Source organism: Lycorma delicatula, chromosome 2, assembly GCF_047948215.1.
Source record: "Lycorma delicatula isolate Av1 chromosome 2, ASM4794821v1, whole genome shotgun sequence".
Lineage (NCBI taxonomy): Eukaryota > Metazoa > Arthropoda > Insecta > Hemiptera > Fulgoridae > Lycorma > Lycorma delicatula.
In genome coordinates, this window is record NC_134456.1 from 107,933,254 (window position 1) to 108,001,076 (window position 67,823).

Consider the following 67,823-nt stretch of genomic DNA (forward strand, 5'->3'; position numbering starts at 1 on the left):
AGTCTTCACTACCATCAAGTTGATTAGATATTCCGCATTTTTTTAAACCTTTCCTTACTAATTCTGTGGAAATACCTTCCCAAGCATCTTTAATCCAAACACAAATATGGTTAAAATCTGGGCGTTTGATTCTTCCTGTAGGCGTGAGAAAGAAACTTTAATCAGCCATCCATTTACTGTACAGTTGTTTTAATGCAGATTTTAACGGTTTATTAATGCAGACATCTAGTGGTTGCAATAGAGATGTCAATCTGCCTGGAATTATTACTTGGTCTGTCATACCCTTTTTTAAAATGTCTTTCACTTTATCAGTCGTATGCCTTCGATAACTATCCATTACTAGTACACTGGTATTTTTTTTATTAAATAAATATTCTGATCGCTTTTGCCATACACACCTGATCCGATCTAAAATTAAGGTTTCATCCATCCAACCTGATTACTGTGCTCTGATAACAACTCCATTTACCTACCTGTACGGTAAGAAGAGTTTTTTTTTTTTTTTTTTAAAAACAATGTACGGAGGTAATTTTGATCCATCAGAAGTAATGCGAAGCATAACATTACACCTATGTTTTTCATTATAAACCAGTGCGAATCGTAACACTTTTTTCACCTTCTTTGTTTACGGTTTTGTCAAAAATGGTATTTCAAAATATACGGGGGTTTGATCAGCGTTTCCTATTTGAGAAGGTAAATAGCTTTTATCTTTTCTAAGATTTATTATGTATTTGTGAAAATGTAATATTTTTTGTTCATAAGCGTCTGGAAGTCGTTGAGAAATGGTCGTTTTTCGTCTTATTGACAAATTATTTCGTGCAAAAAATCGTGTTATCCATCCACGGCTTGCTTTAAAATCAACTTTATTCAATGATTTAGCCATTTCACGAGCATATGATCGACACATTTCTGTCGTGACAGCATAACCGCATTTCCTTTTTTCCATAACAAAGTCATACAATTTTTTTCTATGTCTGTGTATTTTGGTTTTACGCCACGAAAAGCCCTTTTATTACCAGTGACTTTCACAAGAAGTTATTTCTTCTTACGCCAGTCTCGCTTTCATCTACGTCAAATTTTCTACTTGCTGCCCGATTTGAAAGCTTTACGCTGTCCTTTTGTACTCATTTTAATGCCGTAATTAAAATTAATCACCGTATTAAACTTTACAAGATAAACTAAACAGATAAAATGCACATAACCGTCCACATATACAAACAGTATAATGACTGTGGCGAATAGACAAGACGACGATGGATAACTGATACTGTAATTGTAGTGTCATTAGAACCGGTTGCAGCCTATACAGAATGAATCAGTTTTATAAAAATACTGTAACTTTGCTCCTATTGATTATATGAACAGGATGTTAATAATTAAAGATGAATTCTATATAAGCGGCATTCGGTATTGATAAACGAAAGCCTAATGTAACTACATTTATGTGTTTGAATTTAGGTACTTCTAAGAAAACGTTTACTTTTCATAAATTATCCTGGCTAAAGGCTATGTTTCAAGTATGCCCCACACCCTTATTTTTTCTCTCCAATTCCAAGAAAAAAAGTGCGGGGGCTACTTAATAAATATGGTATTTATTAATAATGAGTATACATGAGAAATAGTTACCTGTAAACTTACTTTAAATTATTTTATTGGATTGTTTTTTATTTCATTAGTGAAATACTTATCTTTGCTATATTATGATACAATTGAAGAAAGAGAGAGAGAGAGGTAGTGAGAGAAGTTTCAAAATTTGAAACTTCTGTTTGAACTTTCGTTGAAGGTATACATAAGTAAAGTCTATTGTTTCAAGAATATCACATCAAATGGACACCTTTGAAAGAAAAATCAATATTGGGAAAGTGTCTGTTACAGTAATATAGATAGAAGTATTGTTCCGTAAGATTGAATGTCTTTAAATAACCGTGACACAGTGGAAATGCAATTAGGTATTCTGTATATACAATGGAATATTGTATTCTTTGTATGACTTGATAACTGTAATGACTGGGAGCATAATAATATGAATTGATATGAATGAATATCAGAAAAAAATAATTTTGTTCTTCTCAGAAGCTTAAATTTAGAATTCAGGAAGAGCAATCTTTTACTAAGCAATCTAATACTACTTTAGCTTTAGATGGCAGAAAATGAATTTGTTAACTCTAACGGTGTAAAATCACCTGAATTTTTAAATGGTTTTGGGTTTGATTATGATTAATGGGGAAGGTTTAATGATTTCGAAGGTGAATTCACTCATTAGTAAAACTGGGTTGTTTCTTAAATTTTTTTTTTAGAAATTAAGAATTTTTTTCTTTAATTCATACATTCAGCGTGAATACCCAATTTATTCTCAGATCACATGCTACTTATGTATATAATCCAAAAGATTAATTCTTCCATCAAAGTCCAAAAGACTTCTCCAATGTAATTAGATCTATAAAGTCTATAAGTCTGTCTCTTCTTTTAGCTATATTTTTCCAAATGCTTCTTTCTTCATCAATTTGCCGCAACACCGCTTCATTTGTTACTTTATCTATCCATATGATTTTTAACATTCTCCTATAGCGCCAAATTTCAAAAACCTTTTAATCTTCTTCTCAGGTACATCACTCACAGGTATATCACTCCTGCTGCATCCACCTTCAGTAATTCTACTTCCCAAATAACAAAATTCTCCTATTTCCATAATCTTTTCTCATCTTACTTTTATATTCAGTGCTTTGCACTGCAGTATTAAAAGTGCAATACATTATAAAAGCGCTTTGCACTTTCTTATTGGAGTTTGCAGTTTCATTTCTACTACATTTCATTACTTTCGTTTTGTTCTAGTTTATTTTCATGTGGTAGTTCTTGCATAGGACTTCATCCATGTCATTCACTGTTTCTTCTAAATCTTTTTTACTCTCAGCTAAAATTACTATATCATCAGCAAATCATAGGATCTTTATCTTTTCACTTTACTCTATTACTCCGGATCTAAACTGTTCTTTAACAACATTAACTGCTAGTTCTATGTAAAGATTAAAAAGAAATGGGGATCGGGAACATCCTTGTCTGACTCCCTTTTTTATTACTGCTTCTTTTTTATGCTCTTCAATTATTACTGTTGCAGTTTGGTTCCTGTAAATGTTAGCAATTCTTCTTTATGCTCTTCAATTATTACTGTGGCAGATTGGTTCCTGTAAATGTTAGCAATTCTTCTATCTCTATAGTTAAACCCTAATTTTTTTTTTTAAATGCTTAACATTTCACTCCAGTCTATGTTATCAGGTGCCTTTTCTAAGTCTATAAATGCCATGTATGTTGGTTTGTTTTTATTAAATCTTCCGTCTACTATTAATCTGAGCACTAAAACTGCTTCTCTTGACCCTATACATTTCCTTAAACCAAATTGGTCTTCTCCTAACACTTCCACTCTCCTCTCGCTTCTTCTGTACAGAATTCTAGTTAAAATTTTTGATGCATGAATAGTTAAGCTAATTGTTCTGTATTCTTCACATTTATCTGCTCTTTCTTTGGTATCATGACTATAACACTCTCTTTCAAGTATGATGGAACTTCCCCTTTCTCGTAAATATTACACACCAAATTGTATAATCTATCTATCGCTTCCTCACCTGCACTGCGCAGTAATTCTACAGGTATTCACTCTATTCCAGGAGCCTTTCTGCCATTCAAATCTTTTAATGGCAATGAGATCTTAAATTCAGATCTCAGTATTGTTTCTCCCCTTTCATCCTCTTCGACTTCCTTCTTCCTCTATAACACCATTTTCTAATTCATTTCTTCCATGTAATTCTTCAATATATTCCACCCAGCTATCGACTTTGCCTTTCATTTTATAAATCGGTGTTCCATCTTTGTTTAACACATTAGATTTTAACTTATGTACCACAAAGTTCTCCTTAACTTTCCTGTATGCTCTGTCTATTTTACCAATAACCATTTCTTTTTCTACTTCTGAACAGTTTTCTTTAATCCACTCTTCTTTTGCTAATTTGCACTTCCTGTTTATAGTATTTCTTAATTGTCTATAGTTCCTTTTACTTTCTTCATCACTAGCATTATTATATTTTCTATGTTCATTCATCAGCTGCAATATATATATATATATATATATATATATATATACATACAAGGTTTTCTGCCAGTTCTGTTTTTTCCGCCTAAGTTCGCTTCTGTTGATTTAAGAATTTCCTTTTTAACATACTCCCATTCTTCTATATTTTCTACCTTATCTTTTTTACTCAGACCTCTTGCAATGTCCTACTCAAAAATCTTCTTTACTTCCTCTTCCTCAAGCTTCTCTAAATTCCACCAATTCATCTGACACCTTTCAGATTTTTAAACCCCAATCTACATTTCATTATCAATAAATTATGGTCGCTATCAATGTCTACTCCAGGATAAGCTTTGCAGTCAACGAGTTGATTTCTAAATCTTTGCTTAACCATGATATAATCTATCTGATACCTTTCAGTATCACCTGGCTTTTTCCATGTGTATATTCTTCTATTATGATTTTTCAAAAGTGGGTGTTAGCAATTACAAAATTAAACTTCGTGCAAAACTATAAATCGGTTCCCTCTTTCATTCCTTTTGTCCAGCTCATATTCACCCACAATATTTCCTTCTTTGCCTTTTCCAATGCTTGCATTCCAATCTCCAACTATTATTAAATTTTCAACCTCTTTTATGTATTTAATTGTTTCGTCATATTCCTTGTATACACACTCTACCTCATCATCATCATGGGTGCTTGTAGGCACATAGACTTTAACAATCGTTGTCAGTTTAGGTTTTGATTTTATTTTTATTACAATGATTCTATCGTTATACATTTTTGAAATACTGTACTCTCTTCCCTATCTTCTTGCTCATTATGAAACCTGCTCCTACCTGCCCACTATTCGAAGTTGAGTTAATTATTATAAATTCACCTGACCAAAAGTCGTTTTCCTCTTCCCACTGAACCTTGCTAATTCCTACTACATCTACATGTATCCTATCCATTTCCCTCTTTAAATTTTCTAACCTATCAGTCTTTTTTTAACTTCTAACATTCCACGCTCCAACTCGTAGAATGTTATTTTTAATTTTCTGGTGGACCCCTTTCGTAGTAATCCCTACCCGGAGATCCGAATGGGGTACTACTCTGGAATAAGTTGTGTTATGTTTTACCTAGTAAGGTGCCTCCATCTTTGTTATATGAAAATGCAGAGCGCTTCATTTTCTTGGAAAAAAAGCAGCTGTAGTTTTCCATTGCTTTCAGCTGCGCAGTACTCAGAGGATTGGGTGATGTTGATATGGCCGTTTAAGTCGCCCTGACCTATGCCCTTAACAACTACTAAAAAAGTTGCTGCCCTCTTTCAGGAATCATTTCTTAGTCTGGCTCCCAACAGATACCTCTCTGATATTGTTGCACCTTTGGTCCAGCTACTATGTATCGTTGAGCACTCAAGCCCCCTCAAACGGCAAGGTCTCATGATTAATGAGGGAGAATAAATATATAAGGTTATCAAAAACGATTAACCCTTAATTTCTAAGATACTCCTATCAGCCTTTATTACTAGGATGTGTGAAATTTCACCCGGAAATCTTTTTTCTGTATATTGTCACTTTATATGTTATTCATATTTATTATCAATATATATATATATTTTTTTTTTTATATTTTATTTCTGGCTAAAAAAGTATCTTTCAGTGGTATTATTTAATATTTAAAAAAATATTATCATACGTTTTTTTCATAAAAAACAAAAAGTCTACTTTTACCTTATTCTGATTTGACATTTTTTGAAGAGGAAAAAAAATAGAAAATGCACTTTTATTTAATTTTTTGTTTAATAATTTTATTGTATATATATATATATATAAAGATAAACTGTACTATAAAAATGTAGAATATTAACATACTATTAGGAATAATAATCCCTTAAAAATCAGTTACTATAAAACTACATATAGGATTTTTACATTCATCTTTTGTAACTTAGCAGCATTTACAAATTGTCTTTGTGTGTTCAAAACAAATGAAGTTATGACATTTTGAGCATTGAACTGCATACTTTTGCCCAATAAAGCAGGGCAGAGTTTGCAGCCTTGTCTGACATTAGATGCAGAAGTGATAAAAGTGTTGTGGTACTCTCAGATGTACTAGTCCTGGGAACTGCAGCTGACTCCTCATTTAGTTTCAGGACTTCTTCCATCTTGTGAGATGGAAATCAAATAGCAGTCAATCGCCTTCATTTCCTGAACATCCTTGGTGAGAAGCTTGTTCGACTGCATAATATGAGAAGACTACAATGGAGAAACCTCCAAACTCAAGTGAGTGACTGCTATTTGATTTCTAGCAGCCCTGTTTTAGACATATACAATGCAGGCATTTATTCCACTAGCATTCAGTATGCCATAAAAAACATATAGTGGCCATCGCTGTGTTCTTTTGCTACAGGAATATGTCTTACATAATTTGTCAAAAACCTTTGGTGCGATCGTAGTATTCAATCGACAAAGGCTTTTTTGTTTCATCTAAAGCTGCTCTATCATCCATGGATGATACCACAAGAACAATTTTACCCTTTTTTGGTGAGTAAGACCCAAGCTGCAATTTATTGTGATTGTTAAAGATAAAAATTGAAAGTACATGGCGAACACCTCGCCATTAGTGAATATCATTAACCATGAGTGAAATCATTAAAGCACGACGTCCAACCGAATGTCTGCTGTCTTATTCCAAAACAAATTCGCATATTGCAAAGGTTCTTGTAATTCAGTACTATCTCTGCAACATTTTCATGGTTTGTCAAGATTGATCATATTTAATATCCTTTTATAGTTTTCTAGGTCCCAGGATCCATATGATTATTACCAAATATTTTGTCCCTTGTTCGCAAAATGCTCTCTTTTAAATATTCTTCCAACTCGAAAGCGTTCCGTTACAGGTGGTACAATGTACTAATTTAGTTTGTTTTTCTATTGTTCTTTCTGAGCGACTTGTTTTCGAATCGTAAATATTATTTCGGTTACGAGTCTTATGGTTATGTTTGTACCAATGTATACTGGTACTTTGTGTTTTTACGATCTTAACGTTGCACCGAATTTAAACCTACTGCTGCCATAAATATTATTCTGCAGAGTTACTTTTGTTCATAGGTATATTTTTAGAACTAATTGTGGTATTTGATTCTTTTTACTATTGTAGTAATTTCCTTTTATTGTTTTGCAATGAGGGATCTCGACTTTCTTGTCCAGATTAAGTTTGCAGTTTTTAAATCAATTTTGTTATTTTAATGTGTCCTTTACTTTTATGTAGTTTTTTTGAAAATTTATACCAGTTTACTCTGATTCTACTGTTATTTTGTATTTTTTTTACGAGTAAGGTGTTAATAATTTGTTTCTGGAATTTCTGATATCTTATCCAATAAATAAGATGGATAGATATTTATGAAAAGAGTAGTGTGCTCATCAGTTCTATTTGAATATGATAAAAATCTAGAATATTAATTTTCTAAACCATTAAAGTATTGCAAACAACTTTGTTTTATTTAATCATGTTACCCAGAATTCTTCAGCACCATCCTATTTTATGCTCTTCTAGTTTTAATGTGCATATATTTCAGTTATGTAGCGTTTTGTTTTTTTTTATAAAAAAAAAAAAATTAAGCATTAAAGATGTGTATTTTGTTTTGAATAAATATAAATGTTAGGTTAATTATAAGGAAATATTTAAAAATAATAGTTAAAATATTTGTCAGTAAAGCTATTGTTATGTAGCAATAATTACACTAAAGGTTTTAATTATTGAACTTTAATGAAAATCAAACAAAACCTTTCATACATTTCTATTAAATTATTTGTTAAATGTTATAGCAAATTCAGTTTTTATGACAAAAAAAATGTTATGTATTCATTGGTGTTGAGGTATGCTAATATGTTGAGCAGGGATTTAGACTGGATTTCTTCCAGCAAGTGCTTTTACATTTTGTAAACAGAAATAATGTTTTTGTTAATACTAAAAATGTTACTTGTAAAGAAGCTAGGAGAAATCTAGATAATTTATTTATATGCATTAGTAAGAAACATATATCGTTTATAATGCAACTAATTTTAGGGTAAACAACAATCAATTTTTGGATCATGCATATGACTTCCAAACAATTACTGAAATTTTCACATTAATCATCTTTTACAACAAAAAAGTTTCATGATTGAATGGTATTATGATAGTTAGTGTTTATTTTTGAACAAATTAATTAATAGATAAATAACTGAGTAAAAAATTTTGTTTTATTTTCATGACTGGCTACTACAATTAACCACATTTTTAATAAAATAATGTCTAAAATAAATTAACCTTTATGTCTGCTAGATGTCTGTATTAAGCAGTCCTTTTGTATATCTTTCTAGTTCAGCTCTATAAGACAGAATAGTAGTCTTGGTATATGGTATTTGTTTAACATGTTTTATGTGTAGCTTTGTGAAAGTAAGTTAAAAACCTGTGAATAGGTTTGGGTCAATCATGACTTATATTACTAACCTTTTTTTGCAGAAAATGGTGATGACTAGTACTGGTGTAAATGTTAATAAATTGCCAGTTAGTGAAGAAGAACATTCATTTGGGACGTGGCAAGTAAAGTATAAACAGAGTCACATATTGCATTCAAAGTGTACAGAGACTTCTTCAGAGAATGGTTGTCCTATAGAAGGTTCTGATAAATTGTGTATTTTTTGCAAGTAAGTTATACAATTTTTCCATTACGGTAATAACAGACAATTACTTTGTTTTACCAATTTAGAGGAATTACTTTTCATCCTCAATTTTTTCTTACTTTAATATACCATTGTAGATACGCTTAGGATCAGGAAAACACAAGAATTAAATGGCAGGTTTTGACAGCGGCTGACCTGTGTAAAATCAAAGTCCGCACTGCATTATTAGTACTCTAGTTAGTTTAGTAATCTAGTCTTGTGAGTTTTGGCTGCCTGTTCAAATGGTAATTCATTCTGCAGAGAGGTATGATCAGTGTTATATACAAATTTTATTAATGATCTGTCGGCCATTTTTTGAATTTATTAAAATTATTATTTGTAAGTATACTTTTAGTCTATGATAAGAGTTAGTTTATGAAAAAATGGTATTAGCTGTTTGATGTTGTTCAAATTTATTAATTTTTGAACAATAAATTATTATGGTCTTCTTACTTTAGAGGAATAATTTCTGTTGTTGTAAGTTGAGATATAATTAAAATAAGTTATTGATTCAGTTAATTATAGATAGATTTGGATTTATACATTATTAATATTAACTTACATTCGTAGGATCCTGGAGTTGTATGGAAAAATTATGGCATTATTATTATTGCAAATTAGTATAAATTATTATTATTTATAAATTAGTTATTATTATTATATCATTTTCAGAAATTTATATTTTCATTATTATAAATTTAAGACGAGTTTCAACAAAACACAACTGAATGAAAGTTGTGGACAACAATGGATTAGGTGCATGATGCAAAGATCTTAGTAACATAGAGATTAAGATTTAAAATTTATGTCAATTATGCCATTGGAGTTTAAAAGTAATCCAGTTAAATATTTTATTATCCAAGTTTATATTTTACTGTTTGTTTTAACTTAAAAAATCCTCCTTATGATACTACTTTCATTTCATTTTATATTTAATAAATAAAAATAATTCTTTTAGTATTGACTTATTTAACAAGAAATTGATTGTTGTGGTCTTTTTATTCTTTTAAACAAAGCTTGTTGCAGTGAAGTGCAGTAAATATATAACATATCTATTCATTTTTATAGTTAATTTAATTTAATTGTGTTTATTTTTTGTTGTGTAGGTTTAGCAAGGAAGTCAGTTTGCCTCATCTACCTGATATGGTATTTCCTAACAATCTTCTTATTCTGAAACACAAATCTGGTGCCACCATCGAATTTAATGCTATGGATGCATTAAAAAAGGTTCAACATGGAAAAATGAATTTAAAAATTGCTTGTTCCAGTGAGTGGAAAGAAGCAAGGTATTATTGAATTATTTTATAAAAGTTGTATTTTAAGTAGTCATTGGATGAAAAATAACTATTCAGATTAAGATGTTAGTATAATTCCCTTTGTTAAAATTTGTCATTTTCTAGTTAAATTAAAACTAAAAAGCAGAAGTTTTTCTAGATAATTGTCTAATAAATGTTAATACTAATTTAAAAACTTTATTGTAACCAAAAAAGAGACACCTGTGCCTGTGTGGTTGATGTAGAGTTTATACAGTTGTGTATGTACAAGATTACTCTTTCACTGCATTTGCAGTATATAAAAAATATCTTATAATAATGAGTTGGAATGAGCTTGTTTGAAGAGTTAAAAGGGATGTAGAATTGTAAAGCCAGAGTAATAATTCCCTTTGTGATTTCTGCAAAGGGATTAATACTTGAAAAGCTTGTGTCAAGTCTAGAGAAAGTGGGAATTAAAATAAAAATACCCAGTTCCAGAAGGTATTTAACTGAAACACATGTGCATTATTAAGAAGATTTCTGTACAAAGAATGAAATAGGATATCGGTAAGTTGTTTTGTATCTTATTGTCATTTTATCAATATGTGTAATTCATCAACAAAAAAGCCTTCTTCCTGAGTATTCTAAAATTTCTGCATCATTAGTCACTTCATTCACCTAGGAGTGTTCCAGATTCTCCATGAATTTTGTTACCAGACATTGAAGGTTAAATTTCTATGCTATCCTAATCACTGAATAAATTTTTAGCTAAATCATTGATATTTTATCATGATAAAGTCTACTTCGCATGTGCTCCAAATCTCAATTAATTTCTGACAGCTAAAATTATATAATAGCAAGGAATTGTTCTAATGAAGGTAGTCATGGAGACAGATCCCCATTATATTTAATGATTTTGTTATTACTGGTATTATCAACATTTACTCAACAATCTGTGATTTAATATTAACTAGTCTGCAAATCATAATATTGGTATGATGTTAGTTCCTTCAGACTGGCATATAAGATGCGACTAAGACAGATTGGCAGATTGCCAGGCTCATTTAATGTATGAAGGTAATGAACCGATACGGATTTGACCATCTACTCACCACTTCTATTTTATATTACTACTACAAAGAGAGGTTTTGTTACTACTACAACAGAGATCCCCTCTTCGTATTACTTATTTTTTAATCCCTGTTTTATTCAGAATTCTTTCCCACCTACAAATGACATTTGAGATAATAATTTGCATATTTTTTCTTTAAATTTGAGAATTTTGTATTTAATTTTCCCATAGAATTATAAAATTATTTAAAATTAATAATAATCGGTTATTATTTTTTACTTGAATTTTTTATTTTTTGATAAATGGCCATTAAAGATTGGATGTTCATTTTTGGTATTTGAATTTAAGCCACTTGTATAATACTTGAATATAAGTCTAGGTTGCTCAGACTTTTTAGTTTATTTCTGCTGGCATCAACAGTGCCTACTTTTGTAATCATCTGCTAATAACTGCCAACAGTCTGCATCTATCCATCAAAAGAGTAACTTTCCCCATTCATATAAAATTTTTATTATCTATGGGACCAAGGTCATAAACATATCTTCAACTATTAGCACTTATCTTTAATATTATTTCTTATCCTAGTATTTCTCAGATGTTATGGAACAATCAAGTTGTTAGTATATTTAATTTTATTTATGTATTTATATTTTAGTTAACTAATGTCTGTTATTTAATTATTTTTTCAGACAAGATACTGGACTCGTAGATAATGAAATTGGATCATTTGATTGGACATTCAGCACAGATTACTGTGGGACATTAAGTGGTGAATGGGTTATGCAGAATTGTCCTGATGTTTCAATCAATTGGGATCGACTTAAACAGAAAGATAAAATATTATTTTTTCATGAGTTAACTCTTTTTGAAGATGAGCTCCATGATAATGGAATATCTGTTTTAAATGTGAAAATTGTTAGGTTCATATTTATTTATTCTATTCTTTTGTTTATTTTAGTAATATTTTTTCATTATCACTTAACATCATATATTTAATATATTTTACTAGTTTTGATGTGTTTATTTTGCTTTTTTAACATAATATATAATTAAAATTTAGACTGATTTGGCTTATGCTATTGAAATTATGAAGTTTACACATGATAAGCTGTATAAGGAGTGTGACTGACAGTCATTTAATCATTCTCCTTTAAACCTTCAATGGATTAATTCTTCACAGGCACCTTATTTGCATGATTTATTTTATATTTTCCATAAAATGTGGCATTTAGTACTTACTTTTAAAATGCATATTTTTTTTTTAGACTATAACTCAGTGAAACCTTCAGGAAACATTAAATCAGCATGATTAGATATATTTTGTATTTTTATTCATGAAGTGATATTACATAACTTAACTTTAGAAAAAAAACTGAGTGATCATTTTTAAAGTAGTTTGCTGTGGAAAACTATGCTTTGTAATTTCATATTTCTAATTTCAAATCAATATACATAAATCAGAATCATTGTCAGCTAAAAATTGAAAATACTCAAAATGTTCTATTACTGAAAGACTAAATGATACCAAAACATCTAATAATCATTGTGTTTGGTGATTTCTAAAACTAGGGAAACTTTTTTCCAACTTTTAAACTGTTCAATTTACTTATTAATTACCTTAAATCATGATAATCTAGTTATGACTATATATGAAGCTAATTTTTTTAGTTAGATACTCACCAGGTAACTGTTAACACCTTACAGGTATAGCTGTGATGCAACTTAATGGTGTATAAATTGAAGTGGCATTAAACTATTTTCCAAATAAAAAAAACTAAGGCATAAAAAATGATTGCTTAAAGTCATTTTTCGATAAAATCTTTATATAATTTTCATTTTCATGTTGTTGCAAACTGCCCCAAATTTGTGGAGCACCATAATGTGAAACAGTCCGAGAAACCTTCAAAAAATTTGTATTTTTGACTTGCAATTCAGATTTTTGTTATCTACAGAATCATGCCAAAAAATATTGAGATTTAACTTAAAAGTTATTCACTTTTTCAATTATATGTGTTTACTTCCTTGTACAAAGCGAAGGAAGTATTGTGATTGTGAAAAATTTTGGTTTTCAGATTTCAATGGCAATATCCATTTTGATCATCCCTGAATCCATTTTGACTAGTTTCGGCATGATGCCTGTACATATGTATGTGTGTATTCATCTCGCATAACTCAAAAACGATTAGCTGTAGAATGTTAAAATTTTGGATTTAGGACTGGTATAACATCTAATTGTGCACCTCCCCTTTTGATTGCAATCGACTGGACCAAAAGTGTCCCAAAAAACCCCAAAATCCATATTTTTTGGATTTTGGACTTTTTCTTAACTGCAGTAATAAGCCCTCATTGAGAGCTTTTCAACAATATATCATAAGTGGTACTACTTATTTTCATTGGTTCCAGAGTTATAGCCAAATAAAATTTTAATTAATGAAGTATTTGAATTTTATAAGTGGAGGTACATCAGTTCAAATCTGACGTCATCTCCTTTTTTTTTAACTTTTTTCTTTAATTTAAATATGTTGATTTATTAATAATTATTAACTTTTGATTGTAAAATTTTTTTACAATTAATAATTCAATAATAACAATAAAAATTAAAAAAAAAAATATGAAAAAATATCCAAAGTTATTAATGAAATAACATTTTATGTGCTTTTCATTTAAAAAAATGTATATATGCAATTTAATAGGCGTATGAGGAAGTCATATGGCATCCATATCAGATTTTTTTTTTAAGTGAAAAGTTTGTTGGCAGCTTCAGCCCAAGATATGTCAGTTACAATTAAAATTTTATTTTCCTGGAAGGACCACTTTTCATTCTTCCTTAAACAGAACTATTTTAAGACTTATTTATGTTCAAGTTTTGATTTAGAAATCCAAGTACTCTTCTAGTCGGTTAATTCTTTGCAATGAATTCCTTTCTAAGGCAAGTACCATAATATCATTTACAAATGTCATTGATTTAATCAACTCATCTTCAAATCATACACCCCCATATCAGTAAAACCATCAATATTCTTAAGAAAGAAAGATAAAGACAGGCTTAAAACACAGCCCTTCTTAACTACAGTGATTTTTTAAACATCTCGGTCAAGATCAGTAAAACAGAAAACTCATCAGTTAACAAGTGCTTTATAGACCTCATTTCTTTTGTACAAATAACCACATAATAATTATAAAGACAATACCTGTCTATTAATTTTATCAAAGGTAGAGAACAGCGCCTCTGTTTTTCACATTAAATTTTAAGTTGAATTTGTGTTGTAAAGAACAGAAGGTTTTCTATGGTTTTATTAACCCATACTGCTCCACCCAGTCAGTTAATTTTTCTAATAATTATCCAGAATATAACTTGCTGACAATATTGTTGAAAGAAATCTCCCTGTAATTGGCAGCTTCATTAACTTTTTTTTTTAAAGAGAAAACATAGCTTCCTTAAAGGATAAAGCCCCCTCTATGAATCAAGAGACCTTGCTGATGGTGAGGGGGCTTGAGTGCTCAGTGATATAAGTAGCTGGACCAAAGGTGAAACCATATCAAAGTGTTATGTATAGAGAGCCAGACTAAGGAATGATTCCTAAAAGAGGGCAGCAGCTCTTTCAGTTGCTGTTAAGGGTGTAGGTCAGGAAGACTTAAACAGCCATATCAACATCTCTCAATCTTCTTAGTACAGCGCAGCTGAAAGCAACAGAAAATTACAGTTGTTTTATTTACAAGAAAATGTAGCTCTCTTTCTTATTTACAAGAAAATGTAGATGTACCTTCTTTGATAAAATATTCCAGAGGTAAACTAATCCCCCAATCGGATCTCTGGGTGGGGACTGCTAGGAAGGGAGTCACCAGAAAGTTAAAAGATAACATTCTATGAGTTGGAGTGTAGAATGTTAGAAGTCTAAAAAAGGTTGGTAAATTAGAAAATTTAAAGAGGGAAATGGGTAGGTTAAATGTAGGTGTAGTATTAATTAGTGAGGTTCGATGGGAAGAGGAAAACGACTTTTGGTCAGGTGATTTTAGAATAATTAACTCAGCTTCAAATAAAGGGGGGCCACGAATAGGTCATTGTAATCGGGATAAAATCAAAATCTAAGCCAACATCGATTGTTAATGTCTATATGCCTACAAGTATCCATGATGATTATGATGAGGTAGAATGTGTATAGAAATTGATGAAGCAGTTAAACACATAAAAGGAGATGAAAATGTAATAATAGTTGCAGATTGGATTGCAAGCATCGTGAAAGGCATAGAAGGAAATACTGTGGGTGAGTATTGGTTGAGCAAAAAAATTGAAAGAGGGGAGCAATCTATTGAGTTTTGTACAAATTATAATTTAGTAATTACCAACACCCATTTTAAAAACCATAATAGAAGAATATACGCAAGGAAAAAGTCGGACGATACTGCAAGGTATCAGGTAGATTATATTATGTTAAGCAAAGATTTAAATATCAACTCGTTAACTGCAAAGATAACAGAAGCAGACATTGATAGCAACCATAATTTAGTGGTAATGAAATGTAGATTGGGGTTTAAAAATCTGAAGAAAGAGTGCCAGATAAATCTGTGGAATTTAGAGAAGCTTGAGGAAGAGGAGGTAAAGAAGATATTTGAGGAGAACATCAGAAGAGGTCTGAGTAAAATAGATAAGGTAGAAAATATAGAAGAAGAATGGGAGAATGTTAAAAAAGAAATTCTGAAATCAGCAGAAGTGAACTTAGACTGAACAAACAGAAATGGTAGAAAATCTTGGATGTCAGCTGATGGTTGATTGGCTGATGGATGAACATAAGAAGTTGATGAAGAAGGACCTATCGACAATTAAGAAATACCATAAACAGGAAGTGCAAATTAGCAAAAGAAGAGTGGATTAAAGAAAACTGTTCAGAAGTAGAAAAAGAAATGGTTATTGGTAAAATAGACAGAGCATACAGGAAAGTTAAGGAGAACTTTGTGGTACATAAGTTAAAATCTAATGTGTTAAACAAAGATGGAACACCGATTTATAAAATGAAAGGCAAAGTCGATAGCTGGGTGGAATATATTGAAGAATTACATGGAAGAAATGAATTAGAAAATGGTGTTATAGAGGAAGAAGGAAGTCGAAGAGGATGAAAGGGGAGAAACAATACTGAGATCTGAATTTAAGATCTCATTGCCATTAAAAGATTTGAATGGCAGAAAGGCTCCTGGAATAGAGTGAATACCTGTAGAATTACTGCGCAGTGCAGGTGAGGAAGCGATAGATAGATTATACAATTTGGTGTGTAATATTTACGAGAAAGGGGAAGTTCCATCATACTTGAAAGAGAGTGTTATAGTCATGATACCAAAGAAAGAGCAGATAAATGTGAAGAATACAGAACAATTAGCTTAACTATTCATGCATCAAAAATTTTAACTAGAATTCTGTACAGAAGAAGCGAGAGGAGAGTGGAAGTGTTAGGAGAAGACCAATTTGGTTTAAGGAAATGTATAGGGTCAAGAGAAGCAGTTTTAGTGCTCAGATTAATAGTAGACGGAAGATTTAATAAAAACAAACCAACATACATGGCATTTATAGACTTAGAAAAGGCACCTGATAACATAGACTGGAGTGAAATGTTAAGCATTTAAAAAAAAAAATTAGGGTTTAACTATAGAGATAGAAGAATTGCTAACATTTACAGGAACCAATCTGCCACAGTAATAATTGAAGAGCATAAAGAAGAATTGCTAACATTTACAGGAACCAAACTGCAACAGTAATAATTGAAGAGCATAAAAAAGAAGCAGTAATAAAAAAGGGAGTCAGACAAGGATGTTCCCGATCCCCATTTCTTTTTAATCTTTACATAGAACTAGCAGTTAATGTTGTTAAAGAACAGTTTAGATCCGGAGTAATAGAGTAAAGTGAAAAGATAAAGATCCTATGATTTGCTGATGATATAGTAATTTTAGCTGAGAGTAAAAAAGACTTAGAAGAAACAGTGAATGACATGGATGAAGTCCTATGCAAGAACTACCACATGAAAATAAACTAGAACAAAACGAAAGTAATGAAATGTAGTAGAAATGAAACTGCAAACTCCAATAAGAAAGTGCAAAGCGCTTTTATAATGTATTGCACTTTTAATACTGCAGTGCAAAGCACTGAATATAAAAGTAAGATGAGAAAAGATTATGGAAATAGGAGAATTTTGTTATTTGGGAAGTAGAATTACTGAAGGTGGATGCAGCAGGAGTGATATACCTGTGAGTGATGTACCTGAGAAGAAGATTAAAAGGTTTTTGAAATTTGACGCTATAGGAGAATGTTAAAAATCATATGGATAGATAAAGTAACAAATGAAGCGGTGTTGCGGCAAATTGATGAAGAAAGAAGCATTTGGAAAAATATAGCTAAAAGAAGAGACAGACTTATAGACTTTATAGATCTAATTACATTGGAGAAGTCTTTTGGACTTTGATGGAAGAATTAATCTTTTGGATTATATACATAAGTAGCATGTGATCTGAGAATAAATTGGGTATTCACGCTGAATGTATGAATTAAAGAAAAAAATTCTTAATTTCTAAAAAAAAAATTTAAGAAACAACCCAGTTTTACTAATGAGTGAATTCACCTTCGAAATCATTAAACCTTCCCCATTAATCATAATCAAACCCAAAACCATTTAAAAATTCAGGTGATTTTACACCGTTAGAGTTAACAAATTCATTTTCTGCCATCTAAAGCTAAAGTAGTATTAGATTGCTTAGTAAAAGATTGCTCTTCCTGAATTCTAAATTTAAGCTTCTGAGAAGAACAAAATTATTTTTTTCTGATATTCATTCATATCAATTCATATTATTATGCTCCCAGTCATTACAGTTATCAAGTCATACAAAGAATACAATATTCCATTGTATATACAGAATACCTAATTGCATTTCCACTGTGTCACGGTTATTTAAAGACATTCAATCTTACGGAACAATACTTCTATCTATATTACTGTAACAGACACTTTCCCAATATTGATTTTTCTTTCAAAGGTGTCCATTTGATGTGATATTCTTGAAACAATAGACTTTACTTATGTATACCTTCAACGAAAGTTCAAACAGAAGTTTCAAATTTTGAAACTTCTCTCACTACCTCTCTCTCTCTCTTTCTTCAATTGTATCATAATATAGCAAAGATAAGTATTTCACTAATGAAATAAAAAACAATCCAATAAAATAATTTAAAGTAAGTTTACAGGTAACTATTTCTCATGTATACTCATTATTAATAAATACCATATTTATTAAGTAGCCCCCGCACTTTTTTTCTTGGAATTGGAGAGAAAAAATAAGGGTGTGGGGCATACTTGAAACATAGCCTTTAGCCAGGATAATTTATGAAAAGTAAACGTTTTCTTAGAAGTACCTAAATTCAAACACATAAATGTAGTTACATTAGGCTTTCGTTTATCAATACCGAATGCCGCTTATATAGAATTCATCTTTAATTATTAACATCCTGTTCATATAATCAATAGGAGCAAAGTTACAGTATTTTTATAAAACTGATTCATTCTGTATAGGCTGCAACCGGTTCTAATGACACTACAATTACAGTATCAGTTATCCATCGTCGTCTTGTCTATTCGCCACAGTCATTATACTGTTTGTATATGTGGACGGTTATGTGCATTTTATCTGTTTAGTTTATCTTGTAAAGTTTAATACGGTGATTAATTTTAATTACGGCATTAAAATGAGTACAAAAGGACAGCGTAAAGCTTTCAAATCGGGCAGCAAGTAGAAAATTTGACGTAGATGAAAGCGAGACTGGCGTAAGAAGAAATAACTTCTTGTGAAAGTCACTGGTAATAAAAGGGCTTTTCGTGGCGTAAAACCAAAATACACAGACATAGAAAAAAATTGTATGACTTTGTTATGGAAAAAAGGAAATGCGGTTATGCTGTCACGACAGAAATGTGTCGATCATATGCTCGTGAAATGGCTAAATCATTGAATAAAGTTGATTTTAAAGCAAGCCGTGGATGGATAACACGATTTTTTGCACGAAATAATTTGTCAATAAGACGAAAAACGACCATTTCTCAACGACTTCCAGACGCTTATGAACAAAAAATATTACATTTTCACAAATACATAATAAATCTTAGAAAAGATAAAAGCTATTTACCTTCTCAAATAGGAAACGCTGATCAAACCCCCGTATATTTTGAAATACCATTTTTGACAAAACCGTAAACAAAGAAGGTGAAAAAAGTGTTACGATTCGCACTGGTTTATAATGAAAAACATAGGTGTAATGTTATGCTTCGCATTACTTCTGATGGATCAAAATTACCTCCGTACATTGTTTTTAAAAAAAAAAAAAAAACTCTTCTTACCGTACAGGTAGGTAAATGGAGTTGTTATCAGAGCACAGTAATCAGGTTGGATGGATGAAACCTTAATTTTAGATCGGATCAGGTGTGTATGGCAAAAGCGATCAGAATATTTATTTAATAAAAAAAATACCAGTGTACTAGTAATGGATAGTTATCGAAGGCATACGACTGATAAAGTGAAAGACATTTTAAAAAAGGGTATGACAGACCAAGTAATAATTCCAGGCAGATTGACATCTCTATTGCAACCACTAGATGTCTGCATTAATAAACCGTTAAAATCTGCATTAAAACAACTGTACAGTAAATGGATGGCTGATTAAAGTTTCTTTCTCACGCCTACAGGAAGAATCAAACGCCCAGATTTTAACCATATTTGTGTTTGGATTAAAGATGCTTGGGAAGGTATTTCCACAGAATTAGTAAGGAAAGGTTTAAAAAAATGCGGAATATCTAATCAACTTGATGGTAGTGAAGACTCACCTTTGGCAGAGTAACGTGGAGACTACCGGTAACTCTTCTACAGACATTGACAGTGACAGTGATTAATTAAAAATAAAATCCCATATTAAAAAATGTATTGGAATGGAATGGGATGCAAAGTTGGCGGGAGTTTGCAAAATTCTCCCTACAGGTCGCAGATGATTTCTCCCTTGCTGCTGGATGATTCTATCGGGTGTGTTTTAACGGTTTATTTTTATATGGCGGGTCTAATTTTTCAATTTTTGTCTTATTTTATATTTTGATTTTAAGGACGTTTTTAATTGCATTCCAATCCGTTGTTAAACCAGCGTTATCGAACCCATTTCATGGGCCGACTGCAGAAGGCTAAGCTTTCTTTTGAAACCTGTCCTCTTGACGTAATTCCCCTTCAGACCGTCCACTGAAGTCCTTTCGGTGCTAACGCTTCATAGGCTAGCAGGAATATGCCACAACAGGGCACTAACTGTATGGAGGGAGCAATGCACCCCCTTCTCTGGAGGAGTCGCACTTGCTGATTTAAATTAATTTAATTGTAAGTTTTAAAGGAAAGGTTAAGTAGAAGCTCTTCATCCACTTCTGTGATGGCTGCCTTTCAGGACGCATCTCTGCTGGGCTCTTTTCCGGACTCCTGTCCGTGATGTTGGGTCGAGTAGAGGGTCTTCCTTCTTCTTCCGATGACCTCTTCTTTCTTCTTTGGTCTGCACTTTCCGAGAGTTGGCAGTAACCGAAGTTACATACCATTAACCTTGGTATTCCTGTGGGGCTGAACGGGGGAAAGTGCAGGTTTCTTCTTTCTTCCATGCTGTCAGTGGCTGCTGGGCTGGTGACTGCTGGGCTGATGGCTGCTGGGCTCGTTCCCTCATTCTTCTTTCTTGAAAGGAAAGGGAATAGGGAACTTACAAATTTAGTGATACCTATTCGCGATCACGGTTTTGGGGCGGCGATCGCCTTTTGAGAAGTAAATTGCAGTTTCTTTACGCTTCATAATGTTAATCTCCAGACACGTGTGTCCGGGAAGGGTTTGGGGGACCGCGTGGCCGCAGTGAAGAAACAATTTATGTTTGTTGTGGTGACTGTTGGGAGTATCTGTAACAAAAGAAACAGAACACACACACGAAAAAAAAATTATTTTCTTTTATTATTTTTGGGATGGCGGGATTAAAAGGAAAGATGTTTCCCTTTCTATTTCGCTAACTGCTTAGTCGCGAGACCAAGACCAAGTGGGCACGAATCGCTCCACATACACACGTCTCTCACGTATCTGAAACAAAAGAAACAGAACACACACGTGAGAATAAAAAAACGGCGTTTGCTCTTACCCTCAGTATTGTGGCAAGGTTCCACGTTTGCAGAGCGGAAGTTGTATCTGAAAAAAATTTTGTTGTCCTGAGACCGTATTCTCGTTGACTTGTACAGTTTACACTTAAAAACTTTTCACTCGCGACCCCGGAAACGTAAGGAAAGGTTTAAAAAATGCGGAATATCTAATCAACTTGATGGTAGTGAAGACTATCACCTTTGGCGGAGTAACGTGGAGACTACCGGTAACTCTTCTACAGACATTGACAGTGACTAATTAAAAATAAAATCCCATATTAAAACGTGTATTGAAATGATCCTTTCAACATGATACTTTCTTTTCGTTTTACTGGCTTACTGATTCTGAACTAAACTAGTACTTACAGTAATTAATGTTCCACTCTGATGGAACTTTTGAAGTTCCATCAGACTTCAAAAAGAGTGTTATAGTCATGATACCAAGGAAAGGAGTAGATAAATGTGAAGAATACAGAACACTTAGCTTAACTAGCCATGCATAAAAAATGGCCCTCCGGGTCACATAATTAACATGTTCGCCGAAGGTAAGCCGCCTGTCAAAGACCACCCGCAGGTACTCAAAAGGGATTTTCTCCCCTGAGATTTCCAGCTCCCTGGCCGGTTTGCGTGTCTTGTATGTGAACATCACGGCCACCGATTTTTCACCGTTGACCCTGATTCTCCACATATCGAGCCACGGTTCCACTAAGTCCAGTTGCCTTTGGAACCTCCAAACTGCGTAATCCACATTTGCGGATTCGTAAAAATATGCCGTATCGTCTTCATAAAGGGCCGTTTTAACCCCTTCCGACAGCGGCATATCGTTGATGCACAAAGTGTACAGGAAAGGCGAAAGCAGTGCTCCTTGGGGAACTCCAGCGGCTATTTCTTTCGGAGGAAATTGTTTCCCCCACCCGCACGACAAAACGTCGGTCTGGCAGATATGACAGTATCAGTCTGACATAGCGGTGTGGAATCGTCGATTGCGCTAGTTTATAAAGCAGCCCGCTATGCCAATCCTTGTCAAAGGCCTTGGCCACATCCAGAAAAACGGCTGCAGTCACCGCTTTCCTGTTCAGGCCTCCGACAAGGTCATCTATTATTTTTACCAGTTGGAGGGTCGTTGAGTGACCGTCCCTGAACCCAAATTGCTCCGGCCGCACCTCTCCCTCCATGTATCGCCTCAGTTTTTCGAGAAAAATTCTCTCGAACAACTTAGACACTACCGGCAACAGGGAGATTGGCCGGTAATTCCAAGGAAAAAGCAAGCTTTTCGCAGGTTTGGCCGTTTTCCAACAATTCGGGAAATATCAAACGTACAAAATGGACGTGAATATCACCGAAATAGTTGTAATCACGGAGGCCGGTATGTTCCGGAATGCACGGGCGCTGATCCCGTCGACACCCGGGGACTTGTGGCCTTAATGGCTGCGGAAACCTTCGCCTCAGTGACCTGGTCTATCTCTAGAGGGGCGTCCTCCACCTGTGAGAAATAATCTACAAGAAAGGACTCCACCTCGGAGGTGTGCTCGTCGTAGGGGGGGGGGGGTTTGGAGTAAATTGCTCCTCCAAGGTATCGGCCCTCTCCGCCTCCGAATATGCAAGGAAACCTCGCTGCCCCACAACCGGGTGGCGGGGTTTCTTCCCTTCTGGTAGTCTCCTGTTCAACCTGAACACCGAGGAGATGTCGTCAGAGATCGAGGCGAGGTATTCGTTCCACGAATCCTCTCGATGTTTTGTCAGCAGTTGTTTCACCCTGTCCGTTTGATTATAAAAGGCCCGTTTATCATCGGGGGACAGGGTGATTCGATATCTCCTCCTCAGTCTTTTCTCCGCTATGGCGTCGGAGATATGAGGAGGGGGGTCGTTTCGAACAACTCTGGGCGCTTTCGCCGTGGAGCTGCCTGACAGGGCTTCGATCATTGACGACGTTACGCGCTCGACCGTATCGTCGATTTCCTCCGGGGTGTTCAGGAGCCCAGGATTCGCCGGCCTGTAATCCTGTTGGAGGGTCTCGTAGAACCTTTTCCAGTTCACGACCTTCGGGGTATAGGCGGGGGATCTCGGCCGCCCCCTGTTTGTCCTAGTTCCAACAAGACAGGGGAGTGGTCTCCCCTGTCCTCCGAGAAGATAGAAGACCTCCGAGCTGAGGTCTTCTATCGTTTCAATCATGAACGGGAGCGTTACCCCATTCATGACTGCGATATCCAGCATGTCAGGCCTCGCTCTGCCTGTTCGATGCACGTACGTTGGCACCTCAGGGCCTACGACGACTAAGCGGTGGGCTCTCGCCCTTTCGTATAGCAATCTGCCATTCGCGCTTGTCAGATTGCTGTTCCATGACACGTGTTTGGCATTGAGGTCGCCCATGAGTATCATGGGCCCATCCCAATTTTCCAGCACGGCATTCAGATCTGCGCCGGTTACCGCATCGTTCGGCTTGCTATAAGTCGAAACCAGCCTATACACCGTGCCTAGATGCTCCACATGCACACACGTTTGTTCCATCACGTTTGTATGAAGATCAACGCGCGTATGCATGTGGCGTCTATGGACTAAAACCGCGGTTCCACCGGCGGTGGGGTATCCGGGTCGTACTGGCTTATCCGTCCTATATGTGAAATAGTTCCGAAGGGTCAGTTGCTTGTTTGGGTTCAAACGCGTCTCGGACAGCAGTATCACGTCTACCAGTAGATCCTCGGCCAGACAGCATAGTTCCTCCGTCCGGCCTACTACTGAGTTGGCGTTCCACTGCAAGAGTCTGAGCGTGGGCCTAACTATACCTAGACAGTATAGCCATGAGGCACTCTATTAAGGACTGAATACAGTCCTTGAGAGATTTTGCCTGGAGCAGGCGTGGCAAGACCATCATAATATCTGGCAGGACATCCCTCACTGTCATTTGTGACAGGAAATCCGTGCCGGTACTCTCCTTCTGGGTGGCCGGTTTTGGTTTGCCGCTGGAGGCGCCTTTTGGTGCGGCCGCCCCTTTGGTGGGGCCCGGGGCCTCAGGGGCCGCGGTTTTCTTAACTGCCTGCTTGCCCTTCCCAGCCGGAGCAGGCTTTGCCTTCCCCGCCGGAGCAGGCTTTGCCTTCCCCGCCGGAGCAGGCTTTGCCTTCCCCGCCGGAGCAGGCTTGGCCTTCCCCGCCGGAGCCGGCTTGGCCGCAGCCTTCCGTTTTACCACCTTTTTGGTGGTAGCCGCCGGTTTTGGCTTGGCGGGTGTTGGGGAGGCTACCTCCCTTTTTCCACTACTGCCTTAACCACAGGTGGCGGCACCTCCGGTTTGGGGATTGATTTACCCCCACCGGCAACGCGGGCCCAGCTGTGGCCGTCAACTGTCGTGGGCTTTTTAATACCCTTGACCCTGTTGACTGGCTCCTTATAATAGGGGCAGCCCCTGTAATTTGCCGGATGCGGCCCCTTACAGTTCACGCATGAGGCTGGTTCCTCACGCGGCTTAGCACAAGTGGCAGTGTCGTGGTCCCCACCGCACTTGACACATTGCTGGGCTCTCAGGCAATAATTCGACGAGTGCCCAAATTTTTGACATCTGTGGCACTGGGGCGGCCCCCCTCGTGACACAAAAGCAGTCACTCCGACCTTGCAGTAAAAAATACTGCTAAGGTCATATATCGATCAGGCATTAGGGGTCCTTTTAAGGGCCACTAGGCAGGTCGGGGTTTCCCGGCCGTCCCTGGTGAGGAGCTTCTTTACAGAAGTCACCTCAAATCCAAGGGAGGTCAGTTCCTCCTGTACTTCCTCCGGGGTAGCCCCATAGGGGATTCCCCGTATGACTACTTTCAGCTCCCTGTCCTTCGGGAGCTGAAAGGAGTGGAAGGCAATCCCCTTTGAATGCAGAAAACTCTGCACCGCCCGGTAGTCTGCCTAGCTGCAGCCTAATGGACAACCCGGTGCTTTTGGCAATCAGGTGCCCCCCAATCCTTGATTTAATATCTCTGGATAATGCTGGACAGTCCAGCATTATCGGCGGGATTTTCTCCCGCCTGACGGTAGCAAGCTGTGATGGGCCACCATCATCAGCCTGCGGGGTGGCGGCTGCAGCCCACTATGGACTCTGTCTCCATAGGAGGCGCGAAGTCCCTGCGTTTCTGGTGCTTCCTAGCGCCAGCCCCGCTTTCCTCTCCTCCATCAGACAAATCCGGGGAGGGAGAAAAGGGTGGAGGCAGTCTTATTTTTCCTTCCATTTGGGAAGAAAAATAAAATAGGTATTACAATTAAAATTAAAAATTAAAAACTTAACTTAGCACTGCTGAAAAAAAGAATTTCTTAAATCTATACTTCCTGTAAAAATAAAAACACACTGACAAAAGAAAAACAAACAAAGATATAAACTGGAAACCTTAATAGGAATCAGATTATATTAAAAGTTAATATTTCCTGTTGAACAGTTTAAAATAAAGTTATTTTAAATGTTATAACAATAGTCCTATAATAATAGGCTATTAAACTAAATATTACAAATGACTTGTAAAAGTTCACTTTATATATTATAATAAAAAGAAAGGATTATTCTAATCTTATCTGAATGGCCTGGAATGCAGGCAGGTGCGGCCCGGCTGGTGTCCTAACGGTACCTCTTCACATTGTCTGGCGACACAGGTAGAAGCACTGTTGAAAACCGGTCTGGACTGCACACAACTCGCTGATCACAGAGCACAATAAAACACAACCTTTCACTACGGAAGCCAAGGATGGAATCCCCCAGTGTATTGAAATGATCCTTTTCAACATGATACTTTCTTTTCGTTTTACTGGCTTACTGATCTGAACTAAATTAGTACTTACAGTAATTAATTATTAATGTAATATTAATATTGTAATTTAAATGAATGAGTTAAATGCTTTACTTTCTGAATATTTTCGTATTTTTTTATCATATCTGTTGCACTTGTGATTGTGGGATATATTACTATTGGAACATAATATGACTTGTACATTACCACAAGTCATTTCTTTTACAAATTAACATTTCTTCTGTCTTTCTCTTCAGCTCAATTCTGTCTCATATTGTTATATATAAGTAATTTTATATTCATATATTTACTGAGCTTTTGAAGTTTCTTCCCGTTTATAATAGAATATCTCTGTTCTCATTCTTTCAGTTTCTATTAAATTTGCTCGCAAGAATATTCTCTCCCTATTCAACATTAACATTCTCTCTCTATTGACCATTAACATTTCACCCTTTTTTTGCTGACAATCAAATAATGCTTGTTTAAATGTCTCAATTGTTGCACAGATTCAAATTCCTGTTCCCAGATCATCTGCAAATATGATGTTAATTTCTCTATATGTGTTCTGTTTCAGTTTTCTCATATGCTCTCCATTTCAGTATTGAACAGTAATGGTGGTGATTCATTTTCTTGTTGAATTTTCTTTTACCTAAAAGCATAGTTTGTTGAGAACATGTTCAACCTGATATCACATGTGATGTGTATGTATCGTGTCTATAAATTTCTAAGTACTACTATCTGTTTCTTTCCATCCCAGTATTACTACACTTTCCCAAATAGAGATTTCCTTTCTGTTGATCGTGAGCATTCTCAGTATGTGTAAACCTGAAGCCTATTATATGTTCTTACTTTCTTATACTAAGTTATATAGCCATTAAATCTAGTAGATATTTTGCCAAGTTTATTTTAAAACGTTTTAGAGAAAAAAGATTTTTTATTTTTTATTAGTTATCCCTTACCTTATTTTCTGTTTTGTTTGATAATATATATATTTATTAATATATATATATTTTTTTTTTTCTGAACTCTGAATAATCATTCATGATTATTATTCAATTATCATTTTGAGAATTGACCAAGTTAGGTGTTCTGCAGTATTATTTATCTTCTACAATTTTAAAATGTTTTTGATTTTTTAAATTTACGACAATGCCTGTACTGTATCTGTTTTCAATGAGTTACTGCTTGCTATTAGCATTCAATGGATGATGACTAGTGAAGGAATATTGCTTAAAATTAATTAATATATAACACAAAAATTTTAATGATTATATTTAATTTAGAACTTTTTTTGCCATATTATTATTTTATCAATTACTCTTAAGTTTTGTGTTTATTGATTTTTATGCAGAATTCAAATTTTTTTTTGCAGAGAGTAATGGAGTGGGGTTTTTTCCTTTTGTTGAGATATTTTCTACGTGTTGACGGAGTTATGATTCGTGCTAATGACACAAGATTTTATCATGAATTTGATGCAGATTACATTGTGAGAGAAATTACTACCAGAGAAGCAAAAATATCTGAATTGAATGTGGGTTTATCATATTTTTGTTTGCTTTTTAATCTATTATTTTATTGTGTCAATTTTTAGGGCTAAAAACTTAATGCTTGATAATTTTTAATTTTGGGCAAACATTCGTATGTATTAAATAAATGTGATATATATAGTAGTCATCATGAAAGATAAATTACGTCTTTGAAAAGTTGCATCTTACAACTCCTAATGGAAAGAAGAACTACACTTTTTTTATATACATCATACTTTATTGTTACATACCTAGCATTATTCAGGGTCATAATTTCTTCATACGCCTATCTATTTCATTTTTACAAAAATTGTTATTAACTTTCCACAAAAAATCTCTTTGCATTCCTCATTGTTGAATTTAACCTTTTAAATCTACCTTGTTTATTATCTACAATAGTATGGTTTGAATGAAAATTTGAGGAGTGTGAAGATTATATATTTAATTTTTTTAATACCTGGTCTCTAAGTAACACAGTACAGAGATATTTCATCACCAGTACTCAGCAGAGATGCCAAGGCATCTGTACGCAGTCAGGTGAACAAATACAAAAAAATTAAACAAATAATAGAAGAATAAAATAAATAAAAAGTACAAAAACTTACTAAAACTTAAAAACAAAAATAATGACATCATTATAGTCAAATATTGTTAATTGTAGTTAAATATTCATCAATGTGAAATAGCCTTGATTCTCAAGTTCATTTGTCTTATAGCATTTGTAATATTTTTTGAATTTTTTAATTTCCTGAAAAGAATTCCTTTCTTAATTTCTTGAAAGTAGAGATTTAGTTTGCTTCAAGAGGCAGTTTATTAAAATAATATGTAACAGTATATTTATGATTCCTTCTGCCAGTTTCTTTATATATTTTCAGTAAATGAATGGATATATCTTGTATTAGAGAAATTACAAGTATTTATATAGTTAGTTATTTCACTGTACTGATAACTCAAAAATTCTAATACATATTTTTCAAATAAATGAAATTATAATTTGATATTTTTTATTTGATTTTTAAGAATTTTTACAATTTTGTTTATGTGTAGTTTAATTATTTTATTTTATTTTTATTAGCTGACTCCCATGCAATTATACCTTAGCTTGAACAGTAAGAATTTTGCTTTGTCTAGATAATATGAAAATAATTTTTTTATTTATTTGAGATTTCACAATCCCACCTGAAATATTGATCAATGATATTACCTAAGCAGTTTTTATAACATTTTCTGTGAATAGATCCATTGTCTGTAACAACATTAAAATTAGTAGAAATACAGTCATAATTGATTCCAAAAATTAATCTGACATTCTTACATTTAGAGATAACTTATTAGAATCTATATTTTTAATTCAGTAGGTTAATTTTACAATTTTATAAACTTCAAACCAAGAATTTCCAAAATATATTGTTACTGTCATCAGCATAAGATACAATTTTACCATCACAATTTTGCACTTCAAATATATCATTAATATAAATTAATAATAGACTCAAGATTGGTTCCCTTGAGGAATACCAGTATTCAAATCTTGTAGGATGCTTTTTATTCCATTAATTTTAACATGTCTTCTATGCAGTAGGTAATTTTAAAGTAACTGAAGAAGTAAACCTCTGATACTGATCTTTTCAAGCATTTCAATTAAAATTTTATGGTCTGCAGTAAAATTTTCTGGCTTTAGCCAGATCCAAAAATATAGCAGCTATTGGTTTAATTTTGTCAAGAATGTAGTAAATGATATCAGATAAGTCAGCAATTGCACCTTTAGTTCCAATATCCTTTCAAAAACTATATTGTGAGTTAGAGAGAATATTATATTTATTCAGGGAATTCAAAATTCTATTATGGAATAGTCTTTCAATTACATTTGCAAATTTAGAAACAAGGGAAATAGGATTCATTTTATCACCAGGTTAAAAATTGGTGTAACCTCAGCCATTTTCAATTGATCTGGGCATATACCAGTATAGTAACTTCAATTTTATAGATACATTAAAGGTTCAATAAATTTAATATTATTGCTTAAATATTTTATCACAGAAACTTTTATCACCTAATTTATTTTTCAATTTATTAATTATTTTCTTTATTTCATCATTTTTACAGATGTAAGATATAGACCTGATTCTACCTTTACTCATCTGTTTTCTATTCCATTTGTTTTTACAAAAAAAAGATGCATCATTTTGTTTGACTACAAAATGTTTTTTGTAGTCATACTGCCCACATTACAAAAAAAGGTGTTTAAATGATCAGCTAAATTTTTATCAGCTCATTACTTATAAGACATTTTAATTTATCAATTTGTGTATTTTTAATTTCTTTACTTTTCCTAATTTCTGATTAAACAATTCAAAATTTTTTGTTTGAATTATTCTGTAGCTTAGTAATTTTATTTCGTTCAATTCTTTTTTTCTTTCAATAGCTTGTTCAATAGTTTAGAATGGATTTAGTATTTAATTTTCATAGAAATGTCATTTTTATTTTTTAAATAACAATTCCTTTTTATTAATCACATTTAGTAAATATTGTCTAATATAGTTTTTTAGAACATTTACTGTATAATTTTTTAACTTTCCTAGTTTTAGCAATTAATTCCTGTACTAATTAAATTAATAATTGCATTGCTTCATTTACGTCATTAACAAAAAAAATACATCATCCCAAGCTGTAGTTTTACTTAATAACAATTTTTTGGAACCAATATAAGTGAAAAAGCTATTAAAAAATATAAGTGAAAAAGTCATTAAAAGTTTCTGATATTATTTTAGTATTAATATTTAAAAATAAAGGAAATGGTAGTAATCTGATAATTGAGTCTTACAAATTTTATATTGAAGAGCTTTTAATAAAGGCATTGTGTATGCATGATTCTTCAAAATGACTCCCTGTTTGAGTACTTTTATTGAATTAAAGTTCAAATTCCAATTCATAAATGATTAAGAAATTCAACACTCAAAATCATTTCTGTTTATATCAGTGTTGAAATCACCCACTATTACGTGATTCTTTTTATGTTTATTACCTATCAAATAGTTATACATATTCTTAACAAAGATTTATTTCCTTTTTATATTCATGACTTCTATACAAAGCTCAAAAGTAAGTCAGTCCTAAATTTTCATTGGTTACTTTATGTTCAATGTTGCAATCAATGTAAATCACAACTCCATCTGTTTTGTTAAATTTGTTTTTGTTCATATGTAAAGTATAACCATTAATGTCAGTAAATTTATTTTTTTTCCGCTTAACCAACTTCAGACTTGGGTTTAATCCTTGATGAGAATCTTTCAATTCAAGGAACAACTTCAATATGTTGCCAAGAAGGCTGTTGTTACCTTTTTTGGAATTCATAGAGTTATCCATCCTGATTGGGGATTGAATTTTTGTATCATGCGTACCTTCTACAAGGGTGTAAGTGAGGCTATTTTGTTATGCTGCACCTGTCTGGGCTCATCGCATGATCTTTAGGTGTTATAAGGACATTCTCTTGAGAGCCCAGCATCTCCTTCTGTTGGCTGTTGTCAGCAGTTACAGGACTGTACTGCGGTAGGCAGTCTGAGTTATTGCTGGCATTAAGTCTCTAGATATTCTTGCCATAGAATGTAAGGAACGTTATATTTTCAGACAGGATGGTCTTCTTACTTTGGAATGTATGTGAGAAATTGAAGACCAGGCTTTTACATCTGGCAGGCCAGGTGGGATGACTCCCCTGTTGGTCGTTACATGCATGGCATGTTTCCAATTGTGTCTGATTTGTGCACGGTTAGGTGAATTTCGCCCAATCTATATATTATGCAATTCCTTTCTAGGCATGGTGCTTTTCAGGAGAGATTGGCAAGGTTTCATTTAGTTGATTCAGGTCTATGCCCGGATTGCTGGGTTGGTGACACAGTGGACCATGTCCTCCATGTCTCTTCCTGGTATGAGGCTGAACATACCAGAGTAGTTAAAGAACTTGAGAGAGTGAACTCCTTTCTGGATCTCTGAGTTAATTGGAAGGTCTGTTGGGAATGGTCGATAGTGTTTGGTTTCCTCTGTTTCCTTGCATTACGTAGATCAGCTTGGATTAGATGGAAGGTGTCTAAATGGAGTAGGATCCTGGATGGCTAGGGTTTCGGCTGAGACATTTTATTAGCCAGGGATAGGTGTTTTGACAGTGAGCCTCAGTTTTATTCAAAAGCAATGATTGTTGAAGTTGAGTGGCAGAGCTGCTGTCGGTGTGGGGAGGGGGGTGACTGTGCTACCGAGGGCATGGTTGTCCATGCAGCTGTGAGGTGTGGCATTATCTTGCTGAGAGCTGTCTTCAAATGTGATGGAGTAAATGTCACATGGTTAATTTAGAGCAATAGTTGTCAAAGTTGGGTGGCAGAGCCACTGTTGGCGGGGGTTGAATGCGCTACCGAGGGCATGGTAGTCCATACAGCTGTGAGGTGTGGCACTGTCTTACCAAGGGCAGTCTTCAGGTATGATGTTTATAGTGGGCGATGGGATGTCGTTTGTAATTTCATTGTTACGTATAACACATTTTGAACGGTATGAGTTTAGCATTGTATTGACTAATTACTTAGTCAATGGTTGAGAAATTTAGTCACAAGCGTTGGTATTAAAATTGGACTAGGCGCGGGGTTCATGCTTCTGCGAACTTGGTTAGTTAGTTCATAGGATGATATTGCAGGAAAAGAAGAGTGAAGATGTCCAAAAGAAGCCTAAAGTAAAGGCACTGGCTGAGATAATAATTTTTATTGATGTAAATGACTGCCGAGGCATTTGCAGTGGTAGCATCCCAAGATGTAATCAGTTAGAGGGTCTAAAGACAACCTCCGGTAAAGCCCTTCAGGCTCAGACCAGAGGGGGTGGTGTGGTGACCAGAATTGCCACAAGGTGGGTGTTGTCCTCAATGGGGTTGGGATGTTGGTATCATTGATCATTTGTTTTGTCTGCTCACAAAAGCTTTTCTTACTTCACTTTCGGTTGAATTTAACTAATGGATTTAAACATTTCCTTTTAGGCATCATCAAATTACTAAGCTAAGTTTGTACACTTCTCAATGATAATATTATCTGAAATTTCACTAAACACTATGATCTGAATTCACTTCCTGTCAAGAATCTTTTATAGTTTGCACTTCAATCTTACCTTATGCACTTTTAAATTTAAACTGGAAGCATCTAACATCTTACACCTTCTTTTATATTATTAAAGAATTTTTGAGATCTTCTCTACTGCAGGAATGCTTCAGAATATTTTACAAACATTTTGAAAATTCCAAATTGGTCTAGAAGTTCCAATTAAAAAAAGTTCTGTAATGTTGTGGAATGATCTTGAATACTCCAAAATGTTCTAGATTAGGAAGTTCTACAAATTTCCAAAATGTAACAAATGTTCCAAAATTTTAACCTTTTATAATGTTTTAAGATTTTCATCCCTCACCTCTCTTGCAGTGGTTGCGGTAAGGATGTCTAACACCCACGGTATTTTTGCTTAGTTAGTGAGTAATAATTGTCCAAGATTGGTTGAAACTGGTTCTGTGGTTTAGGAGGGGATGTGGAACAAACAAACATATATGTACATGCCCACATACATTTATATACAATGACTTTTATTTATATTATAAGATTATTTATGTTTAAAGTTATTATTATAAAATTAAGCTATATTATAAGATGTGGAACAAACAAACATTTATACATATGTACCCACATACATTTATATAAATGACTTTTATTAATATTATAAGATTATAATTTTTTTGATAATTCAGTTTTAATGTTGAAATTTTTAATTGAGTGTATTAAAAAAAATATTGTTTGTTTTTAATAACTGAAATTTGTTGACATTTTTTCTAATGGTTGTGTTAATATGGCAACCATTTTAAAAAATTACTGTTACCTCTTGGTAGAGGACTTTTTTTTGTAGCACTTTATATTATTTAATGTAATTATGAGAGTCACAATCAACAATGGAACCCACCGGGTTGGTCTAGTGGTGATTGCATCTTCCCAATACAGCTGATTTGGAAGTCAAGAGTTCCAGCATTCAAGTCCTAGTCAAGTCAATTATTTTTACACGGATTTGAATACTAGATCGTGGATACCGGTGTTCTTTGGTGGTTGGGTTTCAATTAACCAAACATCTCAGGAATGGTCAAACTGAGACTGTACAAGACTACACTTCATTTACATTCATACATATCATCCTCATTCATTCTCTGAAGTATTATCTGAACGGAAATTACCGAAGGCTAAACAGGAAAAAGAAAGAAAGGTCAGCAATGGAAAAGTTGTTTGAAAACTAATATTCAGAAAAATATTAAAAAAATTCCATCATGAACCATTTTTTGCCTAAATAAATTTTTTTAATATTCTCAGAATTGATAATCAATATATTTTAATCATAAAATGTTGAATAAAAGATTAGGCCTGTGTTAATTTTTTGATACTTTATTATTAGTTTGGTTATATGGAATGAATACAAGTGGTGTTCATAATTTTGGTTTGATACTGTAAGATGAGTGACTTCTAAGATGATGTAGTATGATTAATTAGAGTGACTTAGGTTGTCATTTTTGTCAAGCTATTAGCTAAGGTGATAACTCGCTCATTCCTACTTTCTTTCACTCTACTGAAATAAAATAAGTCAGTTGCAATTAGAACATTATGTTGTTAGGTTTTGTTAATGTTAAATAGTTTTCTAAACCTTCTATATTGTTTTAGTTTTCTTTCGTTTTTTGAAGTTATTTTATTTGTTCTTGTGTTTTTATATTTCTAAATGGCTTCAAAGCGTTCTTTTAATTCACCTAATAACTTTTTTTTACATTTGCGGAGAGTTTGTGGTGAAGAAACAGCAAAGAAATATTACAGACTTTGTTAAAAAAAGTTTACGATGCCTATTTTGGGGTAAAACTTGGTGACCAAGATAAAATGACGACCCTTTCTTTGTTTTGTTTACTTGTGTGGAAGTGCTATGCAAATGGACAAAAGGTAAGAAAAAGTCTTTTTGGTTTGGAGTACCAATGAGCTGGAGAGAACCATAAAATTGCAGTAGTGATTGCTGCTTTTGTTCTTGTTATGTACAAGAGTTTAATCTAGAGAATAAGAAAGAAATTGTGTATCCAAATTTTTATTTGGCAATACACTCTGAACCTCACAGACCTGGTGTACCTGTACCTTCAATTCCAGAAAAACTAGAAGATACTGAATAACTTCAAAGCAGAGTCGCAGGATAATGACGATGTTGATTTTATTTCTGGTAGTTCCGAACCAGAACTTTTTTCACAGCATGAAGTGAATGAATTGGTTAGAGATATAAGTCTTCCTAAAAATTTAGCAGAACTTTTAGGATCTAGATAAAAGATAAAAAACATACTGGCCCCTGGCACTTCTTTCTCATTGTACAGAAACAGAGAAAAGGTCTTTACTCCATACTTTTCTGAAGATGGAAGATTAATTTATTGTAGTGATGTTCCTGGTGAAATGGAGCAATTGAACATAAAGTATGATGTGAATCAATGGAAACTGTATATTGACTTGTTCAAAAGTAGCCTCAAAGCTGTTATTCTTCATAATGGTAACAAATGTCCTTCAGTGTCGACAGGACACTCCATGTATTTGAAAGAATGTTACGAGAGTTTCAAATTAGTTTGTCTAAACTGAAATATTGCAGTTATGAGTGGATAATATGTGGTGACCTAAAAGCAATTTTTATGCTTCTTGGGCAGCAGGGAAGATACACCAAATATCCCTACTTCTTGTGTGAATGGGTCAGCTGGAACAAGAAGAACATTGGACCAGAAAAGAACAGACACATAGGGTATTATTAGAACCTGGGAGCAAAAATGTAATGTGGAAAAGATTAGTAGATCAATGAAAAGTCCTATCTCCACTTCACATCAAACTGGGATTAATGAAACAATTTGTAAAGGCTGTATCTAAAGAAGGAGAATGTTTTAAATACATATGCCATAAGTTTCCACAACTATTAGTAGCCAAAGTGAAAGAAGGCATTTTCACTGTCCAGATTTGTAAACTTTGTAAAGATGAAGTCTTTCAAACCAAAATGGAGGACATTAAAAAAGAAGCATGTAAAGCATTTAAAGAAATTTCTTAGGAACAATAAGGACCCAAATTTTAAGTGTATAGGGGAAAACGTATAAATGAAATTCCAAGTCTTGGTTTGTTTGATGAGCTTGAAGGTACATTTTTTGTATTCTCATATTGATTACTTCCCCAAAAATCTTGCTGCTGTAAGTGAAGAACAAGGTGAAAGATTTCACCACGTTATAAAAGAAATGGAACACAGATATCAGGGAAGGTAAAATGTGAATATGATTGCAAACTACTGTTGGTACATCCATAGAGATGATATACAAGCTGACTACAACAGAAAATGTAGCCTGAGAAGTGTTGAAAGGAAAACAAAAAGGCTGTACAATTCTTTGTAGAGGTAAGAAAATGTACAAAAATCATTTTTTTAAGTAATATTTTTTTACAAATAAAAGTTTTCCATGAGGAATACATATATACAATATGCCTTTTCCCTTTTTTTTTTTTTTTAATATTATGAAAAAGTCTTATGATAGAAAAAAACAGTGGCCATATCTGAATTCAGCACGCAAAATAACATAAAAGTCAGTTATCAGATTATATACAACTTTCAAATGCCCTTAATTTTGTTGACCTGTATAATTTTATCATTTCATTTATGACTGGTTGTAAAAATGATAGACTAAGAAAGAAGAAATGCTAATGAAACTTCTGGTGATCTTGGCTTTCTGTTAGTAGTAAAACATAGTTGCCTTACATTGCTCCACACTAAAATGGTTGTATGAAGTACAATGCTTGTGTTGTATTCAATTCTTATCTGAAGGGACTGTACTCATTTCTTGTTAGAGCTTCATCCTGTTTTAATTTGTCCCTTTTTTTTTAGTGTTTTCGATTGTATTAGTTGAAATAATGTATAATTATGATTCATAAGGGACTTCACAACTTGAAAAACATATAAAAATTTATTGAGATTACTTACAGAGCTGGTCGAGATCTCATTTCATAAAAATTATCATGTTTTTCACCCAACATTCACTTTAGTTCGACATGGCTTTCATTTGTTATCTGGCATACATCCCACCTGAAGTCGATTTCATTCCAGACTGTAACCAGGCATTACCTCTGCAGCTGCATTATTAATTTGAAATCTTAGCTTAACAAGAACTGCAGGCAAAGGTTGTACACAAATCTTATCTTTAATGAAATCTCACAAGAAAAATGTTGAACCACGGTTAGTTTTGGAGGCTTCAAGTGCTGTTGTTTAAGCAATAGTTGTAAACAGTCGTTTCTGGAACACCAGTCTCGTATGATGCATGTTGAGTTGATTTCTTCAGACTACACACAAAGCTTTCTCAGAGTTGTTCCACAGCAGTTTCAGGGACATATGGGTTTCCTAGTGATTTTGTATGTTTAACAGAAAGCCTTTCTCAATGAAGGGGTTAGTGTTAAAAGTAAATTTTATCCCTACTAAGAGGTTTCTTACCATACTCTATGACAATTATGTTAAAACTGTAGTTGCTAACTGCAAATCATGAAACCAAAACAAACAGCGAGCATGTTCTGCATGTGTAAATGTATCCATTCTTAACAACACTGGTGACAGTGCTGCTGACCAAATTCAGTACTAATGAACTGTGCAAGTCAAAATTTGATGTGTTTTGCTATGAAATGAGACCTCAATAGAATCTGTAAGTTATCTAAATACACTTTTATAGGTTTTTAAAGTTGTAAAGTCCTTTTTGAATCACCTGGTATTACAATGCTACTAAAAAATTTTTTTCTATTAATAAGGTTATCGAAAATTGAAATTGCATTTCTGCAGAAGTAGGTGAAAAACGTACTTTGTGACAACTACTATTGTATGGTAAGATGTAAGTATATATGCTGTTTAGGGTGCGAATATTGGTATTTAGATTTTATAAAATTTTTTAACCTTTGCCAACTTATTGTAAAACAACTTGCCATTACCCAGGGTTAATTTTTATTATACTTAAATTTAAAAAAAAAAAATAAAAATTATTTTACTTATTAGTTATTACCACCAAGAAAGTGTTACAAATCTTCACTATGGCAAAGCCAGTGAAGATTTGTAAGATCTGTATCATTTTTAGAAATTTATCAAGCGTATTTCTCATAGATAAAAATTTTGTACATAAATTAATAATGTATAAGTAACAGAATAGTTAAATTTTTCATTAGAATTCAAAAACATTATTTTTGTTTGATTTTAAATAGAATTATGAATTGATAAGGTAAATGTAAATATTTCCAGAAATCTAGTTTATATTCATAAACTACGGAAATAAAACATAAATTGGTCTACATTCTTGATACATCACTATGTTGTAGCAAAAAATTAAAAAAGCAACATCATTTTCATGTTGCTCCTTTCTCGCTTGTCTTCCTTTATTTGGCCTTGGGTATGATAGTGACTTCCACTGACATAACTGAGTTTTGGTTTCCAAGTCCTACCTATACATCCAAGCTTTATATTTGTCTTAAGGAATTTAGAATTATGATTAGTGCCTTCCTACATTCCTGTGCAATGTCAAAACTAATTCTTTCTGTTCAAGTGAAGAGTTTTAACATAACGTTTGTGACCATGTGAGCATTACTCAAATTGGTAATCCTGATGCCAATTTGTAGTTTCTTGGATGATCAGCCGGTAATTTTTCCATTATCAAACTGTGCGTTTGGAATTCTGGTTGTATTATCAACTTCAGTCTTGAAAGCCTGCTGAATCTTATTAGTTGTTTTTCCTTTATATCATGATGCTTTTGTTCAACACATTCTTTCATTATGCACAAAATAAAAGTGCAACAAGCACCTGTTACTCGTAACATAGGCAGTGTGGATCCTGGACAACCGATGTACTCAATGAGGTTAAAAAACATTGATACACACTAGGTACTAGTGTTGTGCTTTACCAAGTTTTACCACTTGCATTCAAATATTTTTTAGTAAAAATGTATGGTCAGATACTTTTTGGATCAGAGGTTGTGTTTACCCAGCGACTAGTTGTTGCTAGAGCTTTTTTAGATATTAGCAACATTTTTATTTATTACAGTATTACTAAAATATTACTTCAAAGAAATATTTGTAATTGTTTGCATGCACACTAATCTTTATAAAATTAACTTACCAAATTAAAAATAGTAGTTTTATAATTCTCCTTTAAAGTTTGACTTTAAGCAGTCAGCACCAAATTTAAATTAGCTATCAGTAACCTACTAACCATTAATTTGGTACCACTTTTGTATTATTAAGAGAAATTCAAAGTATTTTTTTTTTTTTTTTTTTTTAAGAATACTTTGTGCATTGGAATGATGTCAGATACTATAATTATTACACAACAGAGTCCAGTACTAAGCAATAATGACAAGAAAAAAACTTTTTAAATTACTGTGTTTATTCGAGTACCCCTCGCCCACGAATAAGCCCTGCACCTCGATTTTCCACCCCGAAAATCTAAAAAAACAAAAATCGAAAATTTACCAGTATTTTAAAGTGCAACAGATATGATAAAAAAATACGAAAATATTCGTTAAGTAAAGCATTTATTTCATTCATATAAATTACAATATTAATATTACATTAATAATTAATTACTGTAAGTACTAGTTTAGTTCAGAATCAGTAAGCCAGTAAAACGAAAAGAAAGTATCATGTTGAAAGGATCATTTCAATACACGTTTTAATATGGGATTTTATTTTTAATTAGTCACTGTCAATGTCTGTAGAAGAGTTACCGGTAGTCTCCACGTTAATCTGCCAAAGGTGCCAAAGGTACAGGGACTGCTTAAAGTCTTCACTACCATCAAGTTGATTAGATATTCCGCATTTTTTAAACCTTTCCTTACTAATTCTGTGGAAATACCTTCCCAAGCATCTTTAATCCAAACACAAATATGGTTAAAATCTGGGCGTTTGATTCTTCCTGTAGGCGTGAGAAAGAAACTTTAATCAGCCATCCATTTACTGTACAGTTGTTTTAATGCAGATTTTAACGGTTTATTAATGCAGACATCTAGTGGTTGCAATAGAGATGTCAATCTGCCTGGAATTATTACTTGATCTGTCATACCCTTTTTTAAAATGTCTTTCACTTTATCAGTCGTATGCCTTCGATAACTATCCATTACTAGTATACTGGTATTTTTTTTATTAAATAAATATTCTGATCGCTTTTGCCATACACACCTGATCCGATCTAAAATTAAGGTTTCATCCATCCAACCTGATTACTGTTCTCTGATAACAACTCCATTTGCCTGTACGGTAAGAAGAGTTTTTTTTTTTTTTTAAAACAATGTACGGAGGTAATTTTGATCCATCAAAAGTAATGCGAAGCATAACATTACACCTATGTTTTTCATTACCACCAGTGCGAATCGTAACACTTTTTTCACCTTCTTTGTTTACGGTTTTGTCAAAAATGGTATTTCAAAATATACGGGGGTTTGATCAGCGTTTCCTATTTGAGAAGGTAAATAGCTTTTATCTTTTCTAAGATTTATTATGTATTTGTGAAAATGTAATATTTTTTGTTCATAAGCGTCTGGAAGTCGTTGAGAAATGGTCGTTTTTCGTCTTATTGACAAATTATTTCGTGCAAAAAATCGTGTTATCCATCCACGGCTTGCTTTAAAATCAACTTTATTCAATGATTTAGCCATTTCACGAGCATATGATCGACACATTTCTGTCGTGACAGCATAACCGCATTTCCTTTTTTCCATAACAAAGTCATACAATTTTTTCTATGTCTGTGTATTTTGGTTTTACGCCACGAAAAGCCCTTTTATTACCAGTGACTTTCACAAGAAGTTATTTCTTCTTACGCCAGTCTCGCTTTCATCTACGTCAAATTTTCTACCTGCTGCCCGATTTCAAAGCTTTACGCTGTCCTTTTGTACTCATTTTAATGCCATAATTAAAATTAATCACCGTATTAAACTTTACAAGATAAACTAAACAGATAAAATGCACATAACCGTCCACATATACAAACAGTGCAATGACTGTGGCGAATAGACAAGACGACGATGTATAACTGATACTGTAACTGTAGCGTCATTAGAATGTATTCTGTACAAGCGGCATCCGGTATGGATAAACGAAAGCCTAATGTAACTATATTTATGTGACTGAATTTAGGTACTTCTAAGAAAACGTTTACTTTACATAAATTATCCTGGCCAAAGGCTATGTTTCAAGTAAGCCCCGCTCCCTTATTTTTCTCTCCAATTCCAAGAAAAAAAGTGCGGGGGGTACTCGAATAAATACGGTATCCGTATAGACAGTTGATTTTTTGTAAAAATTTCTTGATATAAGACAATATATTGGAACACAAACAAAACTTTCTGTACAAAGTTAAAAAATTGAAATCAGTCTTGTGGTGAAAATTAGTCTGTACATAGAGATACTTAAAAGAAATTGTTTTGCATTATATTATAACAATCCAATATTAAGTGATGAAGATAGAAAAATTTGTGATTTGTGAAAAAATCTTCACATTTTATAAAAAGTAATTCTTTATTTAAAAAATTGTTCTCTTTAATTTATCCTGTAAAACTTGCTGTTAACTACTAGAAAGGAGCATATTTTATAAAATAAAACAGAATTATTTTTTGTGATTGAGGTAAGTGGATGTGGTTTGTGGCATTTTTCCTACTACTTAATGAAATTATTGATTTTTGGGCGGCAATTTAATTACTTTTTCACGTGTAATTAATTCTACCTGTTATTTAAAAAAAGTTCTATAATCTCGGGAATTAAAAATACCACCTAATTAAATTATTTCAATTAAAGTATGTTATTGCTTCTCTTCTCATATTAAATGTTCAAATTGCCCTCCCTCTTCCTCCATTTAGTAATACAGATGCTGCTTGAAAGCTTCTGCCACATTGTGAAAAGTTTCTGATGAAATCTTCCTCAATCCATTCTATCTCAATGCATTACCTTAATTCGAGAGAAGTTGGCCATTGAGCTATAAACGCACCATCTAACTGGAAAAACACATCTTCTCTCATGAATAAAAGATGCCTATTTGATCTATGAGCTCTCTCTATCTCAATCAGATTGTGAGAGCTGGAGTTATCTGCTCGTTCAGCAAAGAATAGTACATATCATTACCTAAGCTACCATTAATGACAAATGGTTCAAGAAGTGTGTCACCTTCTATTCCAGTCCATTCATTTAATCATTCTAGATGCTGTGTATGACTTTCATGATATTAATGAGGGTTATTTTGGGACCAATACCTACTATTGTCTGTTAGCAACACCGTCTAAAATAAATGAGGCTTCGTCATAAAGTATATGTGTTGAAGTGAGACATAGTTACTGCTGTTAATCTCTGTCAAATTTCACGGAGTTCAACCCTCGGAAGATGATCAAAATCATCTTCAATAAGTTCTTGTATTAATTTAATCTTGTACGGATGGTGTTTATGTTTTTTTAAACTTTTTGCACTGAACACTTATATAAATTATTATTTTGTGCAGTTGCTCTTACAGATTATTGATTATTAACAGAGATTTCTGCTAATATATCCCTTCTTCAGTAGCATCATCTGTACTGACTCAATATGTCTTTTTATTATTTAAAATGCCACCAGTGCGTTGAAATTTTTCTATTACGTTTGTGATTGTGATCTTGGAAATCGTATGATTAGGATGCTGCGCATTAAATGCATTAGCTGTTCCTTTGTATACTTTTTATTTCTCCAAATAAAAATACTATTTTTACTTTTTCTTGAATTGAAAAAAACATTGCTGTTAGCTTCTTCTTTAGTAGAACTGTCTACTGACAGTATCAAGAAACAGCATTCTCCATGATGGTCTATCCTGAGCTTTCTCTTTGAAATTATAGCATGCTTGTCTTGTTAGCTACTTATTACAAAATCAACGATGAATATAAAGTTTGAAAAATGCAACTACCTTTGTTTAATTGTTGATCAGCTATTAATTGCCAACTTTGAAATAAAAATTGCTTTCTTAAATGTTTCTTATGAAATAAAATTTTAATGTTAAAAAATGGGTAAATTAAGTATTATTTTTTAAATACAATACTGTAAGTTTAATTAAAAGAAATATTTAAAAAATTTAATAATTAATTTTTTCAATTTGTGATTGCCATTTTAGTTTAAGTAGTCAAAGATTTCCAAAGAGAGAACTGGGACAATTCAAATAACAAAAACTATTATTAAAGGGGAGTATGCAAACATAGCTTTAGCTATCTGAAACAAACACGTTGTTGGCTGCTATTTTGTATTGGGTGATCAGAATTTTGTTTTAATTTTATAATTTTTCTTGTCTCATCGAGCTCTTTGAAGTGATATATCAATTGAGCATTGGTTCTGTCTAAAATTTTTGAGTTGCCCCCACCCTATGCCACCCAAAAATAAAAAAGTAAATATATGTTCATTGAAGTAGCCCCTCGGTTCAAGGTAGAATGCTGCAAACTGCTTCCAGTTATCTCAATTATAAAAAAAAATTAGAAAAGGGTGTATGTTATTTTTCAGCCACCTGGTGTATATATATATAAACATTTGTATTGTTTTGAGAAACTCTTCTTCCTTTTTTTAAGTTGTTAAAACTCAGAATTTTATTGAAAAAAAAAGAATTAATTTTAGCATATAATTTTACCACACCAATTCAGTTAACTGTAATTAAAAAGAGGGAAGTAAAAAAAAAAATAAATAATGGTGATTTGGGGCTGTCTTTTTTCATTTGATGGGTTATTATTGAAGTAAGATTAAGTTGGTAATTCTGGATTGGAAAAATATGTATTACTCAATTATTTTTAAAAATTGTATAATATGAAAATGTTATGTTAATTTCAGATCCCTCCAACTGCAATGGCAGATCAAAACAGTCTTGTACCCGAGATACCATTAAGAAGAACTGTAATTGAAAAACTTGTTTTGAAGAAATAAAATCATTTAGGCTGTTTATTTTATTTGTTTTACTATTATCTTTATCAAATAGGTGAGCTTTCTTATTTTATATTTCATCTACTTTTATATAAGTGTATTTATCTCTTATATCCCAGACTCTTTTTAACATTAAATTAAATACTATATTTTTGAAGGGTATATTTACAAAGGTGGGAGGAGGTACTCCTAAATCTATTGACTAATTCTGATGCTGGTAGTCTTCTTCAATGTTATGCAGTATTATTCATAAAAATAAAATGTTATTGCTTTTTGTGTGAATGGAACATCAGGGACAAGACAAATCATTGTATCATGAAGGAATGGCCAAAGCATGATGCACATTCATCTGGAGAGAAAAATATTGTACATCCCCCACTAGCTAACTCAGAAATGATTCTTCTACCTCCACTCCATATAAAATTAGGGGTTTTCAAAAACTTTATCAAGGCAGTGGATAAAACTGGTGCTGGTTTTTATTACTTTAAAGAAAAATTCCCTTGTGTCATTGACTAAAACCAAGGAAAGAATTTTTCTTTTGTCCCCAAATAAGAACTTTGATTAGAGATGGCCATTTAGAAAAGATCTGTTAAACCAGGTCAAAACGTCACTGTGTAGGTCACTTAAAGTGTTCAAAATATTTTAGGAAATTAAATCTCCCCAGCTACAGTAACATTGTGGTTGAATTATTACTGTTATACCAAAGTGTCCCTAAAAATCAATTTTTTGAATTCACTTTTGGATTTTTCTCTGGATAATCTTGGCACTGTCGGTTTCCATCAGGTTTAGGAATGGGGGGTTGGTGTGGTGACTGGAAGCGTCACAAGGTGGGTGTCTTTCCCTACAGGGTTGGGATTTCAGTAAAGAGCAATGAGGCCTGACTTATTATTATGAGATTTAAAAAGTTAGAGGGCAAAAGATGACTCACGTTAAAGCCCATCAGGGCTATGAGCATGGGGAGGAGTGGCAACTGGAAGTGTCACAAGGGTGTCTTCCCCTACGGGGTTAGGATGTCAGTACAGAGCATGAGGAATGCATCCAGCAGCGAATCTCAGCGTGGAAAACAGGTACCAGTGACATTAGAGTGCAACAATGTTCACGGATTTGTTGGACAAGTGGGATGTTCCAGATGTGAAATACAAAAGGAAAACAATTACTAGCGCATTTTAGGTAAACTGAATACTGCCCTTCAAGCATGTAAATTCTTATTTCTTTCAGAGTGTATCTATGTATTACAAAAAAATTGTGGGTGATTGAGAAAATTTATTTACATATTTCTATTAGGAGAGAAATTTTATTAGGATCACATATGCTTTTCCTTGAGCAAAAAAAAAAGTTTAATTTTGTTCCTTGATGTAATCTTCCTACAATTACTATATCAGACAGAAAGTTCTGTTTCTGGGAATTTTTAATTATTTCTTGCATATTATTGTTTTATGTCCTTGAAAAAAAATAGTAATTTCTACTTAATTCTTATGTGAAGGCAATTTTAGTCAGTTGTTTGTTAGGAACTGGATAGTACATTCCTTGGTTATGAGATATATCAATAAACCTGCAGCTATATTCTGGGTGTCTGAAGAAGACTGGGGATTTCAGTAAAGAATATAGTTAGTATTTTGCAATGTTTTATGCCTAATCTTGAAGTGACAACAGTTAAGTTTTAGTTTACACAGTCTCTGTCTGATAGTGGCTGCGATAGACTGTTGCACAAGTCAAGCTGTTATGAGTCTGGGTTTCAGTACCAGACCGTCACCATAAGAGAAAGCAGTGCTTGTACTGGTTCGTCAGATTCAAGATCAGTGACTGTCTTACAAAGAAATTATACGCGAGTCTATCATAAAAGTTCATGAAAAAAGCATACTGGAAGAGTTTTGATAGGGCACTCACCAGGTATACCTAAAAGAAGTGCCAAAAACACAGAAAGAATTCAACTGTCTTTCCAATAAAGTCAAAAACATTCAGTTTGCAGAATTAATCATAAAATAAGCATTCTTAAAAGTGGTGTGCATGATGTCCACAAGTTATTGAAGCTTTATGCACTGCAGCTACTCCATGAAATTAAACCTGATGATAAGCTACAAAGAGTTCATTTTGTAACATTTATTTTTTAATGACTATGTTATACTTTATTTTTGCTTATGAATACTACCTGCAGCATATTTTATTATCTGTTGAAGCAACATTTTATGTTCATGGAGTTGTAAATTGGCATTATTGTTGAGTATTGGGTTCAGAAAATCTACATGAATACGTGGGATTTGTCTGCAACTGTCCGAAAGTGAATGTTTGGTGTGGTATCATGTGTAATCAAATTTTTGGGCCTTTTTTTCATTTGCAGACTATTGTGACTGTAGCATACTCAAATATGTTTGAGAGATTTGTTCACTGGAGATTGAAAATATGGAGGCCTAATTTTCTAGCAGGATGGAGCCCCTCCACATCAAGGATGCATAACTTCTCCTTGATGTGGAGGGGCTTTTGGAAACTTGTTGTTGAGTACAGTCTGCATGACTGTACTCAACAACAAGTTTCCAAAAGGCTGGATAGGCAGAGAAGCTCCCATTTCTTGGGGACTGCAAAGTCTCATTTTGATGCAATGGATTTCTTCATTTAGGGCTACTTAAAAGACATTGTACACCAAGAAAAAACCAGCCACTTGACTACTTGCACCAAAAAATCATAGTAGCTGTGAAATCAATCCCTGTAGACATGCTTGCCAAAGTGTGTGTAACAAAACACATATACTTGTAATTATAAATATAATAAAGCAAATTTAATCTAAAAGTACTTTTTTTAAATATAATAAAGCAAATTTAATCTAAAAGTACTTTTTTAAATTAAATCCTTTTTCAGACATCTGGTATTTGTAGTGCTTAATTTTGATTGGGTGCACAACAACAGGGTTGTGCTATCAATGTTCTGTGCCTCATATGGGAGCTATTTATGTTTTATGAAATATTTAATAGCTAGTATTAATCTAATTGTGGTGAATTTGTTGATTTAATAAATCATATTAAGATGGTGATGTTTTTTAATAAAAATTATAGCTTCATGAATTTCATAATATTTATTATCTAACATCATGGAGTCTGTTTAACACGTTCTCTTCTAAACCTCAACCTAATCTACTATAAAGATAATTTTTTTCATAACATAATTGTTTTAAACATTGTCAGTATTTTTAGTTGCAAGAATGCCTATAATAAATCTATTTTTATTGTCTTTATGTTATTTATAGATTATCTCATGCTCATTCTTTATTTTAATAGACTAGTAGTATATTTGTGACCTTTGAGAGTTTAGCATTAAATTGTTTTGACTCAAAGGTAAGACTTTTTGTTTATAGCAAGGAAGGCATTTGCATTTCAGAATTTCAAATTTTATAAAATAATCTGCAAATTTATTTATGAATATTTTTGGATAAAATTTATTTTTTAAATTATCACATTATAAATGTTTATTTGTAAATTTTTAAATTATTATGTAGTTTAATTACATTTATTTATTAGTTTTTTTTTTTAGGTGACATATAAAGATAGTGCATTTGTTCTTTACAGATCATTCTTATCAATATATAGAAGTGAAACTTCACTTACTTAATTGAATGCATGTAAGTAAATAAGGAAAATTTGTCTTTGTTGTGGTTTGTTATGTTTTGTGCTGTAAATAATTTTAATATGAGCTATAATAATCGTCATTGTACTTCAGGTGTTAAAATTAAATTTTTTTTGTATTCTGTGTTCTGTATATTTAAACCTTTCTTCCTGTTGCTTACTTTTAACTATTGAATGTACTTAATATTGAATTTTTTCTGTGTTGACTATTCCTGATTAGTATCTAATCATAAGCACATTATCTACGTTGCTAAAAAAATGGGTCTATGCACATGCAGTCAACAAATAAAATCCTAGTATTTGCACAATTCATTAATCGCCTGAGTGTACTATAATAGTGTGAAAGTATGTATGTACGTCTATAAAAATGAAACTATTTAGAAAAATTTCAAAACAAACAGTTTCACGCACAAAATTATTTTATTCTGCTTTACATGGTAGTAATCTTTTATTTTTTAAGATATTTTGTGAAGGTGAGAACAAGAAAAGGAGGCACTGTTTTTCTGAGCCAAAAAATTTTGGCTTTGATTTTAACCGCTGGTAAGAAAAAACCTGGTCTTGTTCAAATTTTTATATGAGCAACCAGTCCATTCTGTTATCTTACCATCTTTGAAATTTCAGATCATAAATATCTATTTTTGAGTTATTTAATCTGTGTTTGTAAAATTGTATATTATCTTTAGATCTGATTATACAAACTTGGGACATTTTGCCATTACACAGTTGGTCTGAAAAGTTCCTGAATCTAAATTTCTGTGGTAGAAATAGAAGTAGTGTCATCTCTCGGACAACCAAGGAACTATGTAGTATGATGTCTGACAAGTGTGTGTATAAAATTTCATCATGTTTCGTCTCTCCAGTCCTGAGTTATATTCGGCTGCGTACGTTGTGCTCATATGACCATGGAATTAGAGAAGGGTGATAAAATTTTGTGTTCGACTTCAAAAATCTTTCGTTGAAACTTATTCTATGATACAACAAGCATTCGGTGATGAAGCTGGATCTTGTGCTACAACATATATCTGGTGGAAGTAGTTTAAAGATGGTAGAGAATCGTTGGATGACAACGAACAAACATCAACAGCAGGAAACCATCTACAGCTGTTCATGACAAAAACGTTGCAAAAGTGTGTGCACTCCTGCTTGAACAACCCCATCTTACCCTTCGGACCATAGCAGAAGACCTAAACATTGGTAGAGATGCGGTATGTACAATTCTAACAGAAAAAATGAACTGCCGAAAAGTGTGCTCAAGTTTCGTTCCACACTTCTTGACTGAAGAGCAAAAACAGGTGCGTCTTTCTTACGCTCAAGACTTTATTGAAACTACCGATAGCGACCTTAATTTTTTTGCAAACAATTGTATTTGGGGATGAAAGTTGGTGCTTCATGTATGATCCGCAAAAAAATGTCAATCCGCTGCTTGGTTGAGTTCTGGACCACAAAGACCGGCCAGTGAAAATCAGGCAGCAAAAATCAAGAGTGAAAACGATATTGATGAATTTGTGTCAATGAATTTGTCCCAACTAGCCAAACCGTGAATTCTAAATTCTATTTGGAAGTAATGAAACGCCTGATGCGTTGCATTTATCAAATCTGGCCCGAGTACTGGGATCCGGACTGTCTTGCATGATAATGCCCCGGCACACATGGCAACAGTTTTAACATGTTATTATGCCGCAAATCAAATTGTCTTATCCTATCTGCCCTATTCTTCTGACTTGGCTCCAGCAGACTATTTTATGTTCCTGAAACTCAAGTTGAAGATGAAAGGTCGCTTTTTTGATGACATTCCAGCCATCCAAAGGGCTTGCACCAAGTAGTTGAAGATGAACAAAGTGATTTTTCCATAGTGTTTGATGGGTTCTATCGGCGCTGCAGAGTGTATAATTAGAGAAGGGTTCTATATAGAGGGCTAATCTGAGTAAATTCATTTATCTTTAAATCTGTATTTTTCTCTAATTTATTTAGAGAACTTTTCAGACATACTGTGTAGTTTAGATTGATGAATATGATACTGTTAACTTAGTTAGAATTGCTATGGATAGGTCACATTTGAAAATACTGATCTCATGGTCAATGAGAAAGTTTGCTATGCTTTTGAACACAAGGATATGTTCTAAAAAAAAATATCCTTTTTTCCCAAAAATATATGGCAGAATTTTTTAAAAAGTGTTTTTAAAAATCTAGATGGTCACTGCTAATCAGACTTAATGCTAATCAAACTACTGGTGATAGGGGGCCAAAGCTTCAAACATTCTCTTGATTTAAAATCCTTAAAAAATGTATGGCTGCAGTTTATTTTATCAAATATATTCCACAATTTAAAATAACACTGAAATAATTGCCTTCTCCCAAGTTAATATTGTCATATAGACCCAAAGAAAACATGTTTTGGCAAGTTGTAGAACAGTTAAAGATACTGATTAACAGTCTAAACATACTGACTGGAAATTTAAGAGATAATAAGATAATAGAATGAATTATTTTTTGCAAAAAAATTTGAATGTGATTGGCCTATTTGCTTTTTAGTAACAAGTAATCAAAGTTGAATTACATAACGTAAGGCAAAAAAAAGTGCTTTTTTTCATTTTCTCTGTGAAAAAAAATGTATCATTTAGTACAGAGTAAAATTATCTAAAAGATGCAATTTGTTTTAAAATTGGCCAGTTGGCTTTATTTTTATTTAAACCTTAAACTGTAATGTACAAACCTCAGTGCTAACAGTAGGTATAATTTTATTATTTTTTACCAGGTTCTACCTAATATGTGTTATATGTACTTGTTAATTTCTTGCTTCTATAAAATTAATCCACTTTTTGAATTTATTCAGTTATTGTTTATGTCAAACTCAGTTGTAGAAGAATTCATTCTACAGTATTATTGGTGAACTACACCAGACACTTTTATTGTTTCATTAAAATTATTGTTATATCATTTAAATAAAGATTCAGTAAATCATTTATGTAAACTTAACCTGATGATGAAAGAAGTTATTGACTGTTGCATAAGAAGTGATATTTTCTCGCTCTCTTTAAGAGGGAATTTAAAACTTAATAAAAAAGTAAAATAATAACTACCATATTTGTAGGTTATAATAACAATCGTTATGTAACTTAAATTTATTTAAAAAATAATTAATTTTTTGATTGAACTAGGCTATTTAAAAAAATACGAAGGTGAATTAAATATAAACTGTAATTTTTTAAATAAATTTATTGATTAATAATATACACAATTCATACCTTCATCATTTCTTTATATAGTCTCCTGCACAATCTACACACTTTTGCCAATGATTTGGAAGCTGGAATATTACTTCTAGGTTTGAGGACGAGTTGTCAACCAATTATGCACGCGCTCCTTGACATCTTCATTGTTTTCGAATTGTTCCCCTCCAAGTGATTCTTTCAAGGGCACAAACAAAAAATAGTCACAGGGGGACAAATCTGGACTGCAGGTAGGGTGGTTGAGGGTTTCCCAGTGCATTTTTCCAATTTATACCTTGTCAAAATCGCAGTGTGTGTGGCCGGCTTTGTCATGGAGAAGGATGACATCTCTCATGGGCATACCCCATCTTTTTTTCGAAAGGCAGCCTTTGTTGACTGTAGCAACTGGCAATACTAACCTGCATTCACTGTTTGTTTATTGTGGAAAAAATCAATGAGTAAAACTTCCCTTAAGTAAAAAAAAATCGTTACAAGAACTTTTCTAACTTTTCAGATGGGTTTTGGCCTTCTTGGGCAGCTCTCTTCTTTTCTTCGCCACTCCTTATTCACCATTTTTGACTCTGGAGTGTAATGATAGACCCATGTTTCATCACATGTGATCATATGCCTCAAAAAAATCATCCCCTTCTTGCCCAGATCTATTCAGAAGTCTCTCACAGATCTCCAACCTGACCTGTTTTTGATTTTTGGTCAACAACTTCAGAACCATCGAGCACTAATTTTGCTAAAGCTAAGATGATTAGTTATAGTGGATTGAGTTCTCCCATAGCTGATACCCACTTCTGATTTGATTTCAACAGTGAACTGGCAATCACCTTCAATAAGTTCTTAAATGGCACAGATATTGTCAGCTGTGTGACTTGACAGTGGGCATTGATTGATCTTGACTTTCATTTTCTACACATTCTCGCCCACCCTTAAAATGTCTGGCCTACATATACACTCGGTTCTGAGACAGTGTAGTGCCCCCAAACTGTACCTTTAAATGAGTTAAAATTTCTGCAAGTTCATTTCTATTTTTAAAAAAACAAGTAACCTAATCGTTTTTAAAAATCAAACTTTATTTTATTACAATTAAAATTATTACAGTTAATATACATTTAACTGCAAATAATTAATTGTTAACATTATTATGTGTACATGCTAATGAGTTATAAAATAATAGTATGATGTAATGTCAAACGAATCTACTAATACATGTTAACTCTAGGAGTTCCTGAACAAGAATCTAATTGGATGATATTCATCGAATGAGTCCAGGATTGAAACTAACTAATTGTTATTACATTACGAATAAAGAAATGTAGGTTGCAGCTGCATTACATTCTTTCTGACAGTGGCTTTTCCTGAAATAGGGTTAGGCAACACACATGACTTATGGAATGTAATGCATCATGTATTCTCAGTAATGTAACTCCTCCCCTCCCAGATAAAAATTCAGGGATCACTCAGCAGCCACAAGTATTTTTTCTTTTTTTTTAAATAAACATACAATATAACAATGCTAATAATTAAAATCAATATGCAATACAATTATAATTCAAATTGATATATCACCTATGACATTATTATTTTTCTTGAGCATTAATAAATTATTTATATTTTCTAATTCCAAACTATTTAGATTAATTGATAAGCCTGATTACTGCACTTTTTCTACATGTAATTCATTTATATCAATAAAATATTTATTATGTATTATTATTAAAATTATTATTGAATACAATTATTATCAAACTTTCTGACTTTAATAAATATTTTATTTTAACATATAATTGCTGGATTTTAAATTATACATATAGTTGTGTGTATATTATTCTCTTTCACTGTATGTATGTTGTAATGTAAACTTGTAATTTTATCTATCATGTATTCTGGTAGCAAAAACTGTATACAGTACAATTCTACAAGTGTTCAACAAAATATTTTCATACATAGTCTCATACAATATTAAATTATTTTTTTATTTGAGGGTAAGTCAAATATTATCCGCAATGTAGTTATAAATTTTATTGCATTACAAATAGGAAACTTACATGTACATCATTTTTCAACATAATCCCCTTGCATTTCAACGCACTTGGTCCATCATTGCACAAGCTTCCTGATGCCCTCATAAAAGAAGGTTTTCGGTTGAGTTGCGAGCCAGGAATGCACTGCTTCTTTAACTGTTTTGTCCAAGGTAAATTGATGGCCCCTTAATGCCTCTTTGAGTGGACCAAACAACTGGTAGTCAGAATGGGCACGATCAGGACTATACGGAGGATGAGCCAGTACTTCAAAGTTGAGTTTCTGGAGCGTTTCAGCAGTGTGGGCAGCAGAATGTGGACAGGTATTGTTGTGCAACAACGTAACATATCTTTCAACAGCAGTCCTCTGCGTTTGCTTCGAATTGCAGGCTTCAGCTTGGCAGTGAGCATCTCACTGTAATGGGCACTGTTTACTGTCGTGCCCCTTTCCTCATAATGCTCCAGTACTGGGCCTTGTGAGTCCCAAAGCATCAGTTTTCCTGCGGACAGTTGGGTATTGAACCTTTTTTTGCAGGCCGAATTTGAATGCTTCCATTCCATATTCTGCCGTTTATTCTCCGGCTTGTGATGATGGATCCATGTTTCGTCACCAGTGATGATTCTGTCCAAGAAGATGTCCCGTGTTCGTTACCATAGCGATCCAAATGTTTTTGTTTACGCAACTATGTGAGTTGTTTTGGGACCCATCTTGCACAGACTTTATGAAACCCAAGTCCGTTGTGGATGATTTCGTAGGCAGAAATGTGACTAATTTGCAGATGATGTGCCACTTCATCGATAGTTACTCGTCTGTCTAAGAAAACCATGTCATGTGCACTCTCAATGTTTTCCTCATTTGTGGCGGTAAACGATCGTCCGAGTCCTCTGTTGTGCATAACACTTGTGCGACCATTTTTGAATTTTTCAATCTATTCATACAAGATTGCGGCAACATACTGTACCCGAAACCGTACATACTGTTCCCGTACTGTATCGAAAGTCTTCTATGAATTTCAGCCCATGATACTCCTTCCGACCACAAAAACTGGATCATTGAATGTTACTCTTCTTTGGTGTAAACAGAAAGCGGAGCAGCCATGGTTATCGGCAGGGCAGTGATAATGGAACTAACCTAGCAGCATCAAACCTGCACAGACAACAAAAATTAAACCACGCATGCATCATCTATGCAACAAGATAGTACTACCATCATAAACAAAAATATAACTAAATTGCAGATAATAATTGACTTACCCTCTTATATCACATAATAAATATTATTTTCACATATTATTAAATTATTTCTAGTTAGGTATTTCATAATTATATTTTCTAAATTTTAAGTTCCAGCTAAATTGTTTCATTTAAATCTAGCCCTTTAATAATAATTCATTTAATAATATATTTTATAATTGGTAATGTTTAAATCATTTAATGTATCTAGTCTGTTTCAAATTCAATATTACATCCATTTTCCTTTACAAATAATATATAATATTTTAAATAACTCTTAGAGTAATATTTATAATAATACATAATATATTTTATTTTAAAACTTACTGTAAAATATTTAAAATAATTCACATAATAAACATATATCCTCATATTATTAAAACATATTCTATTATTCTAACTCCTTTTTTTTTTTTTTTGTCTTCAGTCACTTGACTGGTTTGATGCAGCTCTCCAAGATTCCCTATCTAGTGCTAGTCGTTTCATTTCAGTATACCCTCTACATCCTACATCCCTAACAATTTGTTTTACATATTCCAAACGTGGCCTGCCTACACAATTTTTCCCTTCTACCTGTCCTTCCAAAATTAAAGCGACTATTCCAGGATGCCTTAGTATGTGGCCTATAAGTCTGTCTCTTCTTTTAACTATATTTTTCCAAATGCTTCTTTCTTCATCTATTTGCCGCAATACCTCCTCATTTGTCACTTTATCCACCCATCTGATTTTTAACATTCTCCTATAGCACCACATTTCAAAAGCTTCTAACCTTTTCTTCTCAGATACTCCGATTGTCCAAGTTTCACTTCCATATAAAGCGACACTCCAAACATACACTTTCAAAAATCTTTTCCTGATATTTAAATTAATTTTTGATGTAAACAACTTATATTTCTTACTGAAGGCTCGTTTAGCTTGTGCTATTCGGCATTTTATATCGCTCCTGCTTCGTCCATCTTTAGTAATTCTACTTCCCAAATAACAAAATTCTTCTACCTCCATAATCTTTTCTCCTCCTATTTTCACATTCAGTGGTCCATCTTTGTTATTTCTACTACATTTCATTACTTTTGTTTTGTTCTTGTTTATTTTCATGCGATAGTTCTTGCGTAGGACTTCATCTATGCCGTTCATTGTTTCTTCTAAATCCTTTTTATTCTCGGCTAGAATTACTATATCATCAGCAAATCGTAGCATCTTTATCTTTTCACCTTGTACTGTTACTCCGAATCTAAATTGTTCTTTAACATCATTAACTGCTAGTTCCATGTAAAGATTAAAAAGTAACGGAGATAGAGAACATCCTTGTCGGACTCCCTTTCTTATTATGGCTTCTTTCTTATGTTCTTCAATTGCTACTGTTGCTGTTTGGTTCCTGTACATGTTAGCAATTGTTCTTCTATCTCTGTATTTGAACCCTAATTTTTTTAAAATGCTGAACATTTTATTCCAGTCTACGTTATCGAATGCCTTTTCTAGGTCTATAAACGCCAAGTATGTTGGTTTGTTTTTCTTTAATCTTCCTTCTACTATTAATCTGAGGCCTAAAATTGCTTCCCGTGTCCCTATACTTTTCCTGAAACCAAATTGGTCTTCTCCTAACACTTCCTCCACTCTCCTCTCAATTCTTCTGTATAGAATTCTAGTTAAGATTTTTGATGCATGACTAGTTAAACTAATTGTTCTGTATTCTTCACATTTATCTGCTCCTGATTTCTTTGGTATCATTACTATAACACTTTTTTTGAAGTCTGACGGAAATTCCCCTTTTTCATAAATATTACACACCAGTTTGTATAATCTATCAATCGCCTCCTCCCCTGCACTGCGCAGTAATTCTACAGGTATTCCGTCTATTCCAGGAGCCTTCCTGCCATTTAAATCTTTTAATGCTCTCTTAAATTCAGATCTCAGTATTGTTTCTCCCATTTCATCCTCCTCAACTTCCTCTTCTTCCTCTATAAAACCATTTTCTAATTCATTTCCTCCGTATAACTCTTCAATATATTCCACCCATCTATCGACTTTACCTTTCGTATTATATATAGGTGTACCATCTTTGTTTAACACATTATTAGATTTTAATTTATGTACCCCAAAATTTTCCTTAACTTTCCTGTATGCTCCGTCTATTTTACCAATGTTCATTTCTCTTTCCACTTCTGAACACTTTTCTTTAATCCACTCTTCTTTCGCCAGTTTGCACTTCCTGTTTATAGCATTTCTTAAATGCCGATAGTTCCTTTTACTTTCTTCATCACTAGCATTCTTATATTTTCTACGTTCATCCATCAGCTGCAATATATCGTCTGAAACCCAAGGTTTTCTACCAGTTCTCTTTATTCCGCCTAAGTTCGCTTCTGCTGATTTAAGAATTTCCTTTTTAACATTCTCCCATTCTTCTTCTACATTTTCTATCTTATCTTTTTTACTCAGACCTCTAGCGATGTCCTCCTCAAAAATCTTCTTTACCTCCTCTTCCTCAAGCTTCTCTAAATTCCACCGATTCATCTGACACCTTTTCTTCAGGTTTTTAAACCCCAATCTACATTTCATTATCACCAAATTATGGTCGCTATCAATGTCTGCTCCAGGGTAAGTTTTGCAGTCCACGAGTTGATTTCTAAATCTTTGCTTAACCATGATATAATCTATCTGATACCTTCCAGTATCGCCTGGCTTTTTCCAAGTGTATATTCTTCTATTATGATTTTTAAATTGGGTGTTGGCAATTACTAAATTATACTTCGTGCAAAACTCTATAAGTCGGTCCCCTCTTTCATTCCTTTTGCCCAGCCCGTATTCACCCACTATATTTCCTTCCTTGCCTTTTCCAATGCTTGCATTCCAATCTCCAACTATTATTAAATTTTCATCTCCTTTTACGTGTTTAATTGCTTCATCAATCTCTTCGTATACACATTCTACCTCATCATCATCATGGGCGCTTGTAGGCATATAGACGTTAACAATCGTTGTCGGTTTAGGTTTTGAATTTATCCTTATTACAATGACTCTATCGCTATGCGTCTTGAAATACTCCACTCTCCTCCCTATTTTCTTGTTCATCACGAAACCTACTCCTGCCTGCCCATTATTTGACGCTGAGTTAATTACTCTAAAGTCACCCGACCAAAAGTCGCCTTCCTCTTCCCACCGAACCTCACTAATTCCTACTATATCCACGTTTACCCTATCCATTTCCCTTTTTAAATTCTCTAGCCTACCAACCTTTTTTAAGCTTCTAACATTCCACGCTCCGACTCGTAGAATGTTATTTTTTAATTTTCTGGTGACCCCTTCCTTAGTAGTCCCCACCCGGAGATCCGAACGGGGGACTATTTTACCTCCGGAATATTTTACCAAGGAAGGCGCCTCCATTATTGTATATGTGAAAATGCAGAGCCACATTTTCTTGGAAAAAAAGCAGCTGTAGTTTTCCATTGCTTTCAGCTGCGCAGTACTCAGAGGACTGAGTGATGTTGATACGGCCGTTTAAGTCGTCCTGACTCACGCCCCTAACAACTACTGAAAGAGCTGCTGCCCTCTTTCAGGAATCATTCCTTAGTCTGGCTCTCAACAGATACCTCTCCGATATGGTTGCACCTTCGGTCCAGCTACTCTGTATCCCTGAGCACTCAAGCCCCCTCACCAACGGCAAGGTCTCATGATTCATAGAGGAGGTCTAACTCTAACTCCTATTATTCTAATTATTTTGTTGTTTTACTAAAATGTGTAATCAATTATTTCATATTATCTCTTTATTCATTATTTCATTATTATCACTTTTATTTCAGTATTAACTTCATTATTATTTGGCAACATACTATTTTGCTTATATTTTATTTCATTTAATATTATTTCGTCATTAGCGTCCATATATAGATATAGTTGATTGATTACTGGTCATTTTATGATTGAACCTAAACAATTTATTATTCCATATTTTCTAAGCCAGTTATTACTATTATTACTTAATATTATTTGTAACCTTTCACTTATTACTAACGTCTATTACATAACCTTCTCCATTATTAACATTATACAATTCAGTGTTACTTAATATTTTTATTCATTTTTAAGTTCATAAACATCATTTTAATTCATTCACATAAGTATTATTCAATTCTATATTATAAAACAATTTATTTTTAACATAACAATACATAACATTATTATATGCATTCTGCTCTTAGGAATGGGAAGAACCAGCAACAGGATTCTAATAAGGATTATAGTTGTATTTCTTTTCTTTATTTTATTTATTCTTTGTTTTACTTGCTTTTGGACCGACTAACATAATTCTTGCGATTTTAATTATATTGAATTTTATTTTAATAGCAAATTATTTTGTTTTTCAAAGATGTTTAATACTTCCACACCAGTTACAATTTCTTGTATTATACAGTGATTCATTTTTCCTACATAATTATTTATTATTTTTTGTAATTCTTTATTATTTTTCAACAATTTATTCTCAATATTCTTATTATATTTAATGTCTTCTTCATTAACATCATTACTTTCATTGTCAAAATTAACTTCATATTCAGTAACCTATTATATTTATTATCAAAATCATTTATTATTATTTCAGTAATTTCAATATTATTTGGCAACGTAATACTAATATTATGTATTGTCGTTTTATTAACTTCTTTCTTCATTTTAACATTATCTTCATTATCTCTTGTATTATTCACATTTTTTGGTGACGTATTACTATTATTATTTATAATATCATTATCATTATATATTTCATTATTCTCATCAATAATATTAACTTCACTTATTTTCAGCAACGTTTTTATTATTAACCTTTTTTCTTTCTTATTACTATATTTCCTTTCACTATAATTAATTATATTATTATCTTTGTTAGTAATATTTGACATAACACAATTTATTATTATTTACAAATATTGGGATTTGCGAAACAATGTACTAGGACTATGCTGCTTGATAAGTTTATATCCTAAGATTGCTCTCTTTAAAATCTAATTGGAATACCCTACTGTCACATAGATCATATTTAGTGTAAACATGAGTAAAGGAGTCTCAAAATTAATCATTCAATTAAAATCAGAAATTTATATTTAATTGCTTAGTTATCCTTTTAAATAAAATTACATAATAATGAAAAATTGAAAATTCTAACATAAAACTAAAACTTAGCTAGAGCCCTAAGTTATTTACTATTATACATTATAATATATAATGGTATAACATCCCTAGCCATGTAGGGATTCCAGGTAATGAAGATGCAGATTCTGCTGCAAAGAAGCATGTAATCAGCCTCCTTTCACCACCCGAGTTGCTACTTCTGATTTTATTAATTGTGTAAAACAATCACTGAGAGAAAGGTGGCAAGATGACCTGGACGGCTACCATTGATAATAAACTCCGGCAGATAAAAGATTCTCTGTTGCCATGGGACTCCTCATGCAGAAAATCTCGGCATGAGGAAGTAGTCCTCTGTCGATTGTGAATAGGACATACGAGGGTCACACACGAGTACCTGATGTCAGGAGGACACTCACCCCTATGCGCACGATGCAACTGCCGCATGACTATGCGCCACATATTCATAGATTGCATATGTTATGCGACATTGCATCGTAAATTTAATCTACGCAGAAACATCTGTGGTGTCTTGTACAATGTTAATGAAATTTTAAACCGGATGTTTCTATTTTTGCGTAGTACTGGGTTAATGCAAAAAATCTAATATTGTCGTGTATATTTTTTATGCTGGAAGAGTTTTTAATAAGTTGGTTTTTTATTTTTTTTTTTAATTTTACTTTTAATTTTTTGGTTTTGTTTTTGATTTTGTTATCCGAGTAGGAAGCCTTTTACACTCCCCTATCGGAATTTGTTAAATTTTTTATAGTTTCTTTTTTTTAATTATTTTAGCTTTTATGTTTTAAAGACTCCGTCTGTGATATTAGTTTTAAGTTTTATTTCACTTTAAAAATAAAACTTAAAAGTTTTATTTAATTTTGTTATTTTAGTTTTTAACCTAGTTTTAAGTTTTATGTTAGATCTTTTATGGTTTTTAGTTTTCTTTTTAGTCTTTTTGTTATCCGAGAATCGGCCCTTTACACCCATCTCGGACTTTGTTAAATTCTATTCACTTTTGGTTTTATTTTGGATTTTATCTGTGTTATTAGTTGTTCATCTTTTAGATTAGCATTATTTTCGTTTATTTTTTTACTAAAAAAAATTACGGGCGATGATAACGCGCAGGCGTTTTTCGCCCCCCCCCCAGAAAAAAAAAAAAAATTATTTTATACATAATTTATTCAAACAAACTATTTATATATATAAAAAAATAAATAATAAACACATAAAAAGATCATATAAAACAAACTCTTTTGCTTAGTGGATTTTTTACTCAGAACAACCATTATTAATCTACTTGTAACTCATAGAACCCTTATTATTTATCTACTTGAACTCTGATATTCGCATATTAGAATTTCACAAATTGTTTTATTAATACTTATATAAATATGGAATTGGCCAATCCGAAATTAATTCTATTTATAATTTTGAATATAATTTATCATTATAACAAGTATCATTTTTAATAGTTCTTTAGTAAATAGTTAGCGGATTAGTATTGTTGTAATGGATCCATTGAAATAGTATTGCCAAGAGGCCTTTAATGATAGTTTCTCATACCTGTTTCCAGAATAAAACATAAATTATAAATTTTTTGAAAAAGTTTTCCAAACATCTTAAGAACAAAATCACTGCACTGAATCTCACATCGACGAATCCAAACATAGACTGTGTCATGATGAAAGTAACATTCATCATGGGCTGTGTCTTATCGATGGTCTTCCAGTCTAACCCCACCACCATTCCTGAACATTACTCAGTCTATGTGAATGCGTGTATGCACATTAACATAATGCTCTCTGTGGGAAAAGTTTGTTCCCATTGCGAGCATGATGTCATACTATGATAAAATTTATTTTTATTAAGAATGCGCGATAAGAATTGAATCATCAAAAAATAGTTTATTCTTATCTAATTATGCTGTGATTATCCACAATCAGTCTTCTCTGAATAAATCCATTTAACCTCACATTTTTAAAATCGTCTGTCGACGTAATACAAAATTTATAAAATAAAAAGTATATAATACAAACAAAGTAACCAACTTAATTAAACCCTATGAGCCTCTTTTTGTCAAAATTTATAATGGTTACAAGTGGTTCAGTACCATGCATTAATGTTAAATATCTTAAAGTACAGTCATCGATTTCAGTTAGATCTGTATTAAAATTGTTTGTTCCGAGGCTTGTGTCCCCTAAAAAATAATTGTTCAAAAATTCTACATCATGATTAACTAATTTTACAGAACACAGGTTCATAATCATCATTTAATTCGTCATCATTTACTTCTACTACAGTCCATGCATTTTCATTACTATATTTATTTTGTAAGCTAAAATCGACTAACTGTTCCGAAATACTTTAATGGGATTCTACTTCTTCATATAAATCGTAACCTATACTTTCCAATATTTTGATGGTTTTGTATTCATCATCTGAATCATCAAATACATCATCATCATTTATAACAAATTCATTTCGCGGATTAAACTGACCTATTACATTATCAAAATTAATTTCACTTGGTGAATAAAAATGATTAATTTCAAATTCTTTCTTGGATTCTTCATTATCTGGATTAATTCTATTTATTTTTCAAAAATATGTTTTCTAGGATTGATTTTTTGTTTTATTTTTTTTTTGTTACGTGATTTAATCTTAATCGTTTCTTAAATTTTTTATTTTTATTATAATTATTATTATTTCTTAAATTAATTGTATCCATTTGTCTAGTAATATTATCATAAGCTTCTTTTAAATTTTCATTTCTGGTCTTATTACTCACCAATTGATACAATTCTGGGGGTTTTATTGAACATTGGAAGTAATTAAAGTATTGATTGGAATTGTTTGGATTTTGGATCAAAACAGCTTTTCTTTTTACATTTTGTCTAATATTATTTACAAGATTAAATTTATTTGTTTTAATTAGGATATTGTTGGTAGACATGTTGAGTGTACCTACTGCATAATAATTTAATAAAATTTGTTTTAATTTATTCCATTCATTAATAATAATATATCCACCTATCATTAATTTTAAATCTGGTACAATTTTTTCTAAAAATTGATATTAATTTTGGAAATCATCAGGGTTTTTGTTAACATAAAATTTAGCAACTTTTTTATCTCATAAAGTGATAAAGTGGTTCCATTTTAACAGATCCCTTGTAAAATCAGGGACTGTTACTAACACCAATGTTAAAAAAAGAGGACTTTTTCTAACATTGGTGTTGCCATTTTAAATCTTAATAATATATTTTATATTACACATATTCAAATTATATATATCACAAAATTATCAAAATTTCTTACATACTATTTAAATGTTTTCTTACTTACAGTACTATTTTTATAATTATATACATGGTGATCTGGTTCTCTTCGATGATTGAGTTGTCTTTGATTGATTGGGTTGCCTTCATAATTTGTTGCCATTGTCAATTGGTCATGCCTTCAATCAGTGGGTTGTCGATTAGGATTATATTCGCTAATTCTGCTGACTGGAGTAGCATGTAGAGATGTCCTCTCTTCTACGTCGCTGTAGTTTGAAGATTGGATCAATCACTCCCAAGACTACGTTGATTGCTGACTTTGATGTGGACTCTGACAAATAATAATCTGTTATTTTCATTTTCACCGTCCATTGCACATCATTAACGATACGATAATCTAAGAAATTATATTCATTAATTTACAAGATGACTTATTCATTTGGTACACCGTGTTAATGGTTTGAAAACTAGAGTTAGATTATATGTGCTAATCGCCCTCAAGGTGTCCTACCGACTTCATCAGTTATATGTGATACTCAACGAGTTACGTTTTTAAAAAACAAACTTTATTTTATTACAATTAAAATTATTACAATCAATAACTGCAAATACATAATTATAACATTTAACTAATAACATTAAACTAATTATAATATTTAACTAATTATAACATTTAACTGCAAATAATTAATTGTTAACATCATTATGCGTACATGCTAATGAGTTGTAAAATATTAGGATGATATAATATCGAACGAGTCTACTATCACATGTTAATTGTATGAGTTCCTGATCAAGACTAATAGCACGATGTTCATTGAACGAGTCCAGGATTGAGACTAACTAATTGTTATTATATTAAGATTAAAGAAACAGGTTGCAGTTGCATTACATTCTTTCTCAAGGTGGCTTTTCCTGGAAACTAGGGATAGGCAACACACATGACTGCATCATCTGTTCTCAGTAATGTAACTTACATATATATATATATATATTTACAATTAAAATTAGACTTTAAGAAACTATAGTAATAATAAATGTAACTTCTGTAAATCTGTTAATATTAAAAATACATTTATCTTTAAATATCTGGTTTTTTTTTGTGTTATAAAGCATATGTTATTGTTTTATGTGAATATGGGCCTAAAATTTCTATAGGTTACTGAATGTGATATTAAGCTATTACAACTCTAAAAAAGAATTTCTTATTTTTTGAAATGATAGGTTAGACCATTGATGTGTATAGTATAAAATGCTTAGGCTACAGTTTATGCAGTTATGGGATAGTATTTTATGCACTTACGCTTGTGAACAGTTTTAGGACAATGAATGAAATTTCTTTAAGTTTCTTGATTATTCATCATTATATATGGTCAAAACAAGAGTAGTGTTTCTGAGCTAGTGAATCAACACTTTCAAAACTGGTGAATATGGTCAAGAAAGTCGCCATTTTTAATGAATTTACTAAAAATATTTTTTCTTTTCAAAATATGTCAGATTTAAATTTCTAAATTGATCTGTTAGATAATTTTCTGTAAAATGATGTGTTTTCATTATAATTGATAATTCTTAAACATTTTTACTACTATTTTATCCCATTTTTCCTTATCTTGCAGAAAAACTCCTTTTTATAAATTTGTCAAACAATTATGAAATTTCTCTCCAGGGCTGTATCATCAGTGGGGATTTTAAATTAGTAATTAATTAGATAAGTCATTTGCTGATTATTAATGATGCATTTTCATGACAAAATTTTCAAAAAATAACAATAGTTGCAGTATAGAAAAAAGATAATAGCAAAAAGTTTAAAACATATTATTACAATTATAACAATAATATTACCAAATGCTTTAGAAAAGCTGAATTTTCATTTAAAAATACTCCTTTAATCCATCCCTAACATCTTAGCAATGCAAGAGGAATCATAAAAAAGCAAAGAGTAGTAAGTTATATGTGAGAATATAAAGCTTTCTTCCAAACAAGAATGTATTTTTGATGCCGATAACATGTACATGTGCATCGCTTTGATGAGATGAATAGTATTGAAGAATGTCTGCAAAACACTAAAGAAAATGAATCAAGACAGTGAGGTTGCTTTGCAGACAATTACAGCAACAGAAGCTTAAACTGTACTAGACGCAGTATATATTTATTAAGGAAGCACAGACTCAGGTATTGCATTTTTTTACAATCTTATGTTTAATTGAGTCATTTGGTTTTTTATGATAAAAAACCAAAGTTCTGAAATGTAACAATAAAAGTAACACACTCATCATTATCATCTGATGTTCTGCCTGGTGGCAGATCCCTTTCCCCATTGCTGTCTCATCCATCCCCATCCCTAGCCTTCTACTGCATCCTCTTGTAGTTTCCATTCTTAAAATTAAAGATGTTAAGAAATTAAGGTCATTTCTTCCCTTTTTTGATAGTTCCTCATCTTAAATTTATCCTTCCTCACTTCCTTTCTCCTTCTGCTGATTGTTCCAATGATGTTTTCAGATTCTACTTTCTCTAGTCACATGTCGTGACCAGTTTCTTTCTCTTTTATGTATTTTCTGCATAAAAGCTCTTCTTTCCTGTTCATTACTTCCTCATTCCTCACTTTATTTGCCCATCTTACTTCCTCCATCCTTATACATAACCACATCTCAAAAGCCTGAATTCAGTTCTTCTCCCTCTATCTCATCTTCCATGCTTCACTTCCATACAGTAAGATATTCCATTCATAAATTTGGCTAACCTCTTCCTTAACTGTAATAAAAATCCTAACCTTTACTACATAGTAATTTCTTCTTCTTATAGAAGGATTCCTTGGCCATTGCTATCCTTCCTTTTATTTTTATTGCATTCTTCCAATCCTTTGTCACAATAGTAAATATTTGTGATTTTTTCTTTGCTTGACCTTACTACTAAATCCTTTTTGTTGTTTACTTCCATTAATTTTGTTTTTCCTTTATTAATTACATTCCATACACTTCATTTTTTCCCCAGAGCTGTGTGTGTGTGCGCACGTGTGTGTAATTTTTTTAAAGTTAATCTTTTCAAGAACCATATCCCTCTGTACTAATATACTCATATATTGCATTTATAATCCAACTTGATCCACCTAAATACAGAAACTAACAAGTAAATAAGATGACACCTTATTTTTTCATAACCTTTACAATAGCGCTTTCGTGTCAACCCACATCTTCAGTTGTAATTTTCGTTTTAAATGTTTATATCAAACTACATATTAAACTCACACAATTAAAATATATAAAATGTTTTGATGATATACTAAATTTCTTTTTTATCAAATTAAAATTGAAAATTAAGAACTAACATATAGAAAAAAAAATTAAATTACAAATTAAAACTTTTTAAAAATATATAACAAATTAAATTATGGAAATTAAAATTTATATATATAAAATATGATGTCAGAATTGATAAAATTAAAATAAACAAATAAATAGAATAAAATATACTGTGCGTCTTGGCCAACCAATGCTATAATACTGTGTGGATTTAAATTAAATTGGATTTATGCACTACTGTACTACTGTATCATTATTTTTATCTGAATAATTGTTGCCATCTACTGCAGTCCTTATAAGTGTGTCATCTTCATATTCTGTTTGCGAGTTGATCAAGTTGAATTAACTCATATATATATATATAGTATTTCTCCAAAATGTCTAAACTTTTATTGCTATTATTTATATTGTGCTTCTTAATTTTCAATATTTCCAAATTGGTTTGAATATCAGAAATAGAATGTTTATTTTGAATTGGAGAAAAACCTAGGGTGTTTAGCTATGATATTAGTAACATGTATCCTAGCATACCCATAGACAAAACAATTCACATAATAAAAAATAAATTAATATATAATCACGAAGACCCTTTGTTTGTTGATAATATTATTACTATTATTATAAATATATGCCAACAAAACTACTTTAAATTTTCTGACAAATATTTTACTCAGGAAAGTACCTTACTGATGGGTTTTCCTTTGTCAGCTATCATGTCTGAAATTTAACACAGGATTTTGAAAATAAAATAATTTATGGCATTATTCATGTTCATGATATCATATTATGGACTCGGTATGACAGTGATATTTTTGTTGTTTATAATCCCGTTATCTACAATGAAAATCTATAATTTTAAATAAATTCAATTCATATTATAATGTTGAAATTCACCTTTGAATTTGATATAAATAGAACAATAACTTAGATGTTAGTATCAAAATTAATATAAGTAATCAATTTATAATGTTAGTATATAAGAAACCCGCAACCAATAAAATTAGAATATATAGCTATTCAAATCATCTTTGGTCACATGAAATTAATACATATAGAAACATGATTAATAGAGCAGTTAATTACACACAATATAATAAAAATAAATTAAACAAATAGATATTATAAAACAAATTGCTATACGTAATGGTTATAGTGACTCTTTAATTGACAATATATACAAAAAACAAATTTAAAAAATCAACAATACCAGTAAATGATACACAGAAAATTGACAATGCATTTTTAAAATGTATATACTGATAACATTGTTGAAAGTATAACTACCATAAGGTTTTTGATAAAAGTAAATTTAAACTTGCATATAAAACAAATAACCATATAATAAACATTTAAAAACAGTAAATATACTGATTCTTATAATTAACACAATTTGTGTGGAATTTATAAAATAAAATGTAATGACACCATATTTATATAGGTAAAACTAGTAGATCTCTTAAAACCAGATTTCTTGAACATGTGAAACACTATAAAAATGGAAAATTGGGTTTATCTAATGTTGCTGACCACTTCATTAACAAGACATTCTATTTCTGATATTCAAACCAATTTGGAAATATTGGAAATTAAGAAATATAATATAAATAATAATAATAATAAAAGTTTACACATTTTGGAGAAATACTATATATATAAATATAAGAGGAAATTCAATTTGATCAACTTGCTAACAGAATATGAAGATGATACACTTATAAGGGCTGCAGTAGATGGCAGCACTTATTCAGATAAAAATAATGATACAGTAGTGCATAAATCCAATTTAATTTAAACCCATATAGTACTGTAACATTGGCTAGCCAAGACACATTATATTTTATCCTATTTATTTGTTTATTTTATTTTTATCAATCCTGTAATCATATTTTATATATGCAGTTTCTAATTTCTGTAATTTAATTTTTTATATGTTTTTAAAAAACTTTAAATTGTAATTAAAAAAAAAAAAAATTATATTTTAATTCTTAAATTTTGATTTTAATTTGATAAAAAAGAAATTTCATATATTATCAAAACGTTTTATGTATTTTAATTGTCTGAGTTTAATATGTAGTTTGATATAAAGATTTAAAACAATAATTACAACTGAAGGTGTGGGTTGCTGCAAAAGTGCTATTGTAAAGGTTATGAAAAAATAAGGTGTCATCTTATTTATATATATATATATATTATAAATTAATTTATATTTAATAGATCAACCCTAAGTACAGAAAAACTGAAATAGGATGACTTATCTTATTTCGTTACTCAAACAGAAGCACTTTCATGAACTTGATTCACATCATCATATATATATATATGTGTGTGTGTGTGTGTGTGTGTGTGTGCCATCAGCTAGAATTACTGTATCATCAACAAACCATATGCATCCTATCCTCTTTTTGTCCTCCTATACTTATTTGCTCTTTTTCTTCAAACTTTTTCTTTCTCTGATGTAATCTGATCTTCAAGGTAAATTTTGAACAGTGTCTGTGAGAGTCAATATCCTTGCCTAATACCTTGACCTATGC

The 67,823-nt window shown here is 32.3% G+C and overlaps 1 protein-coding gene across 2 annotated transcripts; it reads left to right on the forward strand.

Annotated features, from left to right (window-relative positions):
* The first annotated feature begins 7,007 nt into the window (after window positions 1–7,007).
* Window positions 7,008–47,246, forward strand: LOC142319085 (TIP41-like protein). Of its 2 annotated transcripts, none has more exons than XM_075355970.1 (7): window positions 7,008–7,158; window positions 8,555–8,739; window positions 9,861–10,040; window positions 11,769–11,994; window positions 27,375–27,533; window positions 43,419–43,563; window positions 47,031–47,246. In XM_075355970.1, the coding sequence occupies exons 2-6, from the start codon at window positions 8,558–8,560 to the stop codon at window positions 43,509–43,511; spliced, it is 840 nt and encodes a 279-aa protein (XP_075212085.1). In that variant the 5' UTR covers window positions 7,008–7,158; window positions 8,555–8,557; the 3' UTR covers window positions 43,512–43,563; window positions 47,031–47,246. The 2 variants fall into 2 exon arrangements, with proteins under 2 accessions (XP_075212085.1, XP_075212084.1); XM_075355969.1 differs by having other exon boundaries at window positions 47,066–47,246.
* The last annotated feature ends 20,577 nt before the right edge of the window (window positions 47,247–67,823 follow it).

Coding starts and splice junctions, on each gene's coding strand:
- LOC142319085 (XM_075355970.1), top strand. CDS start 8,558: ATGGTGATGACTAGTACTGGTGTAAATGTTAATAAATTGCCAGTTAGT. Junction 10,041..11,768: donor AGTGAGTGGAAAGAAGCAAG/GTATTATTGAAT, acceptor TTATTTTTTCAG/ACAAGATACTGGACTCGTAG. Junction 27,534..43,418: donor CAAAAATATCTGAATTGAAT/GTGGGTTTATCA, acceptor TGTTAATTTCAG/ATCCCTCCAACTGCAATGGC.